Source organism: Rattus norvegicus, chromosome 3, assembly GCF_036323735.1.
Source record: "Rattus norvegicus strain BN/NHsdMcwi chromosome 3, GRCr8, whole genome shotgun sequence".
In the NCBI taxonomy this organism is placed as follows: domain Eukaryota; kingdom Metazoa; phylum Chordata; class Mammalia; order Rodentia; family Muridae; genus Rattus; species Rattus norvegicus.
Window position 1 is genome coordinate 22,395,065 of NC_086021.1, and position 72,089 is coordinate 22,467,153.

A 72,089-nucleotide genomic window follows, 5' to 3' on the forward strand; every position below is an offset into this window, starting at 1 on the left:
TGTCGACTCTTGATCTTAGAACAGTCTTAAGAATTGATCTTGAAATTAGTCTGTCATTTCCTCAGAAAATTAGATACAGTTCTATCTGAGGACCCAGCTATACAACTCCTTGGCATATACCCAAAAGATGCTCCAACATATAACAAGGAAACATGCTCCACTATGCTCATATCAGCCTTATTCATAATATCCAGAAGCTGGGAAAAAACCTACATGTCACCGAGCAAAGGAATGGATACAGAAACTGTGGTATATTTGGACAATGAATAATTACTCAGCTATTGAAAACAATGCCTTCATGAAAGTTTTAGGAAAATGAATGGAAGTAAAAAATATCATCCTGAATGAGGTAACCCAATCAGAAAAGAACACACACGATATGTACTCACTGAGAAGTGGATATTAATTTTAAAACTTAGCATACCCAAGATACAATTTACAGACCACATGAAGCTCAAGAAGAAAGACAAAAGTGTGGATGTTTCAGATCTTCTTAGAAGAGGGAACAAAATAATCACAGAAGAAAATACGGACACAAAGTGTGGAGCAGAGACTGAAGGGAAGGCCATCCAGAGACTGCCACACATGGTGATCCATCCTACATGCAGTCATCAAAACCTAATCACTATTGGGAATGCCAAGAGTTGCATGCTGACAGAAGCTGTCTCCAGATAGGCTCTGTCAGAGCCTGAGAAATTCAGAGGCAAGTCCTTGCAGCCAAACACTGGAGTGAGAATGGGGTACCCATTGGAGGAGTTAGAGAAAGGACTGAGGTATGTGAGGGGATTTGCAACCTCATAGGAAGAATAGGATCAACCTACTAGATACCCCAAAGCTCCCAGGGACTAAACCACCAACCAAAGAATACACATGGAGTGACCCAAGTCTCCAGTAGCATATGTAACAGAGGACAGCCTTGTTGGGCAGTAATAGGAGGAGAGGTCCTTGCTCCTATGAAGGCTTGATGCTTCATTATAGTAGAATGCCGGTTTGGGGAGGTAGGAGGGAGTGGGTAGGTAGGTTACGGGAGCACCCTCACGGAGGCAGGGGTGTGGGGATGGAATAGGGTTTTTTTTGGGGAGGAGAAACCAGGAAAGGGTATAATATTTGAAATGTAGATAAAGAGAATGTCCAAGAAAAAAAAAGAAATGGTCATTCTACCAAAAGTATTCATTAGATTCAGTGTGAGCCCCATCAAAATTCCAGTAGATCCACAGATCTTGAATGGACTAATCTCAACTTCAAATGAAAGTAAACACACACACACACACACACACACACACACACACACAGAGAGAGAGAGAGAGACAGAGACAGAGACAGAGACAGAGAAAGAGAGAGAGGTAGATATCTAAAACACTGTGTATAATAAAAGTATGGTATTGGCACAAAACAGACACAGTGATAAAATGAATTGACCTGATAAGCCAGACACACATTTACATACCTATGGTAGAGTTCATCAAATGTCTGCATGCAGGAGAATTAAAATAGGTTTATACTTATCACCCTGTACAAAACTCAACTACAAATGCAAGAAAACTACAACAATAAGCCAGAAATACTCAATATGATAGGAGAGTATGTAATGAATAACCTTGAACTCACTGACAGAAGACAATACTTTCTGAACAAGACTCTATTAGTGAAAGTTCTAACACCAAAATTTAATAAAAATGGGACCACCTTAAACCAAGAAGCTATACATGCCAAAAGACAATGTCATTAGGCAAATCAAGAGCCTACAGAATGGGAAAAGATATTTAACCAACAATACATTCTATAGAGGACAAATATAATAAGTACATAAAAATAAAAATAATTGGTTTTCAATAAAAATATGCAAACTTTTTCATTTTCTATGAAAATCAGTATGGAGGTTCCTCAGAAAGTTAGAAATCAATTTATCTCAAGATCTAGCTATACCACACTTCAGCATAAACGCAAAGCATATTTCATCATATCAGAGAGAGACTTTCCCTACTATATTTAATGCTGCTCTATTCCCAATTACCAGAAAGTGCAAATGAGCTAGACGCCTCTCTAAAGAAGAATGGATGAATAAAATTTGATAGTTTACATATTCCAATATTACACAGTTGTTAAAGAAAATGGCATCATGTAACTTGCAGGCAAATGATGGAACTGGAAAATTAACATCGCAAGTGAGGTATCCTCGACCCAGAAAGACAAGTATGTCCTACATCACCTACACATGGATATTAGCTGTTAAGCAAATGAGAACCAAGCTTCATTGAATGTATAGAATAGAAACAATTAGACTTTTAAAACATGGAGATAATTTCTATATGGGAAAATATGATTTATCTTTTGCAGGGCAGAGATTTTCCTACTTACTGAAAAATTAGGTTAAATCTGGACTTTAATTAATGTTGTTTTGAAAGGGATTGATCTGTAAGAAGTAATCCAAAGCTTGATAGAAAAGAAAATATAGAATTAAACATAGGTTCTTACATTTAACCAGAAGCAGCATATCATGGAAGACATATTCCATTGAACTTCTCATACAAAATCAGATTAATATAAACTGACTATATCATCACTTAACTGTTTTTTCTCTTGATATAATCATTATCAACTCCATTCTCCAGAATGTCCTTCTATATGCCTGATGTGCCGGTTATGGCAGGATTACTGAATTTATGAAACTTTATAGTATTTTATAAAGTGAAGCTTCAGTTAATTACAAAAGTACAAAATTATAATTCATTTAAATTACTTTTAAGATGTGTTACCATATTCTATGACTAAGGGAGTGCTAATATTTTTATAAATTATTTTAATTTTTATATAAAAGAATGGCACACATGGAGCTCTCTCTCTATGAAGACCAAAAGAGGATGCAGGGTGAGTTGAAGATAGGGGTATAAGATGTGTGAGCCACCAAAAGTCAACAATAGGAACCAAATCTAAGTCCTTTGGACAGGCAGAAAATGCCTAGACAAGATAACCTGTGGATGTTAATCTTTGGACACAAACTAGGAAAATCAAGTTTCCTGAGAATTTCAAAAGAGTATGCTGGTCTTGTATGTCTTCTGCGTTTTTTTTTTTTTACTGTGTTTTGTTTTAAAAAAAAACTTGACTGATTAAGACCAAACAAATTGGGTATAAGTTCAAATACTTTGAGTTATTTAGTAATAATAATTTAACTAATTTAATAGGTTATAATTTTAATTTACAAATTTATTAGATTAATCTAGGCTTTACTGTATAAAACTTACTATATATTGATAGCTGTGTGTCCTCCTTTGTATCCTTCAAAGATGTCTGGCTTCACAGAAGTGTGTGAAGGTTTCTGATTCTATGTTGGGAAAGCACATTACAATTTAAAGTTCCTAGTGATTTTGTGTCTATTCAGTTCTAAGGTTCTCAGTGTTAAAGAAGTCTCCATGCTACCTTTTTCATAAGGAACCTTATGTTGAAAAAATAAAAATTGACAATTTTTGAAGATTCATATGCATTTCACAATATTTTCAACCAATATCTTCTTATACACATGTCTGTCTATCCATCTATCTGCCTGTCCATCTGTCCATCCATCCGTCCATCCATCCCTCTCTATCTATCTATCTATCCATCCATCCATGTATCTGTCTTCTATCTCATCTATATCATAGGGTATATCTACATCTATATGTATATTTATAGTTGTGAAAATGTTATTCAATACAAACACTTGTGGTTCCACCTGTGTACAAAAATTATGTTTTAAAGCCACAAGGAGAGTAAATGAAATGCACGTGTCACTTTGCCAGATGACATGTGCCTTAGAATATTCACATCACAATAGTCCTTCAGCCTGACAACTACAGAATCCTCAGACTTCAGTAGTTTTCTAGCCACTGTAGTCACCAGTTTGGTGTCTAGAGGCAGGAAGGCAAACGAAAATTTCACATTGTTTGATAAGTTCTTCATCGCAGGCTCTACTAAAAAGGTATATATTTATATAATTTGATTCTCATGATAGACTTATGGTATCATGAAGTGTTTTGTCTTGATTATTCAAGATCATATGAGATAACTCAACTCATCAGTGGTTTCTTGATAGGGTAATCATTGTAGCAATATTCAGTACCAATCTTCTACAGAAACAAAGTTATCACATGGAGAGGGGTATATTTTGTGCTACACAGGAGAATAATTTCTGTAAAGTTTTAAAAACTGTACAAGTTAGAAGTGAGGATTATTTTATGCTCAATCCAATTACTTTCCCCCCCTGGCTGTAGATTTTTATTTTAAGAAACTGGTAAATCTAACGCACAATCTAAGAATTCTCTGGTTTTTAAGAAATTGTTATTGTTTCCAACACACATTGTGCCCTTTGGAATCTAATGCTCAGAATTTAACACTGACTCAGATGAGACATGCACAACTTTCATGACATGGTCATTAACTTAAAATTTTGTTCATGAAGCTGAGGTATTACTATTTTTTAAACATATCTTTACAATACTGCTTGATGTGTGTGATGGCAACTATTGTCTGTTCTCCTTTTGATTCATGAGAGTCTTAAGTCCTTTCTAAGTGAAAGCTATGACATTTCTGTACATATTCTTTGAAAGATGTAACATATATTGTGGGATGAATTATAGTCACTTGAGTAACTATATATTTTAAATATCCAAACAGAAAGAGCAGGGCACAATAAAGAAACCACCAAAACAGAAGCCACTCCCTTATTATAGGGAACAATTTTATTATGAATAAGAGAGAAAAATGTTCAGAGGCACACGAAAAACCAGAATATAGAAAACAGAAACAGGCTTGACCAAGTCTGGGAAAAGACAAGGAAGACTATCAGAAGAGAGAATGGAGATAGCTTGGTCACGGAAAAGGACTCACAAAGAGAGGAAGGGGATTATAGCACATGTTAGGAGTTAGTATAGTGAAGAAGGGGATGAGGTGTTGGAAAATGTCTGTAACCTAGATGTGGGATTTTAAATTTATACCAAGTATGATTACCCCCTTCAAGAATAAAGAAGGTCAGAATGGAAATTGATATCCTAATATGAACAAGTCAATGGAGAGCCATATGTCCCTTTTGCCAAAGTCAGGGGAAATGTCCACCTTTGCTAGACAAGACCAATTTCACAAATTTTTTGATGAATGCTTGTATTTTTCATTTTTCCTTTTATTGTTCTTGCTGGTTTTTTTGTTTGTAACTATCAGGAATCTTTCTTTCTTGTATCTTGAACTGGATTGAGATGGCAATTGAGATAACCTGATTATTTTCAACACATCTACTGTTGGGAGCGGCTAAAGATGGCACTGACATCTAGTGGTCGTTTGTGGTATACAACCATTATAGCCGTGTCCCTGGCCTTCCTCTGGCATTTACAAGGCCAGGGTGATATGCATGCTAATAAGGTATCTCATACTGCACCAATCCCCAGAGGACAAGTTTACAGCCACTGTCTGTCTTGTATTTAAGGCAAGTGCCTTTGTTCCTCGGGGCCCCCATATCAGCAATTAGGTGTTCCTACAATAAAGGCTGTTGAGAAAAATCCGGCGGTGTTGCGTCTTCCTTGCTGGTCAGGGTGGGCGAAACAATCTACAATGTTAGCTCACAAAGGTTTAGTTATAGCATTTTCTCAGAGTATCATATCTGATATGTGACATAATATATATCTACATTAGGATTTATCAAAGTTTCAAAAAATCAATTATAAAGTAGCAATGCAATAATTTTATTGGAGGGTATCACTGCAAGTTTAGGAACTGCATTAAAGTGTTGTAGCATTTAGAGTTTGAGAACCATTGTTCTATATCCTACCAACTACACTTCTTCAAACTATTCCCATGACACTTCTGAAAAGGGTCCCACTTCTGAAAAGATCCTACTTCTTCAATACATTCCCAATAGTTCCCTTCATCCATGACATAGTTTCTGTTACATTTTAAAGCTGTCTATAGCTCAACAGAATCATGCTTGGAAAACTGAGTCTGCATTTTAACTCTGTTCGCCCTTTGAACTACAGTATGAACATTGGTTTTTAACTTATCCACTGAACACTTGTTCTCTAGGTGGAGCTCTGCATCAGGAGAATTTTTTTTTCTCCATATGGACACGACTAAGGAGGAAGATGTAGGAGAAGAAAATCGAACCATGGTTTGTCAAGGTGCTGCGGTTATCCGAAGAGGCTAGAAAAGAAAGAAACGATATCTGACCTTGTTCAATGACATTTTGGTGGTATCCAGTAAACTGTAAGTATATGCATCATGCTTTCCTTACTATAAGAGGCTACTCAGTGGAAAGACCTTAAGGTACAAAACTGTGTATAACTTCCTTTATTTTTGAGATTATAATTACTTTACATTCTCCTTCTTTTTCCTCTTCCATGTCCTTCCACATCCTTCCATATACCCCTCCTTGTTCTCTTTTGAAATCATGGCTTTCTGGGGTTTTTTTATTACTCATTCTTACTCATTATTTTGTATGTAAGCTAACATAAGATACACATATATAATAGATATTCATGGTACAGTTTCTAAGTACTTAAATATAACCTACTCAGTCAGTATAATATTGCTTGTATTTGTGTTTTCAGGAATGTGTATTTGGTATTAGATAGGCAATCTAATTGACAATCCTAGGGGAGATTTCTCTTACTCTCAAGTTTCCTTAGTGGCATATACTTCTTTGAGTAGGGTTGATGCTTACTGGACTACTCCTATATATTTCTCAATTTGTTTTGACACATTCTTTAGGCACATTTAAAAAATTAATTAATTAAGTTACCACTCTGCTGTTTGAATCTGGTGAAAGATTAGCGACAAGCTACCAAGGAGACAGTTATGCAGGCATGTGCCCACATTTCTAGCATTTTTTAAAAACTAACTTAGGAGTATTACAACTGGTAATGAGAGCCCTGTGAACACATTTAGTGACACATTTCTCTAAATAAAATATTAAACTCCTGATAAGCAGGAGCCTTCTTGCTTGGTGTTTACAAATAGATTACAGAAGCAAGATTGTTGGTCATAAGGAGCTACACATGTAAACCTCCTGACCTCATAGCTTCCAGATTAGCATGAAGAGATAGGAAGCAGCTTCTATCTCTCCACTATCAAGGGAAACTGCTGGCACTAAGTCTTGCTTGGTGATTCTGCAGACACTAGAGAAAACTGTTGTGATTGAATGAAACTGTGTACTTGGTTATATTAGAATGTATGGCCATAGAGATGTTTTCTGGGACCACATCATGTATAATCTCCACTACTTATGATCACAGCCTTCTAGAATATGTGATGCTGGTATTGATACTATCAAGTAAATATCTTAAGTGGTGTTCTCATAAGTACATAAATTTATCAGACAGACATCAATAAAATAGTCTATTCCATTTTTTGGGGGGGCAGGGGTTAAATTTTCTGATCATCAGTGAATCATTTTCCAGAAGATCCATTTCACAGATTGTGAGAAAAATAAAATATTCAGGTGAGAGTTCTTCTATACATTATAAATACACCAACTGGGTATGTTTTTCTTGCAACCCTGATCAGTCATGTAAGCTCCTTCACAGAAAATGGTAATTAGTGTCTGAGGCAGGCTGAAAATAAAAGAATGGACTGGGTGTCTGTCAATCTGTCCATCTTTCTTGTTTTTTTTTTTTTTTTTTTTTTTTTTTTTTTTTTTTTTTTTTTTTTGGTACAGAGCTCCTTTTCTTTCCACAGTGGGAAATCTTCACATTTTATATTAAAAGATAGTAATCAACTCATCAGAAATGTAAAAAGAAATAAACTGATCATTTGCCATATAAGTGTAGTTGATGGAAGGAAGTAAACCTAAGTTTGTGCTGAGAATAAAGGAAACGGAAATGGTTGGTTTCTTAAAGGCAGTACATATGATCGCTTCTGTCATGTTGCAATTGTAATTAAAACTATTTTTAGATTCTCATTCACATTATGGAAAGAAGTTTATCAAGTTTATAAGGAGTGATTATTGTTATTTCCATTTTCAAGGAAGATTATCTCTTATCAGACATTGGAATTAGAAGTTTCAGGTTCAAACATTTCTTGGAAATTTTATACATATGTTTAAATGGTGAATATAAAATGTAAATATAAATATCTCATTATTGAGACATGTGTGTATGTATATCTTGAAGTACATGTTGCACGATGGCTTGTATTTTAACTATAGTATGTTACATTAGATTATATGAGGAATCTTTCTTTGTAGTGCAATTAGTCTTCCCATGTTTTAAATATTAAAGGTTTATATACAGGATTTTTGAACCATGATTTATTCTTGTGATATTCTGTCCCCTGAATTTGAGAGGGAGTCATTATCTTCAGTTATCTAGCCACATATTAGCACACGAGTATCAGAAGGAAAGTTCAATACCTAGGTTTACACAGCAAATGCACCATCCATCATTTAAAAATGCAAAAAAAATCATGAGTGTGGGGAGGAGATCTGTCAGGAGATAGAATGGAAGGAGAAAGTGACAAAAACAATCATCAAATGCATTGTATTTTAATGTAGAATTCTCAAAGAGCAAATTACTCAGAAAAAGAATGACAAAAGGATAAAATTTATGCTTCAAAGATTATTGTTTCTTAAAAACACTTCTAATAATACCAGAATGCTTGATAGGAAGACATTATTCTAATTATTTGGCTAAATTATTGGAAAAAATGATTGCCTTTTTGGTTACTTGTGTGATATATAATTTGCGGGTTTTCTACAGGAGCTACTAGAATGAGGTTATTGAATATTTTAGTACAGGGAGATAGACAACAGAAAATTTTACTAAGTCAAACAATATTTTTGTTTATATTCTGGAAAGATTTTTCCATGTAATTAATTAAAATAAAAAATCTTGAAATAATTTCCTTTGTGTATTATGGGAAAAAAAACAAAGCAAAATAGTTACTCGTTAACTAAATCCAGGTAAGAATTATTGATACAGGTGGCTTTCTGTAAGTGCCGCTGTGCTTAGATTTAGCAATGGATGTGTCCTTTTTTGCTCTGGGGCAGGAAGAACTTGGTTTTACCACAACACCAACTACAATGCAAATTAAACTAACAGATATTTGATTCTCTTTATAGAAATAAGAAATTTAAGATAAAACATGTCATTCCATTGGCTACCCTGTGGATTGGTGATGAAGTGGACGCATTCAGATCAGACAACACTGCTGCTTCCAAGTCCATTTACCTATACTGGCCGATGGGACATGTTGTTGCCACCTTTCGGTAAGACCTAGAGTTCGGACCTGTGATCACAAGATGATAACTTCAGAAATTGTGGGTCAAATTAATGGAGTGTAATTCACTTCCCAGTGAATGAGTATATTCATTCTAATATTCTCCAATTAGAAAACAAAAATCAGGCTATGGTTATTGGTGACCATTGAAGAGTGTGTATCTATCTAGTAACTCCTTTCACCAAATGCTTTCATCATCCCAAAATGTTTGCAAAAATAGAGTCAATTTTAGTCTAATTGTATACAGGATGCCAACTCAACTTTCCGCCTTCTATCATGATCCTAGATTTTTCTATACTCTTCATTATATCCATTTCCACATGTACGTAGGTGCTTTACGGTTTTTTGTTTTGTTTTTGTTTTTTTGTTTTGTTGTTTGTTTGGGTTTTTTCTTCTCCTTATATTTTTATTTGTTCAGGTTAGAGATTGCAGTTTAATTTCTGCTTGTCATTTCCTTAAGATCTACAAATTCTGCTCCCATATTAGTCCAGAACCTATCATCGTCTCCCACGAAGAAAGAGAGCATTCTTCTTCAAAAGGAGGGAGGGCAAGGCCAGGCAGTTCCCCAGAAAGCAAGAGCGGATAACTTCCCACAAGGGAGAGGGCATGAGGACTAGCTTGATGGTTCTACTCCAAGGGAAACCCAGATAAACACTGGCAAATGCAGGACGCTGGGGTATTCTCAAGTTGTCCCCACTTCCTGTTTAGCATTCTAGGGTATGGAAACCTGCAGGATATACAGAACCAGTACAGCACTGAACAGAATCTGATGGCAGCATGAAGAAGCCAAGAAAGGCGCTGCCTGGCAGTCCTCAGGCCTCCTTGACTCCCGCACAACAGGTTCTGTGTCCAGGTGTGCCTCCATGATCACACAGGTTATGCAGAAGGTTGCTAAGCATCAAAAGGAGAGCCATTTGCGTCACAGGACTGCAGAACAAGGTTCCCAAGAACAATATGACTAAAATACGAGGACCTGTTGTGCTCAAGCAGGTCCTAAGAGGCGGACCCCAAGGTCTGCAGGCTGTCTTGGACATCAGTGCTATCTTTGCCATTACTGCCACTGTCACCTCTAGCCAGGTTGTCCCGCTGATAGGCCTCTTCGGAACCAGGAAGTGTGCTACCCTGATTCTCCTTGGAACCAAAAACGACATATCTGCCTTTCTTCAGCTCCAGTTGCCTTCTCAGCTCATCTGCCATCTGTGAGAGATCTCGCTTCAGAGCATATGCATCTTCGCCATCTGCATAGTACTTGGGCTCCACCTCACTAACCTGGAAGTTCAGGGTGCTGGAACAGAGGTGCAAGGCTGCTCAGTTGCTCTTCCTGGCATTCAGGGAGACATACTTTGCACTGAAGTCCTCTATCATGGCCTGGGAGGCCTGGTCCATTAGCTTCTTGGCCAGGCCAAAGCTTAGGTGGCAGCGCTTCACAGCCAGTGGGGTGATGTGTCCATGAGGGATGCTATCAGGATCCTCTTCCATTTTGGCCAGAACATAACCCACAATCTTCCCAACCTCATCCTCAGCAATGTAGGAGAGCTGGGCCACGAGAGGCCATGATAGTAGTACTTCATCTGGTAGTTCTCGGGCAGGCAGAGCAGGTTGCAGTGCTGTATGTTTGTCAGGTCATATGGCCGAGCCCAGCAGATGCTCATATTGGCGGCAGAAAAGCCTATCAGACTCGGGAGAATCAGAGAGGAGGCCACAGAGCACAAGCGACACCAGAATCATTTGCTTTAAGACACCTGGGTTATCCAAACGGAACTCATACGAGATGAGGAAGATCTCTCACTATTTTCCATTTCGTTTCGGCGATGCTGTACAGAACTTTGTATATCTTCATGCAAGTGGGGTCCTAGTCGTGTCCAAAGTAAATGATGACCACACAGTCCTCCTCTGAAAGGATTGGCCGGTCTACCTACCAGCCATTGTGTAGATGCGGAAGCATGTACAACACTTTGGACGCGCTTGCACAGCATGACCTCGCGAGCTACCTCTAACCTCGTGTGAGCCCACAGGGCCGGACCAATGGGCAAAGCACCAGTGTGCTTTATGTTTTGATCTTCGATGTTCAAGACTCCACAAGATCCATGGGGCAGGACAGAGGTGCATTGTCCTAGAAGAATGTGAACAAGACAAGGTCTTATTTATCCTAGACATTCTTCTTCCCAAAATGATCTGATTTTATCTGTGTCTTAAAAGTACACAGATCTATCTCTTCCCAATAATATTGTGTAGTATAATTAAATTTGAAAAATACTTTATATACTCCCACATTTTCTTAAAAATTAGTATTTAATTGAATGATGAAAAGTTACTCATGCAATACTCAAGTATTTGAATGTCTCTGCAGAAGAATATCACTGGTTTTTATAGTCAATTAAAAAGGACTGGTGTCATTAGACCATCAGAGTCAGGTATAATTTTCAGAGTTCAGGAAAATTTCAAATTTGCATTCTAATCTTTCATGAGAAGATGTGCTCATGGCATATTGATATTATATTGAGTGTAGTTGATGGAATCACAGGGATTGTGTAGCGTGTGCCTTCTGCTCTAATCAAACATACACCAAAATTCAAATTTTTTTCCACATGAAAAGTTCATGCATACTCCATATTTGGGCTCTTTTCATTCTTCTATCCAAATTCTTAGTGTCATCACACAGTTGACTCAAATAACACAAAAACAAGTTTTATGAGCATTCTAGGCTCTGTGACTTTGCTCTTTACATGGAAAAGCATTTGTCATAGACTCTGACAAAGAGAAGATCACCTTTTGTTCTCTGAATGTTTTCTATTCCTCTGGTAAAATCTCAAAAGTTTGTTATTTAATACTTAGGGTTTCTCTCTTATCAAATATGAGAAATATTATATTTAGGGATGGTAAAGTGTCACATGACAGCACGGCAGTACAAAAATTAGGTCAGTTAGAGGTGGAATCGTGTAGAGACTGCCAAATATACCTATACCATAATTGATGACCACAGACATAAGATATTTTTATGCATAATAACCTTAAAAATCTTACCATTTATCATGACTCTAATATTTTTCAATTTCACAGTTCCATGGAACAGACCATTTGGTGGTATTTCTTTCTACAAAGATATTTTACTTTTGTTAATATTTTAATTCCTTGGTGATATAGGAATGGTAGTATGTGCTTTGATATATATGTATATATATATATACACATTTGATAATCTGTCTCGAAATCAGTTGTTAATTAGATGGTCAATGGAAAATGCTTTGCATTCTCTTGTCCATTCCTTATTTTATTTAATTTGGTGGAAGTTCTGCATTTATTATTTCCTCTTCGTATTAGAGTAAACAGTACTCTCAAGTCTTATTTTAAGTTCCACTAAGTAGATGTCACTCTATCATACACATTCCAACCATCTGCTGCTTCCTCCTTTGAGGTCAAGCAAATTTCTATTCTTCTGTCTGTTTCAGGCACATCATTTTGAGGACTGGCTATACTACTTAGGTCAATGTGTTATTACCTGACTATATCTGTTTCTGAAACATTTTTTGAGTATTCACCAGTCAAATAATGAATATTGCTGAACTTATTTTCTTATATTGAAAGCTAAGATGATTCTGAAAAAATATTGACAGGGATTAGCTTGAAATATGCTCCTAATTAATCTTGCTGTATTATATATTTTTGTTGCATTTCACAGATCCATTCGTGAAGCCAAGAAACACAACAAAATGCAACTTCCCATGCAGATATTCACTGAGAACATTGCAGGCTGTGACACTGTATGTGAATACAAAACCAAAACTAATATTCCATGTTCATGACTAGGAGAGAGACAGTTTGTAAAGTAATGGAAGATGGAGACATAAGAAGAGCATGGATGGGGAGAGCAGGACAGAGGGAGAGAGGGACAGAGGGACAGAGAGACTGAGGGAGAGAATTTAGACAGTATTGTGTGGAACTAATTAAATTATTTTACATTAAATTATATTAAATTATATCTGTAGTCAATGCAGACATAGGACTCTCATATGTGATGTGTAGAGAGCAACATGAAACAAGACTGATTCATGTACTAGAGATCCAAAAAGAGGAAATACTTTTTGTTATATCACTGAAAATTGAACCAAATATTTCCAACAGCATATATTTCCAAGTGGAGTATTATTAGTACAATTAAACTGCCCCCTCCTGAGTCCTTATTGCTTATATCTTAACTGTGTGTTGTTTCCTCTATTCCTTATTCATTTTAAAATATTTATGTCTAGTAAGCAATTTTTATTTTATATTATCATAAAGCATTATTGATATACCTAAGTGTTATAACCATAACACTCCATACCTAAGTGTTCAATGATATATTAGCTCTTTATCTCCATTCCTAAGTGTTCAATGATATATTAGCTCTTCATCTCCATTCTGTGCTCTTTCTCTAAGTCTCTTACTATGCATCCTTATACCTTCCTCTGAATTCCAGCTACAAAGTCATGGCTTTCATCCTCATGTTTATTAGCATAATCTAGTCATGAGGGTATCTTTGCATGTGTCTTCTGTTCAGAAATTACCTTTACAAATTTAACAGTGGTGTGTGTGTGTGTGTGTGTGTGTGTGTGTGTGTGTGTGTGTGTGTGTGTTCATCTTTGTGTATGGTGTTTAGGATAAAACTCACAACCTCACAATACTATACAGTAGTTCTATCATTGAGATAAACATAAATATCTATTGAATAATTGTCTATTTTTCTCAGGCTTATATTATTGTTCACTTTCCAGTATTGGGTTTAGTGCAGATCAAAAATTTAACTACTATGTAACATGTAGAGCATTGAAGACATTTCCTACTGTAAAGCAGAATAGACTGTGACTCAGGGATCACCACCTCTCTGCCTTTCATAAATGCTAATGGGTACACCTAGAGTCAGTGTTCTAACATGTCACTGTGGACACTGCACTAGACTTACAAAGGGCACTATAATGAAGATATTTTAGATCACCAAGCAATTTGTTACTCATACCAGGTCCACGTTACACAAAACAGTAACTAAAAATAGTATAAAATAGATTTTGAGTCAGTGACATAAATCAGGGAACACTCATTAGCTTGGCTGAACCATATGTGTCCTCAGGACAGAGAAGAGCAGAAGAGCAGAACGTCCCATAGGGAAATGTTCTCATGCCTCTGTTGTTTGACTTTAGCTGGGGCAAATGCTAAGCGTTGTACACTTTTGTGACTTAGATCCATTTGCTTTAACATGAACATTTTTACTAATTCTCTCCCATGACTCTAGTGCTTTAATATTTTATCCTACCATAATTATTAAAAACCTTTCATGTAGTTCAGAAGATTGGTAATAGACAATTGTAACTTTTATTCATGTTATATGTTTATATCCTTTTTGTCTTTGAAGAGATATTATCAGATCATCAAAACATTCTTCTACCTTTCTTAGATATCTTCCCTTATTTTCTTTCTTCATATTCTCTAGTCAGTATTCAGAAATAATTCTTCATATATATATTTTATATATATATATATCAATTTTTAGTAGTTTTTATTGATTTTTTTGTTTATACTTTAGCCTTTTCTTTTATCGTTTGAAAATTCTTTGAATCATCAATGTATTTCATTACACTTAAGATAAACCTGTAAAGTTTTTCTATGGATAAATTAGGAAAATGTTTTAATCCTATTTTTATATTAGGATTTTTCCACCTAATTTTTGTTTTTTCTTTATTCTTAAGATTGAATGTAGATCTCTCAGACACTGCTTATATTTTAAAATAGATAGATGCAGATGATTTTAGAATTATCTTTATTTGATAATTTCATGTAAGTATAGAAATGCCAAATCACCTGCACAATCACAAGATATCCCGAAACCTTTCCCTATATTCATGTTCTTTTCTTTTCTTGACTTTACTAATTACCAATGTATAAAATATTGACTTTTGGTCTTACCACTGTATAGAAAACAACTGCACTGTCCTCATGAGTCAATGCTTATGCCATGGCTGGGGGACAGCATTTGACTACATGCCTCCATGATTTTAGTAATCTGTTTTAAAATTTATACCTTGTTAGTGATAGTATCACCTCACTGTTGCACATTTAGTCTATTAATATGTAATTTCAATATTTACAGTTATTATTTCTATCTGAAGATATAGGCAAATATATTTACATTAAACATTTTTTTATTTGTCTTTGAAAAATTAAAACATTTTATTCCTCATAGAAGGAGCATGTGAACTATCCTAAGGTTGATATTCTCTCTTAAGAATTGTTTACCTTTCTGTGGTTCATCATGAGTCAAGAAATATTTTAGCATATATAATAAAACTACCAGTTCCATTTTAGTTTTCATGCTTTGAAAATGTTATTTGTAGAAATATTTTATTTAAAAAGTCTCTTTGTCTTGAAATCTGCTTTACAAACAAAATCACCATCAGAAAGAGATGTACACATCTTTGCAACTATTAATTAGACATTAATATGTTTCTAATGCTCTGAAAACAAAATGTTTACAGTAATGTGAATTAAAGTCCCATGTGAATTATTACTCTATCTCATGTGCAGAATTCTTTATAATAAAACTTTGTTGTCTTAATATTATACGAATGTTTTCAGACATTCATCAAAATATCAGAAGCTTTATTTTTCATTAAATGTTCTATGCTTACCGTGTGTGTGTCTGTCTCTGTGTGTGTGTGTGTCTGTCTCTCTGTGTGTGTGTGTGTGTGTGTGTGTGTGTGTGTATGTGTGTTCCTATGAGTATGTGGTTTATGAATATATGTACATATTTCAATGTGCCATATTGGTGTAATAAGGAAACTTGCAGGTGATTATTTCCTTCTGGCATGTATGATTTCTGAGCCCTGATCTATATTTTCACCCATAGGTAATTAATTTTGCATTCTGAACAAAACCTTAAATTTGTTCCTTTCTTGTTACATTCCAACCACAAGATCAGAGCTGTTTTTTTTTTCATATTCTAAGATGCTTTTGCATAATTGTTAGCCTCTGCATAAGAAGATACAAAGTCAGTTAGTGTAAGTTGTCCTTTTCATAAAATTCTACTAAGCTGACATGTAACATTGGGGTCTTGGATTGTGAGGAGCTGTCCGAGGAGCTGTCCTCACATATGTGAGGAGCTGTCCTCACAAACTCCATTACAAGATGGCACCGGCATCCGGCAGAACGTACCTAGTAAAAAGGGCAATACGCAGGCGCCTGGTAACTTCCCTACTCAAAGGGACACGTACGTTTTGGTACGTCATCTGGCATAATTGGCAGCGACCAGTCAGAGAGTGACACGTCCTAGGCGAGGATAGTTTCCTATATAAGGGACGGTTATTCCTCACTCGGCGTCTCCACATTGTAAGCTTATGCTCTCCCTCTCAAGACGCATTAAAGCTTTTCTGTAGTAGGATCCTGTGTGTGCCGCGTCGTTCCTGCTGGCGAAACGTAGCGCGGGACATTGGATGAATCATCAAAAGCACTCAAACATACACACAAACACACACACACGCACACATACACACACACACTCACACACACATGCAAACACACCACAGACACAGACACACTCACTCATATTATTTTCAAAGTAATAGATTATGCATAGCAGTTGATTAATAAAAAGTAAAAATTAAAAAATAATGAATGAAACCTTTGTAAAAGAGATGGCTTGTGAAGTGGTTTTCTTAGGTTTGGGTTCATGGTTGTTATGGATAGGGAGAGAGCACATGTGCTGTGTTTCTCATTTAAGGGACTGTTTCTTAGATACTTACAATCCTCATCAAAGATAACTGATAATATAGATACTAACTTCATAAAAATATACTTATGTACTCACTGTCTGGTTATTTATTAGATTTCCAGTACATCAGTGGTTTCTTGTCCGATTACTGTGCTTTGATTTCATGCTATATTCTTGCTGCTGTCTTCCTTGGTCTCTGGAGCAGATTCTAAATGTGAGAGGCAGTAGAGAGCTAATAGTACAAGTACCTTGTTTTTTCCTGGGAGTGTTAAGAAATGGGGTCTTGTTTCTAATATATTCATTTTGGATACCTAGATCTATCACCATAAAAGAATTCAACACTCTATATCTGTATGCCATCTAAGTATTTACAAACCCTGATATGATATGCTCACTAATTTTAATTTTTATAAAAATAATTGTGCTGCTTCCCAACCTCATTTTCCTAGAACTGTGCATATGAAGCACATGGAAGTAAGGCTGTAATGATGGAAGTCCAGTTGGAGAGGAAGCAAACGTCTCTGCTCTCTTTTTAAGTGACCTCCCTGACTACGTTCTGCCATAATGAAAGAGAAATCAGGATGCTGAGCTCTAGCACCCATGGCTTCTCAATCACCCTTTATCATACACAACCTGTTACAGTTATGTTTGATTTTTCAATACCCAAGAACTAAATTCTAATATAAATATGTTAGACTGAGTGTCTTCCAGACTTAGCCTATGGGAAGAAAATGAGTTCTACATTAGAGGAGTTCTTACAGATTATAAATTGTAAATAATGATTAGATCATATTAATTTTGTATTCATGAGCTTTCAGGTTATTTTATAGCATTTTTCTCTCTGTGCATTCTGTAGCCTCTGTATGTAACAGCAACAAACTTTGATATGGTGAATGACATAATCAGCAAGTTACTACCAGTGATAAGAAAGCATGTAAGTTACTTTCAATCTATTTTGAGTTAAAATTGAATTTTGCTTTTGAGATTCACATATGTGGAAATGTGTAAATACAGATGAAATTTGATCATGATACATTTACAAATCATATTTTACAAATGGCTCCTTTTTTATTTTATTTGTTAGGTATAAATTTCTTCCTATCTTTTTTTTTTATTAACTTGAGTATTTCTTATATACATTTCGAGTGTTATTCCCTTTCCCGGTTTCCAGACAAACATCCCCCTCCCCCTCCCCTTCCAATTGGGTGGTCCCCTCCCCACCCTCCCCCCATTGCTGCCCTCCCCCCAAAAGTCTAGTTCACTGGGGGTTCAGTCTTAGCAGGACCCAAGGCTTCCCCTTCCACTGGTGATCTTACTAGGATATTCAATGCTACCTATGAGGTCAGAGTCCAGGGTTAGTCCATGTATAGTCTTTAGGTAGTGGCTTAGTCCCTAGAAGCTCTGGTTGCTTGGCATTGTTGTTCATATGGGGTCTCGAGCCCCTTCAAGCTTTCCAGGTCTTTCTCTGATTCCTTCAACGGGGGCCCTGTTCTCAGTTCAGTGGTTTGCTGCTGGCATTCGCCTCTGTATTTGCTGTATTCTGGCAGTGTCTCTCATGAGAGATCTACATCCGGATCCTGTCTGCCTGCATTTCTTTGCTTCATCCATCTTGTCTAATTGGGTGACTGAATATGTATAGGCCACATGTGGGGCAGGCTCTGAATGGGTGTTCCTTCTGCCTCTATTCTAAACTTTGCCTCCCTATACCCTCCCAAGGTTATTCTTGTTCCTCTTTTAAAGAAGAAGTGAAGCATTCACATTTTGATCATCCGTCTTGAGTTTCATGTGTTCTAGGCATCTAGGGTATTTCAAGCATTTGGGCTAATATCCACTTATCAGTGAGTGCATACGCTGTGTGTTTTACTGTGATTGGGTTATCTCACTCAGGATGATATTTTCCAGTTCCAACCATTTGCCTATGAATTTCATAAAGTCATTGTTTTGATAGCTGAGTAATATTCCATTGCGTAGATGTACCACATTTTCTCTATCCATTCCTCTGTTGAAGGGCATCTGGGTTCTTTCCAGCTTCTGGCTATTATAAACAAGGCTGCTATGAACATAGTGGAGCATGTGTCTTTGTTATATGTAGGGACATTTTTGGGTATATGCCCAAGAGAGGTATAGCTGGGTCCTCAGGTAGTTCAATGTCCAATTATCTGAGGAATCTCCAGACTGATTTCCAGAATGGTTGTACCAGTCTGCAATCCCAACAACAATGGCAGAGTGTTCCTCTTTCTCCACATCCTCACCAGCATTTGCTGTCACATGAGTTTTTGATCTTAGCCATTCTCACTGGTTTGAGGTAAAATCTCAGGGTTGTTTTGATTTGCATTTCCCTTATGACTAAAGATGTTGAACATTTCTTTGGGTGTTTCTCAGCCATTCAACATTCCTCAGCTGTGAATTCTTTGTTTACCTCTGAACCCCATTTTTAATAGGGTTATTTGTCTCCCTGTGGTCTAACTTCTTGAGTTCTTCATCTATTTTGGATATAAGGCCTCTATCTGTTGTAGGATTGGTAAAGATCTTTTCCCAATCTGTTGGTTGCCGTTTTGTCCTAACCACAGTGTCCTTTGCCTTACAGAAACTTTGCAGTTTTATGAGATACCTTTTTTCAATTCTTGATCTTAGAGCATAAGCCATTGGTGTTTTGTTCAGGACATTTTTTCCAGTGCCCATTTGTTCGAGATGCTGCCCTAGTTTTTCTTCTATTAGTTTGAGTGTATCTGGTTTGATGTGGAGGTCCTTGATCCACTTGGACTTAAACTTTGTACAGGATGATAAGCATGGATCGATGTGCATTCTTCTACATGTTGACCTCCAGTTGAACCAGCACCATTTGCTGAAAATGCTATCTTTTTTCCATTGGATGGTTTTGGCTCCTTTGTCAAAAATCAAGTGACCATAGGTGTGTGGGTTCATTTCTGGGTCTTCAATTCTGTTCCATTGGTCTTTCTGTCTGTCTCTGTACCAAAACCATGCAGTTTTTATCACTATTGCTCTGTAATACTGCTTGAGTTCAGGGATAGTGATTCCCCCTGAAGTCCTTTTATGGTTGAGGATATTTTTAGCTTTCGTGGGTTTTTTGTTATTCCAGATGAATGTGCAAATTGTTCTGTCTAACCCTTTGAAGAAATGGATTGGTATTTTGATGGGGATTGCATTGAATCTGTAGAGTGCTTTTGGTAAAATGGCCATTTTTACTATATTAATCCTGCCAATCCATGAGCATGGGAGATCTTTCCATCTTCTGAGGTCTTCTTCAATTTCTTTCTTCAGAGTCTTGAAGTTCTTATTGTACAGATCTTTTACTTGCTTGGTTAAAGTCACACCGAGGTACTTTATATTATTTGGGTCTATTATGAAGAGTGTCGTTTCCCTAATTTCTTTCTTGGCTTGTTTCTTGTTTGTGTAGAGGAATGCTACTGATCCATTTGAGTTAATTTATACCCAGCCACTTTGCTGAAGTTGTTCATCAGCTTTTGTAGTTCTCTGGTGGAACTTTCGGATCACTTAAATATACTATCATCTGCAAATAGTGATATTTTGACTTCTTCTTTTCCGATCTGTATTCCCTTGACCTCCTTTTGTTGTCTGATTGCTCTGGCTAGAACTTCAAGAACTATATTGAATAAGTAGGGAGAGAGTGGGCAGCCTAGTCTAGTCCCTGATTTTAGTGGGATTGCTTCAAGTTTCTCTCCATTTAGTTTAATGTTAGCAACTGGTTTGCTGTATATGGCCTTTACTATGTTTAGGTATGGGCCTTGAATTCCTATTCTTTCCAGGACTTTTATCATGAAGGGGTGTTGAATTTTGTCAAATGCTTTCTCAGCATCAAAGAAATGATCATGTGGTTTTGTTCTTTCAGTTTGTTTATATAATGGATCATGTTGATGGTTTTCCATATATTAACCCATCCCTGCATGCCTGGGATGAAGCCTACTTGATCATGGTGGATGATTGTTTTGATGTGCTCTTGGATTCAGTTTGCCAGAATTTTATTGAGTATTTTTGCATCGATATTTATATGGGAAATTGGTCTGAAGTTCTCTTTCTTTGTTGGGTCTTTGTGTGGTTTAGGTATAAGAGTAATTGTGAATTCATAGAAGGAATTCGGTAGTGCTCCATCTGTTTCAATTTTGTGGAATAGTTTGGATAGTATTGGTATGAGGTCTTCTATGAAGGTCTGATAGAATTCTGCACTGAACCCGTCTGGACCTTGACTCTTTTTGGTTGGAAGACCTTTAATGACTGCTTCTATTTCCTTAGGAGTTATGGAGTTCTTTAACTGGTTTATCTATTCCTGATTTAACTTCGGTACCTGGTATCTGTCTAGGAAATTGTCCATTTCCTGCAGATTTTCAAGTTTTGTTGATTATAGGTTTTTATACTAAGATCTGATGATTTTTTGAATTTCCTCTGAATCTGTAGTTATGTCTCCCTTTACATTTCTGATTTTGTTAATTTGGACATACTCTCTGTGTCCTCTCGTTAGTCTAGCTAAGGGTTTATCTATCTTGTTGATTTTCTCAAAGAACCATCTTTTGGTTCTGTTGAATCTTTATATGGTCCTTTTTGTTTCTACTTGGTTGATTTCAGCTCTGAGTTTGATTATTTCTTGCCTTCTACTCCTCCTGGGTGTATTTGCTTCTTTTTGTTCTAGAGCTTTAAGGTGTGCTGTCAAGCTGGTGACATATGTTCTTTCCTGTTTCTTTCTGCAGGTCCTCAGAGCTATGAGTTTTCCTCTTAGCACAGCTTTCATTGTGTCCCATAAGTTTGGGTATGTTGTACCTTCATTTTCATTAAATTCTAAGAAGTCTTTAATTTCTTTCTTTCTTTCTTCCTTGATCAGGTTATCATTGAGTAGAACATTGTTCAATTTCCACCTATATGTGGGCATTCTTCCCTTATTGTTATTGAAGACCAGCTTTAGGCTGTGGTGGTCTGATAGCATGCATGGGATTATTTCCATCTTTCTGTACCTGTTGAGGCCCGTTTTTTGACCAATTATATGGTCAGTTTTGGAGAAAGTACCATGAGGAGCTGAGAAGAAGGTATATCCTTTTGCTTTAGGATAGAATATACTATAAATATGTGTTAAGTCCATTTGGTTCATGACTTCTCTTAGTCTGTCTACGTCTCTGTTTAATTACTGTTTCCATGATCTGTCCATTGATGAGAGTGGGGTGTTGAAATCTCCTATTATTATTGTGTGAGGTGCAATGTGTGTTTTGAGCTTTAATAAGGTTTCTTTCACGTATGTAGGTGCCCTTGATTTTGGGGCATAAATATTTCAGATTGAGAGTTCATCTTGTTGGATTTTTCTTTTGATGAATATGAAGTGTCCTTCCTTATCTTTTTTGATGACTTTTAGTTGAAAATTGATTTTATTTGATATTAGAATGGCTGCTCCAGCTTGCTTCATCTGACCATTTGCTTGGAAAGTTGTTTTCCAGTCTTTCACTCTGAGGTAGTGTCTGTCTTTGACTCTGAGGTGTGTTTCCTGTAGGCAGCAGAATGCAGGGTCCTTGTTGCGTATCCAGTTTGTTAATCTATGTCTTTTTATTGGGGAGTTGAGGCCATTAAGGAATAGTGATTATTGCTTCCTGTTATATTCATATTTGGATGTGAGGTTATGTTTGTGTCCTTTTCTTCTCTTTGTTTTGTTGCCAAGACGATTAATTTCTTGCTTCTTCTAGGGTGTAGCTTGACTCCTTATGTTGGGCTTTGCCATTTATTATCCTTTGTAGTGCTGGATTTGTAGAAAGATATTGTGTAAATTTGGTTTTGTCATGGAATATCTTGGTTTCTCCATCTATGTTAATTGAGAGTTTTGCAGGATATAGTAACCTGGGCTGGCTTTTGTGTTCTCTTAGCGTCTGTATGACACCTGTCCAGGATCTTCTGGCTTTCATAGTCTCTGGCAAAAAGTCTGGTTTGATTCTGATAGGTCTGCCTTTAATATGTTACTTGACCTTTTTCCCTTACTGCTTTTAATATTCTTTCTTTATTTTGTGCATTTGGTGTTTTGACTATTATGTGACAGGAGGAGTTTCTTTTCTGGTCCAATCTATTTGGAGTTCTGTATGCTTCTTGTATGCTTATGGGTATCTCTTTCTTTAGGTTAGGGAAGTTTTCTTCTATGATTTTGTTGAAGATATTTACTGGTCCTTTGAGCTGGGAGTCTTCACTCTCTTCTATACCTATTATCCTTAAGTTTGATCTTCTCATTGAGTCCTGGATTTCCTTTATGTTTTGGACCCGTAGCTTTTTCCCCTTTACATTATCTTTGACAGTTGAGTCGATGATTTCTATGGAATCTTCTGCTCTTGAGATTCTCTCTTCTATCTCTTGCATTCTGTTGGTGAAGCTTGTATCTACGGCTCCTTGTCTCTTCTTTTGGTTTTCTGTATCCAGGGTTGTTTCCATGTGTTCTTTCTTGATTGCTTCTATTTGCATTTTTAATTCCTTCAACTGTTTGATTGTGTTTTCCTGGAATTCTTTCAGGGATTTTTGTGATTCCTCTCTGTAGGCTTCTACTTGTTTATTTAAGTTTTCCTGTGTTTCTCTAAGGGAGTTCTTCACTTCTTTCTTGAAGTCCTCCAGCATCATGATCAAGTATGATTTTGAAACTAGATCTTGCTTTTCTGATGTGTTTGGATATTCCGTGTTTGCTTTGGTGGGAGAATTGGGCTCCGATGATGCCATGTAGTCTTGGTTTCTGTTGCTTGGATTCCTGCATTTGCCTCTCACCGTCAGATTATCTCTAGTGTTACTTTGTTCTTCTATTTCTGACAGTGGCTAGACTGTCCTATAAGCCTATGTGTCAGGGGTGCTGTAGACCTGTTTTCCTGTTTTCTTTCAGCCAGTTATGGGAACAGAGTGTTCTGCTTTCGAGCGTGTAGTTTTTCCTATCTACAGGTCTTCAGCTGTTCCTGTGGGCCTGTGTCCTGAGTTCACTAGTCAGGTCGCTTGGAGTAGGAAGGTTTGTCTTACCTGTGGTCCCGAGGCTCAAGTTTGCTTGTGGGGTGTTGCTTATGAGGTCTCCGTGGGGGCAGCAACCAGGAAGATCTGCGCTGCCCTTTCCGGGACCTTCAGTGCAACAGGGTTCCAGATGGCGTTTGTTGTTTTCCTCTGGAATCAGTAATGTGGGCAGCGTGTAGTCTCTTCTGGTTTCCCAGGCGTGTCTGCCTCTCTGAAGGTTTAGCTCTCCCTCCCACGGGATTTGGGTGCAGAGAACTGTTTATCTGGTCGGTCCCTTCAGGTTCTGGCGGTGTCTGAGACACAGGGGACCTGCTCCTGGTGTGCCCTTATCCAAGGGAACCCAGAGGACATCTACAGTTTCCTCTTGGGCCAGGGATGTGGCAGGGGTGAGCAGCGTTGGTGGTATCTTCCACTCTGCAGTCTCAGGAGTGCCCACCTGTCCAGGCGGTGAGGTCTCTCTTCCATGGTGTTTGGGAGCAGCGAGCTGCTGTGGGCAGGAATCCGCGAGTTTGGGAATCTTGCTAAAACCAAATGGCTCCTTTTTAATCAGAAGTTATTGAAGACATAATAATAGTCCTTTGAGTGACATTTTTTCTTGAATTCGTGTCTAGTTTTATGTGAAATGAAAGTCATAGCCCAATGGTTTGAGCTGTATGTGTGGTTTCACTAGATAATACATATGCACTGTAATAAATTGTGATTAATTTGTCATATGCTCACACCTAATTTAAAGGATGCCAATGTTAGAGGGAATATTTTTCTTTCTTTCTTTTTTTTTTTTTAAATTAGACTATACTGCCTATTTGGTATGTAATTCTGTAGTCTTTCCCATTTCTTCTTGTTTTTATTTCTCTTGTGTGGATGTGTAAGTGTACATGTTCTAGTGTATTTATTTTTAACTTTTATTAAATCTTTAATGAATGAGTCTACATTTCTATGTCTTTTCTGCATAAATATCTGTGTATATATTTTCTTTCTATTTTTAAATGTGCATGTGTATCTCTTTGTAACTGTGTGTGTGTGTGTGTGTGTGTTTCTCTGTGTTTATGCATCCCTGTCTATCGCTTTCTGTGAGTTTGTACAATGAGAATCCACATGTCAGTCTGCCTCTCTAACTTTATGCCCCTACCTCTGTCTGCCTCTCTCTCTCACTCTCTTTCTCTTTCTGTTCATTATCACCTCTCCATGTATGTTTGGGTGTAAATGGGTATTTGGTGGTGTGTCTGCTTGAGTGCCTTTTGTCTGCTAGTTTAACACTTAAAAACTCTATGGGCCAATGACATTGGTTTTAAATAGGAGTCTACAAGAAAATAAAATTAATAATAATTCCAGTTAGAGCCACTCCTGGAGGGTGCTCAATATTTCAACAGAATGTTCTATTTAGATGATCATTTCAAATGGATCCATAACACTGTGTGCAGTAATTATGTTCTAGAACTTCTTTTCAGCATCAGGCCTATTTTCCAGGATAGACACAGTCCTTCATCTCCACAGACTGGACATCTCTGAATGAAAGCCAAAGGCTGTTTTCACTTCTAGGCACCCTCAAAGACTCTCTGTTTTTGATTCTTGTGTTCACTTTGTCGAAGTTATCATATCTTTTGAATGTTAACTTTGCTAAACTCATCATAGCCACCATGAGTATATGCCTCTGTGGACACTAGGTTCTGTGCTCATGTTAAGTCGCAATTCAATATACCACACACAGTCTGCACAGATGTAAGAAATTTCATAATACTATTTGTCTTGGTTAGTGGTAATGGCTGAATGCAACTTCTTATTTTATTGTGGATCAGTAGATCAAGGTTCCCTCCAAGAGGAAAGGCAAGTACCCATAGATTTTCTCCTGAAATCAGTCCTGTTTACTCAAACCTGTGGTCAGAAGAAATATCATTAATACTGATTTAAATAATTTCCCTGCTAAAGAGCTAGAAATGGTAAGTAAAGGAAATTGCTAGACTGTTCAAGACTCTGATGTCAGTTTATTTGTGATGGTTGGTTCTTTTTGCCTCCCAGAACAGTGAAGATTACCAACTGTGGTTCTGTACTGGCCCTGGGAAAGCTCCAAGAGTACTCCAAAGTAATAACAGGGAAATCTAAGGAGGGACGAGCTGAGTTTGATGAATTCTCACTATTTTCATTATTTAGTCTTTTTTTTTTTTTGGTTCTTTTTTTTCGGAGCTGGGGACTGAACCCAGGGCCTTGCGCATCCTAGGCAAGCACTCTACCACTGAGCTAAATCCGCAACCCACTCATTATTTAGTCTTAAACTTGAATAAAACTAAAGCAAAATGACTTAAGTATAATTTCATTCATTTAAATCATAATTAATTACTAATATAGCATTCAGAAACAATTTATTACCTCATAAGCAACAGCCTTAGAATGACAGGAATTTTTCTGTGCTTTCTGTTTCAGAAACAGAATTTTCCTGATAAGGCAAACAAAATAAAACTCTAGACATATTGTTTATGGAGAAAACAATTTAAAAAAGTCATTTGGTGATCATTACAGAAACTCTTCCTAGCTATATATCTCAAGGGATTCCATCACTCACATGGTAGCTCACAACCATCTATAACTCCAGTTTCAGGGGATCTAATTCCCACATCTGACCTGCACAGACACCAAGTCTAACATGGTGATCAGGTATATATGTGAGTGGATGACTTACACAGATTTATACAAGTTTAAATCTAAAATTTAAAATCTTCAGTTTTTTATTTATTCCAAATTATGTAGATTGTTTTGTAATGAATATTAGAAATATAGCCCTTTTCCGAATCCATGCAAAATATTCAGTTCACATCTCCTATGACCAATAATTCTGCAACTGAATATGAAATCATATTCTGATTTCTGGAGACAATCTGACTTAATTACAGCTATACTGTTTGTTGCCTTCTTTTATTTCTCACTGGATTATTAACAAATAAATAATTGTAATAAAATTATCAGAAAAGTTTGAATAAGAAATAAAATTTGAGATCACCAAGGATTCTTGCAAAGCTGATCTTTTAAAAGCTACTGAAAATTTGAAGCTCTAACCCATAAAGTTGACCTTCATACTAGTGACATAAGTCTCTGCAGATTTAAGGGCACTAATGCCAGATAAGAAAACATTCTTGTGCATAGGTGCCTGTGGCCTCTGAACAGCCCATGTAATGCTCTTCAGTTGGTGACTCAGTCTCTGATAGCTCCCAGGGGTCCAGGTTGATATTGCTGGTCTTTCTATGATGTTTCCAATTCTTCCAGTTCTTTCAATTCTCCCAACTTTTTCATAGGGCTTGTTGACCTCAGTCCAATGGTTAGATGTAATATCTATATCTGTTTTAGTCAGCTGCTTGCAGGGCCTCTCAGAGGACAGCCATGCTAGGCTACTGGCTGCAAGTACAACATTGCATCAGTAATAATATTTGGGATTGGTGCCTAATAATGGGATGGATCCCAAGTTGAGCCTGTCACTTACTGGTCACTGCTTCAGACTCTATTCCATTTTTGTCCTGAATTTCTTTTAGACAAGAGCAATTTGAGGTTGAAAGTTTTGTAGGTGTGTTAGTGTCCCTATCTATCCACAGGTGTCCTGTCTGATTTAAAAAGGTGGTCTCTTCAAATTTTACATCTGTGTGATTTTGTGTTTGGGCAAAATTTTCTACCTTGACTCTTTTTTTGGGGGGGGTGTTTTTTTTTATTTTTTTTATTAACTTGAGTATTTCTTATTTACATTTCGAATGTTATTCCCTTTCCTGGTTTCCGGGCAAATATCCCCCTCCCCTTCTTTATGGGTGTTCCCCTCCCCACCCTCCCCCCATTGCCGCCCTCCCCCCAACAATCATGTTCACTCCTACCTTGACTCTTGGGAACCCCCCTATCCCATGACTCTGGGATATTATAGAGGTTCCCACCAACCCCGAGAGCTGTATATTTCCAATCATTCTCTTGGGTCCCTTGTCCTCTCTCATGTCTCTCCCATACCTGATCCTGACCGGTTCTCTTCCCATTCCAATCTCACACATGTCTCTCCTTCCCTCTGCCTCCCATGGTTATTTATTTCCCTTTGCTAAGCATCCTTACTTAGGCTTTCCTTATGGTTTAACTTTTAGTGTCATGGATATTCTGTATATTTTGTGTAGTGTCACTGATTAATGAATATATACTATTCATGTCCTTTGGAGTCTGGGTTAGCTCACTCAGAATATTTTCTAGATCCATGCAATTGCCTGCAAATTTCACAATGTCCTTTGTTTTTAGTAGCTGAATAGTATTCCGTTGTGTAAATAAACCATATTTTCTGTATCCATTCTTTGGTTGAAGAACATCAGGGTTGCTTATTACAAATAAGGCTGCTATTAACATAGTGGAGCTTGCGTCTTTGTGGTACTGTGGAGCATCTTTTGGCTATATGCCCAGGACCAGTATATCAACATCTTCAGGTACAACTATCTCCTGTTTGCTAAGGAACAGCCAGAATGATTTCCAGAGTGGTGGTAGTTTGCCATCCCACCAGCAATGGAGGAGCATTCCCGTTTCTCTACAATCTCACCAGCAAGTTCTGTAGTTCTGTTTCTCTTTTGAGAATAGTTTAAGGAGTTTTGGTATTAGCTCTTATTTGAAAGTCTGGTAGAATTATGCACTGGATTATGCATTGTGCCCTAGTCTTTTTGTTACTGTTATTGTTGTTGGTTGTTTTTAGTGAATTCTTCTAGTTCCTTAGGGGTTATGGGACTGATTAGTTTATCTGATCTTGATTTAAATTTGGTATGTGGTATCTGTCTAGAAAATCATTCATTTCATATAGATTTTCAAGCTTTGTCAAGTTAGTCTTTTGTAGTAAAACCTGATGATTTTTTTAATTTCTTCAATTTCCATTATGTCTCTCTTTTCATTTCTGATTTTGTTAATTTGCATACTATTTCTGAGACTTTTAGTTAGTTTAGGTTTATGTGTCTTGTTGATTTTCTCAAAGAACAGGATCTTGGTTTTATGGATTCTGTTTCTAATTGATTTCAGACTTAATATTATTTCCTGTTGTCTGCTTCTCTTTAGTGTATTTTCTTATTTTTATCTGGGTTTTTCATTGTGCTTTTAAGTTGCTAGTATAGGATATCACAATTATCTTTGTGAAGACAATTAGTGCTCATATTTTATTTTATGTATGCAGTGTGAAATATTTAAATTGCTTAATATGAAGCTAGAGGAGTGAAGTAGGATTCTTTTTTTTTTTTTTTTTTTTTTTTTTTTTTGGAGCTGGGGACCAAACCCAGGGCCTTGTGCTTGCTAGGCAAGCATTCTACCACTGAGCTAAATTCCCAACCCTGGTGAAGTAGGATTCTTATGATGTAAAAATATTATTGGTATTAATACTCCAGCAGGTCTGTCTTAAAAGGGTTAGAGAAGAATACAGCAAAAGTCCCCCTACACAGTGCATTCTTAGGTCTATATTCTCTAAACAAAGTGATACACTGAAAAATTTCTCCTCATTATTTTTAGAGTTCTCAGCTTAATTTATTATAGTATCCCTGTAAGGGTTCTAATGTTCTAGTATGTACAGTCTACATTATCCTGAAAAAGGAGAAGGAGGAGGAGGAGGAGGGAAGGGGGAGGGGAAGGTGGAGAAAGAGGTGGAGTGGGAGGGGGAGGACAAGGAGAAGAAATGCAGCAAAGCATTCTAAATTGTATCAGAAGGGTTGCCTATATTCAGTTACAGTAGTTACAATTCATGTTTTTTTTCTCATAAGGCATGAGTATCCGCATGACTTTAGAATGATAAATATTCAAAAGAACTTCAGTTCACGGTACTTAAGAAATTCTACAGCTTTTCCTTCCCTATCTGGGGTAATCATGAAATATCTAAATGCTGATGTACATGGGAAATTCATCTTGAAGCCCAGAAACTCAGCAAGAAGCCAGCAGCAAAAGAGTGAGTCTGCCATCTTCCTTCAGGCGGCTTTTTTTTAGTTCCCATTTTAATTTGTCATAAAATATCGTAGCATACTATCATTTTCTTGCTTAGGAATGGGGCACTGTAAAAAAAAAACCCAACCAACCAACCAACCAAACAACAACAAAAAAACAAACCACACTAAAGCAGTATGTTTCACGTCCATATTAAGAGAACTCTAAGTTCCGATGTAAAGACTAATCTTGGTTATAGGGAGAACATTTCATTTTTGCCAGGCAGATATTTGCCATAAACTGGTATGTCAAAACGCTGTGTACACACATTTTTGTCCCATTAGAATAAGCAGATCCAAGACATGGATCATGATATGTTCCCATTAAGTGGTTTCGTGATTAGAGCACAAAATTACTCATGAACTATATTTTGACAATCTATTGCAATGAAATCTACATAGAAAAACAAGATTTATGGTATTGCAGATAATCTGTTGCAGGCTTGACTAGAAATCACCTTAGGCTTGTAGCCCAGTCTCTAATCTCATTTCAAATCATACAACAAATATCTTTTAGACCTATATTATAGATTCGAAATGGCCCTAACAGTGATAGACTGGGGCTTTTTAATTATTTTTTCAAATGATAGAATACTATTATTATTTCTCCTTATTCTCCTTTTTGAAAACCTCCCACTTATACCCCTGATTTCTTTTAAACTTTGTTTTTTATTTTTATTACTTTTATTTACATTTGAAATGTCCCATTCCTGGTCCCCCTACCAAGAATACCCCACCACATCCCTCTTCCCCTTTGCCTGTAAGAGGGTGCTCCCCCACCAACCTACCTACTCCCACCTTACCCCTCTAGCATCCCGCTTCTTTGTGGCATCAAGCCTCCACAGGAACAAGAATATCCGCTCCCACTGAGGCTAGACAAGACAGCCATTTCTTTACATATGTAGCAGGGACTGTAGACTGGCAATGTATGCTCTTGGGGTGTTGGCTAAGACCCTGAGAGCTCTGAGGGGTCAAGTTAATTAATATTATTGTTCTTCCTATGGGGTTGCTATCCCTCTCTCCTCCTTCATTTCTTCCCCTAACTTTTTCATTGGGTCCCAGGATTCAGTCATGTGGTTGGTTGAGAGTATCTGCGTCTGTCTCAGTCAGAAGCTGGTAGACCCTCTCAGAGGACAACCCTGTCAGGTTCCTGTCTGCAAGCATATCATTTCATCATCAACACTGTCATCGTTTGGTGTCTATGGATGGGATAGATCAGATGTTGAGGCAATCTCTGGATGGCCTTTCCTTCAGTCTCTGCTCCAGTTTTTGTCTCTGCATTTTCTTTAGACAGAAACAATTCCAAATCAAAAATTTTGATAGGTGTTTTGGTATACCTATATATAAACACGCACACACACACACAGACACACAGACACACACACACACACACACACGCACACACACACGCATGCACACACACCCACGCGCGCGCGCACACACGCACACACACACACACACACACACACACACACACTCAAACATCTTTGTCCATCTATCTAATATTACTTGTGATTTCAGCCCTCATAATTTTGCATTAGATAGCCAGGCAGACAATATGTTTTTCAGTGAAGAAGACTATTTTATATTGTGTTATATGACTCATTTGTTTACTTTTAATTTATTTGTTTTAAGTAACATGTTTAAAATTGTATTATAGTCCAATATTCTAAAAGAAAACTCAGAAGCGAAAAAGAAACTTAATTTCAGCTCTGACCTGAAACTATAGTGTATAGTCATGTATATTTTCTCATGAGGGGGACATGCTGCTGCTGAAATAAACTTAACAATGGTTCTTCAAAATGCTGAACAAGAAAAGCAAGGATGAAAAGAGCTTCCCTATGACATTTGAAAAAATAGAAAATTTTTAAATGAGAATAAAAGTAAGGGTGGCTATGAAAATGCGTGTAATTATGGAAGCAACAGCCTATACATAGTTCAGGGAGCTCGTTCAACCAATGTATCTAGTATTTCATGATACAGTATGGAGTTAGACATCATCATGTTGTGAGAATTCCCACTACAGAACACAAGACCATGTCTTAGAGACATCACTAAGATTAATAACAGTGTAAGGCATATGAGAAGAAGGCTACATAAGCACAACAGGATGATTAATCCATTATAATAGGGACATTTTGCAATTGAAATTTGGTTTTGTAAAAGATCTTTATAAATTATACTATCCCATGTAATGATCTCAACTCCTGCTCAGATATGAAGGAAAAAACTTTTAAGAAACAAAGAACTTCTATAACATCGCAGTTGGACAGGGGCTCTGTGCCCCACCAGGACCAAGTATGCACCACCCCACCATTTAAAAAGGGAAGAAAATTGTTTGGAAGAGAACTCAGTTCCATTTGTCAGGATGGCATCCTGCCTGCAGCAATTCTGGTATGTCTCATATGGTGTTTCTCTGGCTATCCTAAGACAAAATCCTGCTTCTTAAATACCTGACCCCTTCACTTCTATCACCATGTGGAGCAAGAATTGTTTCTCAATCATTGGCTTTCCAGTAGGAAGATGAGAGAGGGCTATTCAGAAACCATCTATAGGAAAAGTTGGATTTAATTCCTTAACTATTTTGGAAAATCTGATATAAAGAAATGTTGCCTGATCCTTAATGGATAATATTAGGGTTGGAAGTGTACAACAAATATTGAGGCACAAAACCAGCGTGAGGTCATCTGTGTCCATGCCAGCACGTGCACTGCACCTGTGCACACCATTGGTCTGGTTCTCAAGGAACAAATAAAGTCTGTGGTGTGTGAAGCCTGACAGGTATTTTTCTATCTTCTTCTCAGGACTTGCTGTACATACTAAAACAGAAAGGGCTCACAACCACGGTGTCTTTTTAGAACCTCTGAGTACAACTTTGTGCCAAACAGTAAAGGACAAATTGGATTCGGAAGAGGAGGTGGATATAAACAAGCAATCAGTTAATGTAATGGCGTGGATATTTAAGGTAGGTAATGTCCTTCCATCATCCACCTCAGGACTCCTCAGAGTCTATGAGAGTAGTTGTCTTCTTTTTCCATTCCCCTGAGTGACAGTAGATATGTATGAGAGAAATCTTATATGCTCAAAGTCTCATATGTTAGTGTTAATAACATGGATGATGTTTTGTTCAGAAATTGTTTAAGCAATGTGATTGTGGAACTATCAAAAGTGAACCCTCCCCTCATTTCTAGGAGAACAAATCTCAAAGCAAATGTCCCTATCCTCTGGTGTACAATTTTTCTGACTGTCTCAACCTATGCTCAGAGCCAACAGTTCAGGAGTTATTATGTATATATATATAAACTGGCACTCAGAGTCACAGGATAGTTTGTTCTTTGTACCTTGACTAGCTGTGGTTTTCAGTAATGGTCTCCATCCACTTCAAAGAGAACCTTTTTTGATGGGTAAGGGTATATTATCTGTGAACATTAAATTAAATATTTATAATAGAGTTCGGAGTTACACTTGTTTAGTGAAATAGGGGCAGGGCATTCTCTAAGAACTATGACCACATGTGCCTCCATGCTTCCAGTACCAGACGTGGCTTTCTGCTCCTGAGAAATCTGACAATAACTTCCTATGGTTGTCTTTATTGTGGGTACCATAATTGTATGTTTCTATCATTTAAAAATAGTATTCGAACTGTAGTATTAATCGCTTATATGTGCTAGTTTGCTCAGCTGTCCCCTAGAGGCATGCTGAGCTAAGGAAAGATTTTTCTATAGTCCAAGTAAATCTGAAAATTTACTCTTTGGTCTCTAGCTTAAATAGATGAAACTTACTGGGCCCACATATCATGGAACGTTCTAACTAGGGGAAATTTGGGGAACTGTGAAGAAAGTTGGAACTAAACTGAAATTTACAGGTGAATGTACTTTGAATAATTTCCATGTTTAATTTTTTCCAAAAAATATTTTTCCTCTCTTTATAAGGACTTCCTCCAAAACCACAAGGGAAGTCTAATGACATCAATGCTATATGATGAGTGGATTGCTACCTGAAACGGTCAATGATGAAGAGAAATTAGCTGCAGTGCAGAGGTAGTTGTTGGAAACTGTGAACAACCTCAACAAAATAGAAGTAACATTTGCTTCCACACATTATAGATTATATATCACAGAAACATTTACTAAGAACACTGACAGACAGCAAAAGCTTTCAATTGTTCACAAACATGGAGGACACTTTTAAAAGAGTATGAGTTACAGTGGGAAATACAGTAGCCCAGGCTTATAATCTTACTTTCATATTCCAATTAGATTTGTCTTTTTTCTGAATTGGGTAAATATTTCAAGCAATAATTTGAGTACAAACTCTTTCATTTTATTTACAGTGCATCCTGCATACGATATGATTACTCCGTTCCCTTCCTTCATATTTACAAATTGAGTATACTTGTTTTAAAATAACTGTCTCTGTGTTCAGTCTTTTAGATAAAATGCCACCTGAAAATGCAGCTCTTCTGAGGCAACTTTTTTGTACATTATATGAAATTAAAAGTAACTGTTCTGTTAATGAAATGTCTTCTTACAACCTATCTGTTGGGTTAGCCCCATGTCTCTTATTTGTGCCCAGCTCCTGCAATAATGGAGTGACAAATGATATTGGCAGAAGGGTAATTAGATAAGAACTTTATGCCTAGCATTGATAAGCCTTTTCAACGAGACAGGAAAACAGGATTACCCTGAGAATCTTGGTTATTTTGTTGTTGTTGTTATTGTTGTTGATTGTTTTGGTTTTTGTTTTGTTTCATTTTGTAAAGTAAGTACAGCTTTGAAAGGTGTTCTTCTGGAGGGAAGGAATCATTGGTGAATTTTAAGTAAAATATAAATGGGTATTTGAGCTCAGAGACTCAGTCTTTTGTCTTTGTCATTGAGAATATCCTAACACTAACCCAGTGAGAACAAATGCTGTGAAATGATACAAAATCCTAGGTACTGGATTCAGCAGACAAGACTTAATTCTGACATATTCCGTGTAAAATGTGTGAAATTCTACTTGTTTTCAAGGTGGTTTCCCCAACCAAAAAAGGCAATGCAATTTGGATTTTTTATATCAGATATGATCCTTAAGAATTCCTGATTAATGTGAGTAAATTACCATTGGCCTCAGGATGCTGGTTTTGATTGGTTTAGAGAAATTATTGTGTATAATTTTCTATGTTAGCCGTCTTTCAAGTAGTATAATAAACTACCTAACTTTATGCAGTATAGTGATCAAATGGTTATTTTGACTCTAAGTATTTGAGTTTCTGATCCATTATTAATTGACCAACTGTCCTTGGACCTGTAGGGAACATACTGTAAAACAACTCAACTGAGAAACAATTATATTCCTCATATTGTGTAGAAGAATCAAAGATCAGGAGAAGACAGGGTTCCAAATTACCTGCCATTGAAGATACATAATTATCCCATTTCCTCCCAGTAGATCTTATTTCAAAGACTTCCCAATATAATGAATCATAAAATCAAGATGTTACCATTGCATCTGCACTGAGTCATCACTGTATTAAGATTAAGTAATTAACTAAATATGTGAAGAAATGGCACCTACAGTGATATATTGATGCAGCTGTTACCATTGCACTGCACTGAGACACATGAATTACACCTCTCAGATGGGTTTGCCTGTCTCTTACTTTTTAGACAGCCCATGTGAATTTTCAATAGGATGATAACCACATTCAGAGGCCATCTTCCCTCCTTAGCTCTGCCTTTCTATAAGCATCCTTAAAATCATGCTCACACATATATTATAAAATGTAACCAAAGCTATTTCAGTGTACAGTATGTATCACATACTGGCCATCACAATGTAAAAACTGGAAATCATTCTCTTATGTAACATTGCACTGTGATGATCACACTTGAACATCTGATCTCACAATCTTTTAAATTTCTGACAAAAGCCTGCCCCTATTTAGAACAGCTAAATTTTTCTCAGAATTTTGAATGGCATATTTTTAGCCTCCAAGACTCAGAAGTAAAATGTGATTTTGCAACCATGCAAAATGACAGAGACCCTCTGTGTTTGCCCTGTTTTTTCATAGATTTCTCTAGTAGAATTTATGATCGAAAATTCTCCAAGAGATTTTGGAGAGGCCTTGGCTGCAGTGCGGCATGGAAAATCACTATACCATCCTCCTGGAGGAAAGTCCTCATGTTCCCAGAATAATGCAACAAATATTGGAAACATTAAGGAAACCGAACATGGACTCAGCAGCTGCCCCACTGGGAGGACATGCACTCCTGGCTATAATACACTGCCGAACAGTCCAGCTGCTCCTCTTCCCTATGAGGGCCTTCTAGGTTGTTCTACTCCCAGAACTTAAAGTTAAATCATTGAGCACTCAAAATATGATTTATAACAAACAGTAATGAAGGATTTACCATGTGAGGGAAAATTTCACCTGTGCATTATAGATATTATCCTATTGTTAGAATTTGCTTCCAAATTTTAGTACCTCTTTCCACTGGTCCTGAGTTTATGCTAGAGGTTAAACACAGAAATGAGATTAAGAAATTAAGAATATGTAAAGAAATGATACTTACAATGATATATTGATTCTTAACATTTTGTCCATCTTTATTAACTTGAGTACTTCTTTTTACATTTCTTTTTTATTTTATTAAATTGAGTGTTTCTTATTTACAATTCGGATGTTATTCCCTTTCCCGGCTTCCAGGCCAACATCCCCCTAACCCTTCCCACTCCCCTTCTATATGGGTGTCCCTCTCCCCATCCTCACCCCATTGCCGCCCTCCCCCCAACAATCATGTTCACTGGGGGTTCAGTCTTAGCAGGACCCAGGGCTTCCCCTTCCACTGGTGCTCTTACTAGGATATTCATTGCTACCTATGAGGTCAGAGTCCAGGGTCAGTCCATGTATAGTCTTTAGGTAGTGGCTTAGGCCCTGGAAGCTCTGGTTGCTTGGCATTGTTGTTCATATGGGGTCTCGAGCCCCTTCAAGCTCTTCCAGTCCTTTTTCTGATTCCTTCAACGGGGGTCCCGTTCTCAGATCAGTGGTTTGCTGCTGGCATTCGCCTCTGTATTTGCTGTATTCTGGCTGTGTCTCTCAGGAGAGATCTACATCTGGTTCCTGTTGGCCTGCACTTCTTTGCTTCGTCCATTTTGTCTAATTGGGTGGCTGTATATGTATGGGCCACATGTGGGGCCGGCTCTGTGTATATGAGTCCACTGTAGCTGTCCTCAGACGCACCAGAATTGGGCATTGGATCCCATTACAGATGGTTGTGAGCCACCATGTGGATGCTGGGAATTGAACTCAGGACCTGTGGAAGAGCAGTCAGTGCTCTGAACCACTGAGCCATCTCTCCAGCCCCGTGGAGCAGGCTCTGAATGGGTGTTCCTTCTGCCTCTGTTGTAATCGTTGCCTCCCTATTCCTTCCCAAGGGTATTCTTGTTCCCCTTTAAAGAAGAAGTGAACCATTCGCAATTTGGTCATCCATCTTGAGTTTCATGTGCTGTGTATCTAGGGTAATTCAAGCATTTGGGCTAATAGCCACTTATCAATGAGTTCATACCATGTGTGCTTTTCTGTGATTGGGTTACCTCACTCAGGATGATATTTTCCAGTTCCCTTCATTTGCCTATGTATTTCATAAAGTCATTGTTTTTGATAGCTGAGTAATATTCCATTGTGTAGATGTACCACATTTTCTGTATCCATTCCTCTGTTTAAGGGCATCTGGGTTTTTTTCCAGCTTCTGGCTACTATAAATAAGGCTGGTATGAACATAGTGGAGCATGTGTCTTTGTTGTATGTTGGAGCATCTTTTTGATATATGCCTAAGAGATGTATAGCTGGGTCCTTAGGGAGTTCAATGTCCAATTTTCTGAGGAACCTCGAGACTGATTTCCAGACTGGTTGTACCAGTCTGTAATCCCACCAACAATGGAGGAGTGTTCCTCTTTCTCCACATCCTCGCCAGCATTTGCTGTCACCATAGTTTTTGTTCTTAGCCATTCTGACTAGTGTGAGGTGGAATCTCATAAATTTATATAAGAAAATAGCAACTCAATAGCAAATTGGATTTTCTCTATGTAACAGCTCTGGCTGTCATGATCAGTGAACCAAACTGAAATCAAATTTACAGAGATCCTCTTGGCTCTGCTTTCTGAGATCTAGAAATAAAGGCATGTGCCACCATCCTAGTCTCTTACGAAAATCTGAAAATATATCATAATAAACCCATATGGTTGACATAGACACTACGATCTCAGATTTGAGCTCACAGATCAGTGGAGAAAGCCAAAGAATATAACAGAAGTGCAGTTAGACAAATTGTGTTGTGAAGTACAGATACTGCTGGTAATTTACTGTTGTCCACGGCAGTCAGAAAGTCACACAAGGGAATGAAAAGATTGGTACTATATGACTGTTTGATTCTAATTCCTATAAAGCATAGCTTTCAAGGCAAACACAATAACTTACTCTTTATACATGAAGAATGGACCATATAGAACTATATATCAAGTGCCTTATGAAGCAAGATCATTATAAATGTTATAATATTAATTAGTTATTTTCTGCGTGTTTGTGAAATAGCATAAGGCATGCAGGTGATAAAAGGAAAAGGGTACACTAGGGCTAAATGAAGACTAAATGAGTTCAGTTACAGCAATGATTTCCCTTCTTTCTTAGATTCACAAAAAAACAAAGGCAATGTATATACTAACCCAAGAGTAACATCTATTAATCCACCACAAACAAAACAGAAATGTTTGTTTAGCAAATCTCTTTTGGGTCTTTTAGAAGACAAAAAGTTGCCTACTCCAAAACTTGTATCATTTTGGGTTTCTACAGCACCTTCGTTTAACTAAACAGATTAATGTTTAGATAACCTATACATGAAGGTAAGATCCTTGTAAAATAGGAATAATTTGCACTGAAGTATGAGTCATGTAATTGAAAGAAATCAAAAATACAAAATAAAAAGAAATAGTATTCCCACGTTTTACACTGATTGCATCAAAGATCCTAACCCACCATCTTCTTGGAGGAAATGGGTCTAGGGAAGTACACCGCTGATAACCCGACTGTAAAGTCCTCCAGCTTCTTTATGACTCCATATTATTCTGGAGTCGATCCCTTTATAGCATGGCCTCTGAGATTACTCAATCTTTTATAATTAATATCTGTAGACTTTTACTTTACTTTATCAATGAATTAGATGTATACATTATTTTTTTTGCTATATACTAACATCTTTTATTATAGTGGACTAGATTTGAATGCTGCCTAATATGGCTTAATCTATTTTAAACTACTTACTAAACTTCTTTGGAAATATATATTTACTGTCCACCTCTATTTTAGCACTATAGCTGAGCTAGGAATTTATTCTTTGTGTGAACCAATTTATCTTGTCAGACACATGAGCATTACTGCCCATTTCTTAGGTATTTTAGAGCAGAATTTTCTGGTAACCACGTTTTTAATCATGTAATCAATTGAAAATAGAGAAAATATGGAATAAATCTGTGTATGGTAGTTATTTTTACAGAATAAAATTATGGAAGAATAATTGACAAATACTTGGGTTCTTAAATGTGACTGCATCTTTAGACATAGGTAAAAATAAGAAGTCACAGAAAGGGTTGGGGATTTAGCTCAGTGGTAGAGCATTTGCCTAGCAAGTGCAAGGCCCTGGGTTCGGTTCCCAGCTCCAGAAAAAAGAAAAAAAAAAGAAGTCAGAGAAAACGAAATTAAAGTCTTAGAAGTAGGGAAATAATATTTATAAAAATAAAAAACTTAGGGTACATAATAGAGGCCAGGACAGACAGGAAGTAAAATACTGATTTGATCTCTAGAAGGGAAATATCCCAATATTTACTTAGAATGCCATGCTTGAGAAAGATATTCATAGAAGGAAACAGAAAGTAATAAAGGACCATTCACCAAAATGCTTTGGGGAACAGGAGTCCAAACAAAACTGTGATGTTACAAATTGGGGAAAAATGGATTAGGGGAGAAAATGTATTTGGAAGCTAAAACAGAAAAAAGTTCAATGACTTCTTTATTCCTCTCAGTTATTGCTGTGCACCCAAAAGTGTCCTTGCTCAGGATCACAATAAAAGACATATTTGTGCTTCAGATGTGGATCTCTATTAATACAAGCTTATCCTTATCCCACACAGGGTATGTTATCCATAATTGCAGAGAAAAGACAAGAATCAGATCACATATTAGAAATTCTACCTAAAGAATCACACTGGTCCCTGAGGTGTAGGCTTGACAGTGAACAACACAGTGGCTGGAATGAAGAATACATGCTTATAACAGCATCTGTCTTAAAGGTAAGGAAGGTTTTTACATCACCAACATTAACATCCCTGTAGAGATGCATATGTCATTTCTGTCCTTGAGATTACATGACAATGTCTGCTTCCTGGAGCTATGGACACAGGACGTCTTGATAAGAGGCATAACATTTAAAAGTCTGACAACCTCAAAGATTTATCACAAAGACACAGGTGAAGAGCTTCTGTTGGAAGTTAACATCCTCATATGTCAGATGGGCTTTAGTTTGGCGTTACAAAAGTTCCTACTGATTTCACCTCTGACAATACCATGTGAAGTAATAGTGGAACAAGTTACAATAGTGGTAAAAGTGTGTTTCACAAAACACATGTTTCAATAACACTTACCGAAAAATGTTCTTCAGAAATAACAGCTCAAAATGGCTAGTCCACCACTGATCAAGAAATAGTAAACAGGCAAAGGCTGGGCAGGGTGGGAATGGGATTCCTGCGGTCAGCCAGGGAGACAGCACAGGAGGCAGTGGCTTCAGCAGAGTAGATTGTCGCTGGGCTGCAGGCACTGATGGAATGGATAGGTACCAGAAGACCACTTCCCTTCCTCCTCAGGGCTTCAGCTCCTTCCTGCCCCCCACCAGCAGCCCTAGTGAACACCGCCGGGCTGAGCAAGGCAGCGGGTTGACCCGGACTCCCAGCTCCGAGGAGATCAGCCCTTCAAAATTTCCTGGATTGTACTGGACCGGTGAGCCTTCGCCTCCCCATGACATCGTCCACGAGCATCCTGATGATGAGAAAGACCATGGAAAGAAAAAAGGAAAATTTAAGGAAAAGGAGAAAAGGACTGAATGCTAAGCTGCCTTCTAGGAAGACAGCTCTGGAGATGAAGCTGAAAGTCCTTCCAAGATGAAGAGGTCCAAGGGAATCCATGTGTTCAAAAAGCCCAGCTTCTCTAAAAAGAAGGAAAAGGATTTTAAAATCAAAGAAAAGCCCAAAGAAGAAAAGCATAAAGAAAAGAAATGTAAAGACTTGACAGAAGCCAATGTTGTTAAAGAGTGGAAGGAGAAGAAGAAAAAGAAGAAGCCAACTCAGGAGTCAGAGGTGCCTCAGACGGACGTCTCAGACCCATTTCGGCGTTGCCTTGGCTGACGCAGTAGAGAGGACCATGATGTATGACGGCATCCGGCTGCCAGCTGTCTTCCGAGAGTGTGTGGACTACATGGAGAAGCATGGCATGAAGTGTGAAGGCATCTACCGAGGGTCAGGAGTCAAATCAAAGGTAGAGGAGCAGCCTGTGACCCAGAGGAGTCTCCAAACTTGGAAGAATATGAACCTAACACTGTAGCCAGCTTGCTGAAGCAATATTTGCGAGACCTTCCCGAGAATTTGCTTACCAGAGAGCTTATGCCCCGATTTGAAGAGGCTTCTCAGAGGATCACAGAGATGGAGAAAGTGCAGGAGTTCCCTAACTGCCGGAGTATAACCATCTTCTGCTTTCCTGGCTCATTGTGCACATGGACCACATCATTGCGAAGGAGATAGAAACCAAGATGAACGTCCAGAACATCTCTCTAGTGCTGAGCCCAACTTTCCAGACCAGCAATCGGGTCCTGTATGTGCTTTTCACACACGTGCAAGAGCTCTTTAGCACCGTGGTCCTGAAGCAAGTAACAAGACCTCTGCGTTGGTCCAACATGGCCACAATGCGTACACTGCCAGAGACCCAAGCAGGCATCAAGGAAGAGATCAGGAGACAGGAGTTCCTTTTGAACTGTTTACATCGAGATCTGCAGCACGGGATATAGGACTCATCTAAAGAATCCTCTGTACTATGGGAAGTACAGAGGATTCTGACTGCCCTCAAGAGAAAGCCGAAGGAAGCTAAAAGACAAGAGTGTGAGACCAAGATTTCCCAGGACATAACCAGCCTTTCAAAAGAGGATGTTTCCAAAGAAGAAATGGTTTTTTTGTTTTTTTATAAATAAGTTTGAGTTAGTCAATGTTGGAAAATGAGGAGGTCATAAATATCCTCCTTGCCCAGGAGAATGAGATCCTGACTGAGCAGGAGGAGCTCCTGGCCATGGAGCAGTTTCTGCGTAGTCAGATCACCTAGGAGAAAGAAAAGGTCCACCGCCTCCGAGCTGAGATTGCGGAGATCCAGTCACCAGCATGGCCGCAGCGAGACAGAGGAGCACTCTTCTGACAGCGAGTGTGAGAGCAAGGATGAGGAGGAGCTGCAGATCATTCTGGAAGACTTACAGAGTCAGAATGAAGAGTTAGAAATAAAGAACAATAAATCACTTGAACCAAGCAGTCGGTGAAGAACGGGAGGCCATCGTTGAGCTCTGAGTGCAGCTCCAGTTGCTCCAGATGCAGCGAGCCAAGTCTGAGCAACAGCTCCAGGAGGAGGAGGAGGAGCCTGAGAGGTGAGGGGCACAGGCCCACTGCCCTGTGAAGGTGTCCTTGAGGTGATAGCAGCCAAGGAGCAGGTGAAGCCCTCGCCCAGCAAAGACCGAAGGAGACGCATCTGAACTGCCCCGGCCCTGTGCATCATAGTGTAAGCGAGAGTCCACTGCCTGTCCTGCCCGGCAGCGTTCTGTAAAGGCTCTCAGAGACGCTCACTCTTGCACACGTCTGACTCCGTGTCAGGCTCAGGTCCTGGGAGGGTGAAGCAGTGGACACTCGGGGGTGGAGGGCTTGCAGGGAACACAGGCATTTCCAGATAGTGTCAGCTTATTTGAAAATTAATTGTCTTTGATAAAAATAACTATTTTCACCCTTGAGTGGCTTCTTTTTAAACCAAAAACCTTTTTGCTTTTTTTTGTTTTGTTTTGTCTTGTTTTTGTTGTTGTTGTTTAAATCACAGTAGAATCAGGATCTCTTTCTTATCAAAGGGTGGGAACCAAACCAGGTCACTTCTGCGCCTGCCTTGTGGACGCTCGTGGTGTCACCAGCCATGCAGGGTCCCTGGCCACTCTTGCTCGTGCCTTCCACACCTTTTGGTGCAGATTGTTCAATGGGGAGCTGCCTCATATTCTCTGACTGGCCAAAAAGGCTCTCGCTGGCATTCCCTGTACCTGCTCTGTGTGTACCACTTTGCTTTTCCAGCTCGGGGTCTGTCAGTGTGAGTCAGGATAACCCAGTTTGGTTGCAGACGGAGGTTATCATGCAGCCTGCCACCAGCCTGGGCAGCGCAGGCCACCCACTCACTGCCAGGGAGCAGCAAGGGCCTCTTCTCAGAGGTGGCCCTGAGGTTGCACAGGACGCTTCTCACACCAGAGTCCTTTTCCACACTGACCTTCCAGGAAAGTCACCTTCAACAGTGACTTCAGTTGCTAGCTTGGGCTGGGATACACACACCTCTGCCAGGAAAAGCAATGTAGATGCTCTCATGCACAACTTTCACCTGTCCATGTCATCTCAAGGGGCTGCTTAAGGACTCTGACAGAACTGAGCAGAAGGAAGGAAAGCATAACTGTAATTGACCCGACCTGGTGTTTGCCTCTAACCCAGACAACTGCTCCCAGCGGTCTGGGAGGCCTGACTCTTAGGCAACCGGATTTCACTGTCAGATGAGTGGCCCCCAGGGAGGTCCCCTGTGGCTCTGAAGACAGATCCCACACTCTAAAGTGAGCAAGAAGCCCACAGGAGGGCTCCAGTCTACTCCTAGTTAGTATTTATTTCAGCACCTGTTTTGTGCGATTTTTCATTAGCCCCTACCTATTGCACTGTTGTGACTTGTTGGCCATTATTTGATTTTTGTATAAAAAAAAGCTTTGTTATAGAAATCAGCATACTATTTTTTTAAGTCTGGAGAGAAGATGTTATGGAGACTGGAAACGTGGTCAGGTGTCAAATGAAAATGTATAAATGCATTGCTGCACCTGTCAGATGTGCGACACTCATTCTATATTTGCTGGCAATATCGAAGAATTCTTTTTGTTTGTGTAAACTAATTTCTATCAAGGTATCATGGGTTTTTAAAATTTCATTACAAATGTCTCAGTGTTGGTTAACTAATTTTTGCCAGGACCATTATTGATTAAGGAAATAAATTCAGCAGCCATTTGAGAAAAAAAAAAAAAAGAATTGGTGTTCTATATTGGATATTGCCCTCCCTACATGGAATTGTTTTCATTCCCAATCAAAAAACTAACCAGCAATTTCACTTTATCTGAATATTCACACTGGTCCCTGAGTGATAAGATAGACACCGAATGATACATTACTTGGAATGAAGAATGGGTGCTTGTTGTACGATCTCTGTTTCCTGGAACCATGGACTCATGATCTCTTGATAAGACACATGGCAGGTAAAAGTCTGACAAAGATTAGAATGTCACAAGATTCATCCCAAAGACACAGGTGAACAGCTTCTGTTGGAAGGTAAAATAATCATATAGCAGATCGGCTTTAGTTTGGCATTACATATATTCCTACTGATTCACCTCAGGCTATATATTGTAAAGTAATAGCGGGACAAGTAGTAACAGTGATAAAAGTTTGTTTTACAAAATTCATGTCTTAAATAATACTTACCAAAAATTATCCCTCATAAATAACAATTCAAAATGGCTAGTTCACCACTGGCCCACAATAGGCTGTCAATGTTTGATATTGCCCTCTGCCCAGTAGATAAACAAAATTGTTTTCCTTGTCAATCAAAAAACAATCCAGCACTTTCACTTTTGCCGGATATTGACATTCTAATTCCATGTCAAGTAGTCAAGAATTAACCTAAGCTACATTTCACCTGTCTAGCACTCTTAATTTGTCAGGGAGCTGCAGTGACTCTAGAGCATATATCCTTGTTTTATTTCTGTTTGGGCCTTGATCTGAATTCACCTCTCAGAAGACTATGGACCTATGGCCCAGACATCAAGAGAAAACATAATGTTCTGCGATTAACTATGTTTAGTAACATTGGGCAAAGGTACCCAAAGATTCTTCCTTGGCTCTTGAGCTTGCCAAGTGTGTCTGATTCAAATTGCCAGAAACTTAGGACCACATCATAGGTTAAGATCAGTGACTGAATGTAGCCATGTGCATTCAAAGAAATTTACAGGTATGAGAGCACCCGGGATTCTTCCAATTTTATGACTTGCTACTGAGAGATAGAGTTTTAAATTAGCCCGAAACCCAGCAACAGGACCTGTCTCTGGAAGACAGATTGTTAAAAATGCCAGAGAACTACTTTGCTTATCACGTGGTGTGAGTTAACTGTTCTTTGTTCTGCCCCTGTGATGTTTATTTAAGCCCCTACTTGTGCTTTCTAGCCTTTGTGTCCTACAGAGAGCACCCCAGGAAACCAGCGGCCCAAGCCTAACCAGAGGTGTTTCAAATACAGATGCTTCATCAATTCTGACAAACTTTTAAAAATAATGAGGACCTGAAGACCCGACCCTTCTCCTGATTTAGTAGCTCTGTTCCAGGAACCAGGGGGCCATAAAACCTTTTGGCGTCCCCTTATCTCCTGGAGGCATAAAACAAGCCTATAACTTGCCTGCATTCCCCTTTGACATCCCCCCATCCCCTGGGGCTCACAGCCTCTGCCTTTAAATACTCTTTCTCCCAGCCTCTGGGTCGACACCTCTGTCCCCTGCGTGGGATACGTGTTGGCCCGGAGATCTCTGTAATAGGTCTCCGTAATAAACCTCGCCTTTGCTTATTACATCCAAAATTGTGTCTCTGTGTCTGGGGTCCGCGATTTCCCAAGACTTGAGTAAGGGTCTCTCTGCGTGGGATCTTTCACTACCCTTAGTACAACACGAAAGTTATTTGCGGTATTTTACGAACAAAGACAGTTTCTGTTCTTTAAACAAACTGATGCTTACAACTTAATTTATATTGTTGAATATTTACTAATTTTAAGAAAAAGATATGAAACTGAGATTTTCTCACTTGGAAAACATATAAGAAACTTCATCACTATTCCAGGTGGTCTGTAAGTAGAGGTCTACATGTTACAGCCTTACTCTGTGTGTATTCTACACATTCACCAAATTATACAATTAGGATCAGGTAATTTCTGGTGCTGCCATTTTTTGACAGTTGCCTGTTTCCAAGAAGAAGACTATGGTCTTTGTTTCTTTGTTTTGTTCATTTATTTTATTAGTTACTATCATCATTATTATAATCATTATTATTATTATTTTACATTTATTTATTTGTTAATTTTATGTCTCCTATGCTGACAACCCACCCCCATTCTCTCCTCACAAAGTCTTTTTCCTTCTCTGAGCCAGTTACGGTCCCCTGGTTTATCCTACTACCTTGGCACCTCAACTCTGTTCAGGGTTAGACCATCTTCTCCCCTAAGGCCAGTTGAGGAGGAGTTTCAAGTCAAGAGCTTGCAGATAGCCCTACTCCACATTATGGGGGACACACATGGAGACTAAACTTTACGTTTGCTATAAATGTGCAGTAGGTCTTGGTACAGCTTCTGTAGGCTTTTTAGATGGTAATTCAGCCTTTGATAGCCCCTAGTGGTCCTGAATAGTTGATTCTGTAGCTCTTCCTATGGAGTTCCTATCTCCTTTAGGGTGTGGAATCCTTCCCCCATTTCTTCCTTACAAGTCCCTGATTGTTCCATAAAATCCAATGATTGGCTATGGCTCTTCATATCCTATTCCAGTCAGCTGCTGGATGGAGCCTCTCAGAGGGCACTTATGATAGGCTCCTGTCCGGATATTCCATGTAGGAGCTGGTTTCCTTTAGGCAGAGAGAGCTTTGAGCTGGGAAGTGGAGTGGAGATCTATGATTGCAAGGAATGGTGTAGTCTAGAAGCCAGGAGAGGCAATTTGAACAGACAGTAGGTTTACTTCATTGCTATAGCAACTAGGACTCTGCTTCATTGATTCTAGTCTTAGGAAAGAAAAAAATAAGATGCTGCATATATAGGTTCCACTTTTGAGCCAAGATTCTGGAGCCAGGGCAGTTGGGGAATCTTTTGGGGAAGTACACTCTCAACCAATGATTCTCAGCCTCCCTAATCCTGTAACACTAATATATTGTCTCATGGCTTTGTGACTCTTAACCATTACTTCATTTTGCTTCTCTTCATAATTCAAATTTTGCTCCTGATGTGATTATAAAGAAAAATGGATGGAATATCTGATATAGAAAATATATGTGACCCCGTAATGATTATGACCCACAAGTTGAGAATCACTGGTCTAAACTGCTAATTTTAAACAAAAATGTTTTTCAAGTACTTTCTACAATGTACATTGACCATTACTATTTTTGTTTTATTTTCAATTAAAAAAAAGCATTTTATTATTACCATCGATGGAAGCTTACTAACCTTGGATTTTTATGAAAATTGGCCTAGCATCCCAGATGAAGGAACTCTGGCTGGAAAAATTAATGCCATTCAAAGGTAATGATACAGTAAACACTTGGAGAACTGCACCAATATAGAAGCAAAGCTTTTGTAATGTATATAGGCTTGTGTTTACAGGATTATAAGCTAGAATGATGTTCTATGCAAGAGGTTTCCTTAGGTCAGACATGTATTGTCACTTTTTAAACATTTCCATTTCTCAAGCTAGCGTGTTGAACCAGGTCTGTAATCTTACCTGGGAGCCTTCTCCTTTATAAATGTCATGAGTTAGAAGACAGTCTATGTAACACCACGTGTTCAGGTCAGTTTAGAGTATTGGTTTAGTTCCTGTGTGAGACAAATTAAAAGAAGTAAGTGTGTATAATACCTGTGGGTTACTTGCATCCTAGAATTGTTACCATGGCATTGTGAATATTTCACATGGTCAATATATGTCATTGATTAGAACAGGAACCTCTTACTGAATTCTTCTTTCTCAACTATAACTACCTAGAGAAGTCTAGATCAGGTATAGCTTTGACTTTTTTGTATCATTTTTCTGTGTGATACATAGAATGATTTCATACTTAACCAGAGCTTTGAGCTCCCATTGCAACCCAGGAGCCCTGCATCTCTGTCTTGCTGTAGCGAAGCTTTTATAATTGCATTTTGTAGGGTCATTAGTCTGCTTTCTGCTCCTTATGTTCTAGAGTGTCACAAGAGTGTTACATGGATTCATACTACATTAGATATTAAATGTGTCTCCACTCTATGATAGATGGAAAGATGGTTTGCTGCTTAATAACACTGGATGATTTCATACACAGAACACACATGGTCTTCAAAAATCTTCATTCATTCTAAAACCAGGGCATTGAGTAGAGTCATGAGTGTGATTTTGCTCCTTATGTTCTAGATTGTTATAAGGGTGTGTCATCGATTCATAATACATTAGATATTAAATGTGTCCCCATGGTGGCAAGAAAGATGGTTTGCTGTTTGATAACACTGGATGTTTTCACACACAGAGCACACATGGTTGGCAACAATATTCATTCATTCTGTTACCAGGGATCCTGACATGTTCCTCTGGCTTCTGTAGGTAGCACTCACACATCTAGTACACTGAAATTCCTAAATAATTTGAAAAATGTTTTTTCCATGATTCTGTACAGAAAAGTGATTTGCAGAAAATATTTTATGTAATACTCTAGCTATATATTCTTACTTCTTTTGAATTCTGATTATACTATGAGTTGGTCTACAAAACATTTACGCTATTTGTTCTTTGTAGTTAGATTTCTAACTTACATTATTTTCAAGATGGTCTAAACTAAAATTATCCTTTTTCTTTGTTTAGCCTTTTGCAACAGATCCCAGAACCAAACTTTATACTATTAAAACATCTCATATGTGTATTAGTAATAATAAAAGATTCTTCCATGAATAATTTAAACAGTTACAGGTTATCTGTGGGCATAGCTCCACATGTAATGTGGGGTCAGATTTCGAGAAATTCATTATTTGGGAGTGATGTCTTAAGAAAGTAAGGGAATCTGAAGTTTGCCTTTGGGAACAAAGGTCTAATTATTATTCAGTAATTGGGAATACTTTACAAAGATGATTTCTCTAACAAGAAACCTTAGGATTGCATTCCTATGGAGTGGAGTAGAATATGTATTGATCTATTTCAGGAAGATTTGGGAAGGGAGATTTTTAATGTAGTTTAAAGTAAGTTAATCATTTCTTTCTACTGTTCTTTCCTTCTTTCTAATTAGATATTGATGTTTTAGCCAACAATAATCTGTACATATAATGGTAATCCAAGAGGACTAGAGTGAAATTTTAGAAGATCCGGATTACCTAGGTTTTGTTTGTTTTTTCCATTGTAGCCCTATTTTTGGAGTATAGTATAGTTGTGTTTCACAGTGGTGAGACCATGATATTAATAAAAATATTCACATCATGTGAATTGCTGGTCATATTAAAGCACATTGCATATATAGATATAGATAGATATAGATATATGTATGTGTGTATACATATATATGTGTGTGTGAGTGTGTGTATGAGTGTGAGTTTGTGTGTGTACATATACGTGTAAGTGTACTTGTATATGTTCATGTATTTGTATATGTATATGTATATACATATGTAATGATGAATAATTGGTGTATATTATTTTGTATGCTTTCCATTATTTTAGCACTAACCTATTTCAGGTACAGTTTTTTGATCCTCAGGTATACTGTAGCTGTTAATTTTATTATAAACACATATACATCAATATTCTTCACTAATTTATTTACTTTATATCCTTATTGCAGTCCCTTCCTCCAAGTCCTATCTTTGCAACCTGTTTTTCCCTCCATTCTTCTTTACCTCAGTAGTGTAGACCTTCCATTGACACTACCCCAGTCTCATACATCAATTCACAACAGGAATAAGTGAATCACCTTCCACTGAAGCCATGCAAAGCAGCCCAGATAAAAGAAAGCAATCCAGTTGTAGACTACAGAGTCAAAGCCAGTCTGCATACGAACTGGTAGGGGACCTACCTGAAGATCAAGCTGCATATCTGCTACATATATATAGGGGCCCTAGATCCTGCTGCTGGAGCATATGATGGGGGAGATCCTACAGATTCAAAGCTGAAGTATCACAATGACTAAAGGCTACAGCAAGCTACTAGGATATAGAAGGAGAGGCATCTCCAGGAGGTTCCAGTATTGAGAGAATAGTAAAATACAGAGAGCTTAAACCAGACTTATTTCATTATACATTTGCAAGAAAATCTGTTTGGACAAGAGGGTATAATGTGTGACCACTTATGGCACAACACATCTCACACACTGTATTTTTAATTTTTTTTAATTTTAGTTTGATTTTTTAATTAAATTTAAATTTTTATTTAATTTTAATATTTGAAATTTAGTGAGGGGGGATTGTTTCCAAGGGATATATGGAAGGACTGAAAAATGAAATGAGAGTTACTTGGTAGCATGATTAGAAATTTCAGAGAATTCATAAAGGACACATATTTTGAAAACGATAGAAGATAAAGAAAATGTAAATATGACAAAAAGCAAGGTAAATGTTAAATAGTAGCTCCCAGGTACTAGGTTAACAGGAAAGAAGATATCATGGTGTTACTCACAATGGAGGATGTAGCCCAAGGGAAAGCTTGAATAAGATTCTTGCTGTACTTGGCTTGAACTAGAAACGTAGCTTTTTTAGTTAATTTCTAATTACCAAGGTACAGGAAACCTAAAATCCAAGACTATATCAAACTGCATGTTTAGTCCAAATGAAACAATAAAATGTATTTTTCACTCTCAATAAATATTAAAGATTCTTCCTTTATGGACAGTTCTTTTCAAATATATTCTTTTGTATGGTCAGGTATGAAAACAAAGAAGCAAAACTATCCTGTACAATCTGCATATAAAATAAGACTATCCTGTGCAGGACTGCTCAAAAATAAACTTAGGTGCATGCTGAGAAGAAACATATGTGATGAATAGAGTTTGCTTAACCTAAGTCATCATCTCAGAAGAAAAGTAACTTACCAGTGTTGTTCAATTTAGGAAGTGTCATAATTTTCTACAATTGCTGTGACAAAACACTGATGAAAAGCAACTAATGGAAAACAGGTTACACTCCACAATATACTTGCAGTTACCAGTTAAATACTGAGAAATGTCAGAGCCAAAAATAAAACAGGCAGGCAAGAAGTGAGGAAGAAGCCTAGTAGGAGCACTGCCTCCTGCCTTGTATCTCATATCTTTCTTTTTCTGACTAATAACTCAAGCGTGGCACCATCCTGGAGATCTGGGCCCTACAAATTCCAAGGTTAATCAGGACAATATCCCTTAGGCTTCACTATACAATAGGTCCATCTGATGGAGGCATTTTCTCAATTAAGACACCCTCTTCTCACCAACTTCTCTCAGTCACATTTCTATTGCCTTAATAAAACATCAGGATTTAAAAGACCAAGCAAAGAGTGCACATGGGGGAACCATGGCTCCAGCTGAATATGTAGCAGAGGGTTGTCTTATTTGGCATCACTAGGAGGGGAGCCGCTTAGTCCTGAGGGGCTTGATGGCCTAGGGTAGGGGAATGCCAAGTTGTTGAGGCAGGAGTGTGTGGTCAAGTGAGAGAAAACTGCAATAGAGGCAGGGGAGGAGATATAGGATTTGTGGAAGGGAACTGTGAACGGAGATAACGTTTGAAATGTAAATGAATGAAATAAACAGTAAAAAAAAAAAAAACAACATGACCAGGGAAACGTTGAAAAATTGAAGTAGGTGGTTATTTGGGACCTACAAATGCTGAGCGAGTATAGCACTTTGGTGTCATGACAGAGGAGCACGACTGCAGAAAAGAAGAAAAAACAAACAGGAAGCTGAGACCTGATGGTTCTTATCTTGGGAAGCAAAAATGTAGCAGAGAAAGTACATTGAAAATGGGCACCTACCTTTTGTAATTACAAATTCTAAGCAGTGGCACTCTTCACCAGGCAGATCAAGGCACCAGAAAATTGTCAGCGAGAGGGTATTGCGATGCCTGAATCTAGAGAGTCATCCCATTCAAAACATCACAATAAACAGCTACCCCCACCCACACACTAAAAATTAACACACAACAGTCATTAATTTGGTACACTCACAGTTTTTTGCAACATATCAGTTCTGAAATGTTTCTTTGGTTAAGTAGTTCTTCTGTTCTTTGCAGTATGCATGAAATTTTAACAAGTTGTGTAAAGATGCAAAAGACTTAGAGTCTCCATTTCAGAGACTTCATTTCATGGGACCTTATCTGTAATTTTCCTCCTAGTATTTCTTTTCATATTTTTTTTATTAACTTGAGTATTTCTTATATACATTTCAAGTGTTATTCCCTTTCCCGGTTTCCGGGCAAACATCCCCCTCCCCCCTCCCCTTCCTTATGGGTGTTCCCCTCCCAACCCTCCCCCCATTGCTGCCCTCCCCCCATAGTCTAGTTCACTGGAGGTTCACTCTTAGCAGGACCCAGGGCTTCCCCTTCCACTGGTGCTCTTACTAGGATATTCATTGCTACCTATGAGGTCAGAGTCCAGGGTCAGTCCATGTATAGTCTTTAGGTAGTGGCTTAGTCCCTGGAAGCTCTGGTTGCTTGACATTGTTGTACTTTTGGGGTCTCGAGCCCCTTCAAGCTCTTCCAGTTCTTTCTCTGATTCCTTCAACGGGGGACCTATTCTCAGTTCAGTGGTTTGCTGCTGGCATTCACCTCTGTATTTTCTGTATTCTGGCTGTGTCTCTCAGGAGAGATCTACATCCGGCTCCTGTCGGTCTGCACTTCTTTGCTTCATCCATCTTGTCTAATTAGGTGGCTGTATATGTATGGGCCACATGTGGGGCAGGCTCTGAATGGGTGTTCCTTCAGTCTCTGTTTTAATCTTTGCCTCTCCCTTCCCTGCCAAGGGTATTCTTTTTCCTCATTCAAAGAAGGAGTGAAGCATTCACATTTTGATCATCCGTCTTGAGTTTCGTTTGTTCTAGGGATCTAGGGTAATTCAAGCATTTGGGCTAATAGCCACTTATCAATGAGTGCATACCATGAATGTCTTTCTGTGATTGGGTTAGCTCACTCAGGATGATATTTTCCAGTTCCAACCATTTGCCTACGAATTTCATGAACTCGTTGTTTTTGATAGCTGAGTAATATTCCATTGTGTAGATGTACCACATTTTCTGTATCCATTCCTCTGTTGAAGGGCATCTGGGTTCTTTTCAGTTTCTGGCTATTTTAAATAAGGCTGCGATGAACATAGTGGAGCACGTGTCTCTTTTATATGTTGAGGCATCTTTTGGGTATATGCCCAAGAGAGGTATAGCTGGATCCTCAGGCAGTTCAATGTCCAATTTTCTGAGGAACCTCCAGACTGATTTACAGAATGGTTTTACCAGTCTGCAATCCCACCAACAATGGAGGAGTGTTCCTCTTTCTCCGCATCCTCGCAAGCATCTGCTGTCACCTGAGTTTTTGATCTTAGCCATTCTCACTGTTGTGAGGTGAAATCTCAGAGTTGTTTTGATTTGCATTTCCCTTATGACTAAAGATGTTGAACATTTCTTTGGGTGTTTCTCAGCCATTCTGCATTCCTCAGCTGTGAATTCTTTGTTTAGCTCTGAACCCCATTTTTTAATAGGGTTATTTGTTTCCCTGTGGTCTAACTTCTTGAGTTCTTTGTATATTTTGGATATAAGGCCTCTATCTGTTGTAGGATTGGTAAAGATCTTTTCCCAATCTGTTGGTTGCCGTTTTGTCCTAACCACAGTGTCCTTTGCCTTACAGAAGCTTTGCAGTTTTATGAGGTCCCATTTGTCGATTCTTGATCTTAGAGCGTAAGCCATTGGTGTTTTGTTCAGGAAATTTTTTCCAGTGCCCATGTGTTCCAGATGCTTCCCTAGTTTTTCTTCTATTAGTTTGAGTGTGTCTGGTTTGATGTGGAGGTCCTTGATCCACTTGGACTTAAGCTTTGTACAGGGTGATAAGCATGGATCAATCTGCATTCTTCTACATGTTGACCTCCAGTTGAACCAGCACCATTTGCTGAAAATGCTATCTTTTTTCCATTAGATGGTTTTGGCTCCTTTGTCAAAAATCAAGTGACCATAGGTGTGTGGGTTCATTTCTGGTTCTTCAATTCTATTCCCTTGGTCTATCTGTCTGTCTCTGTACCAATACCATGCAGTTTTTATCACTATTGCTCTGTAATACTGCTTGAGTTCAGGGATAGTGATTCCCCCTGAAGTCCTTTTATTGTTGAGGATAGCTTTAGCTATCCTGGGTTTTTTGTTATTCCAGATGAATTTGCAAATTGTTCTGTCTAACTCTTTGAAGAATTGAATTGGTATTTTGATGGGGATTGCATTGAATCTGTAGATTGCTTTTGGTAAAATGGCCATTTTTACTATATTAATCCTGCCAATCCATGAGCATGGGAGATCTTTCCATCTTCTGAGGTCTTCTTCAATTTCTTTCCTCAGTGTCTTGAAGTTCTTATTGTACAGATCTTTTACTTGCTTGGTTAAAGTCACACCGAGGTACTTTATATTATTTGGGTCTATTATGAAGGGTGTCGTTTCCCTAATTTCTTTCTCGGCTTGTTTCTCTTTTGTATAGAGGAAGGCAACTGATTTATTTGAGTTAATTTTATACCCAGCCACTTTGCTGAAGTTGTTTATCAGCTTTAGTAGTTCTCTGGTGGAACTTTTGGGATCACTTATATATACTATCATATCATCTGCAAATAGTGATATTTTGACTTCTTCTTTTCCGATCTGTATCCCCTTGATCTCCTTTTGTTGTCTGATTGCTCTGGCTAGAACTTCAAGAACTATATTGAATAAGTAGGGAGAGAGTGGGCAGCCTTGCCTAGTCCCTGATTTTAGTGGGATTGCGTCAAGTTTCTCTCCATTCAGTTTAATGTTAGCAACTGGTTTGCTGTATATGGCTTTTACTATGTTTAGGTATGGGCCTTGAATTCCTATTCTTTCCAGGACTTTTATCATGAAGGGGTGTTGAATTTTGTCAAATGCTTTCTCAGCATCTAATGAAATGATCATGTAGTTCTGTTCTTTCAGTTTGTTTATATAATGGATCACGTTGATGGTTTTCTGTATATTAAACCATCCCTGCATGCCTGGGATGAAGCCTACTTGATCATGGTGGATGATTGTTTTGATGTGCTCTTGAATTCGGTTTGCCAGAATTTTATTGAGTATTTTTGCATCGATATTCATAAGGGAAATTGGTCTGAAGTTCTCTTTCTTTGTTGTGTCTTTGTGTGGTTTAGGTATAAGAGTCATTGTGGCTTCTTAGAAGGAATTCGGTAGTGCTCCATCTGTTTCAATTTTGTGGAATAGTTTGGATAATATTGGTATGAGGTCTTCTATGAAGGTATGATAGAATTCTGCACTAAACCCGTCTGGACCTGGGCTCTTTTTGGTTGGGAGACCTTTAATGACTGCTTATATTTCCTTAGGAGTTATGGGGTTGTTTAACTGGTTTATCTGTTCCTCATTTAACTTCGATACCTAGTATCTGTCTAGGAAATTGTCCATTTCCTGAAGATTTTCATGTTTTGTTGAATATAGGTTTTTATAGTAAGATCTGATGATTTTTTGAATTTCCTCTGAATCTGTAGTTATGTCTCCCTTTTCATTTCTGATTTTCTTAATTTGGACGCACTCTCTGTGTCCTTTCGTTAGTCTGGCTAAGGGTTTATCTATCTTGTTGATTTTCTCAAAGAACCAACTTTTGGTTCTGTTGATTCTTTCTATGGTCCTTTTTGTTTCTACTTGGTTGATTTCAGATCTGAGTTTGATTATTTCCTGCCTTCTACTCCTCCTGGGTGTATTTGCTTCTTTTTGTTCTAGAGCTTTTAGGTGTGCTGTCAAGCTGCTGACATATGCTCTTTCCTGTTTCTTTCTGCAGGCACTCAGCGCTATGAGTTTTACTCTTAGCAAAGCTTTCATTGTGTCCCATAAGTTTGGGTATGTTGTACCTTCATTTTCATTAAATTCTAAAAAGTTTTTAATTTCTTTCTTTCTTTCTTCCTTGACCAGGTTATCATTAAGTAGAGCATTGTTCAATTTCCACGTATATGTGGGCATTCTTCCCTTATTGTTATTGAAGACCAGTTTTAGGCCGTGGTGGTCCGATAGCACGCATGGGATTATTTCTATCTTTCTGTACCTGTTGAGGCCCGTTTTTTGACCAATTATATGGTCAATTTTGGAGAAAGTACCATGAGGAGCTGAGAAGAAGGTATATCCTTTTGCTTTAGGATAGAATGTTCTATAAATATCCGTTAAGTCCATTTGGCTCATGACTTCTCTTAGTCTGTCGACATCACTGTTTAATTTCTGTTTCCATGATCTGTCCATTGATGAGAGTGGGGTGTTGAAATCTCCCACTATTATTGTGTGAGGTGCAATGTGTGTTTTGAGCTTTAGTAAGGTTTCTTTTACGTATGTAGGTGCCCTTGTATTTGGGGCATAGATATTTAGGATTGAGAGTTCATCTTGGTGGATTTTTCCTTTGATGAATATGAAGTGTCCTTCCTTATCTTTTTTGATGACTTTTAGTTGGAAATTGATTTTATTTGATATTAGAATGGCTACTCCAGCTTGCTTCTTCTGACCATTTGCTTGGAAAGTTGTTTTCCAGCCTTTCACTCTGAGGTAGTGTCTGTCTTTGTCTCTGAGGTGTGTTTCCTGTAGGTAGCAGAATGCAGGGTCCTCGTTGCATATCCAGTTTGTTAATCTATGTCTTTTTATTGGGGAGTTGAGGCCATTGATATTGAGAGATATTAACGAATAGTGATTATTGCTTCCCTTTATATTCATATTTGGATGTGAGGTTATGTTTGTGTGCTTTCATTCTCTTTGTTTTGTTGCCAAGACGATTAGTTTCTTGCTTCTTCTAGGGTATAGCTTGCCTCCTTATGTTGGGCTTTACCATTTATTATCCTTTGTAGTGCTGGGTTTGTAGAAAGATACTGTGTAAATTTGGTTTTGTCACGGAATATCTTGGTTTCTCCATCAATGTTAATTGAGAGTTTTGCTGGATACATTAACCTGGGCTGGCATTTGTGTTCTCTTAGGGTCTGTATGACATCAGTCCAGGATCTTCTGGCCTTCATAGTTTCTGGCGAGAAGTCTGGTGTGATTCTGATAGGTCTGACTTTATATATTACTTGACCTTTATCCCTTACTGCTTTTAATATTCTTTCTTTATTTTGTGCGTTTGGTGTTTTGACAATTATGTGACAGGAGGTGTTTCTTTTCTGGTCCAATCTATTTGGAGTTCTGTAGGCTTCTTGTATGTCTATGGGTATGTCTTTTTTTAGGTTAGGGAAGTTTTCTTCTATGATTTTGTTGAAGATATTTACTGGTCCTTTGAGCTGGGAGTCTTCACTCTCTTCTATACCTATTATCCTTAGGTTTGATCTTCTCATTGAGTCCTGGATTTCCTGTATGTTTTGGACCAGTAGCTTTTTCCGCTTTACATTATCTTTGACAGTTGAGTCAATGATTTCTATGGAATCTTCTGCTCCTGAGATTCTCTCTTCCATCTCTTGTATTCTGTTGGTGAAGCTTGTATCTACAGCTCCTTGTCTCTTCTTTTGGTTTTCTATATCCAGGGTTGTTTCCATGTGTTCTTTCTTGATTGCTTCTATTTCCATTTTTAATTCCTTCAACTATTTGATTGTGTTTTCCTGGAATTCTTTCAGGGATTTTTGTGTCTCCTCTCTATGGGCTTCTACTTGTTTATTTATGTTTTCCTGGAATTCTTTCAGGCATTTTTGCGATTCCTCTCTGTAGGCTTCTACTTGTTCTCTAAGGGAGTTCTTCACGTCTTTCTTGAAGTCCTCCAGCATCATGATCAAAAATGATTTTGAAACTAGATCTTGCTTTTCTGGTGTGTTTGGATATTCCATGTTTGTTTTGATGGGAGAATTGGGCTCCGATGGTGCCATGTAGTCTTGGTTTCTGTTGCTTGGGTTCCTGCGCTTGCCTCTCGCCATCAGATTATCTCTAGTGTTACTTTGTTCTGCTATTTCTGACAGTGGCTAGACTGTCCTATAAGCCTGTGTGTCAGGAGTACTGTAGACCTGTTTTCCTCTCTTTCAGTCAGTTATGGGGACAGAGTGTTCTGCTTTCAGGCGTGTAGTTTTTCCTCTCTACAGGTCTTCAGCTGTTCCTGTGGGCCTGTGTCTTGAGTTCACCAGGCAGCTTTCTTGCAGCAGAAAATTTGTTCTTACCTGTGGTCCCGAGGCTCAAGTTCGCTTGTGGGGTGCTGCCCACGGGCTCTCTGCAGCGGCAGCAACCAGGAAGACCTGTGCCGCCCCTTCCGGGAGCTTCAGTGCACCAGGGTTCCAGACGGTCTTTGGCTTTTTCCTCTGGCGTCCGAGATGTGTGTGCAGAGAGCAGTCTCTTCTTGTTTCCCAGGCTTGTCTGCCTCTCTGAAGGTTTAGCTCTCCCTCCCACGGGATTTGGGTGCAGAGAACTGTTTATCCGGTCCGTTTCCTTCAGGTTCCGGCGGTGTCTCTCCTTCAGGTTCCGACGGTGTCTCTTTTCATTTTTAAGTTAATTTTGTAAACTATGTGAAATGACAATCTTGTTTTTGCCTTGTGGTGTTACAGAAGTCTCTTATACAAATCATGATTGACAACTGTGATCAAATATTTGGAAATGATGATACATTTAGTAAACACATTGACAAAAGGTCTGAAGACTTAAACACATAAAAAGAATCAGTAAATTATTCTGGAAAATCTCCTATTATGACAAAAGCCATAGCTGGACACAACTGGAAAACCAATGATATTGATGAAAAATTTAATATTTCATATGCTGCACTGCAGGAAGAAGGTCCTACAGGTAAGACAAGATTTATTTATTCATCAAATGAATGGAATCATTTGATCAAATCATTTCATGATGTCATAAATTTGTGTATATCAGAGAAGCTTTGGGACACAAAATGATTATTAGAGTATGGGAAAGGTTTTTAAACATCATATATACATATATACACATATATACATGTATATATGTATGAATGTATATATATATATATATATATATATATATATATATATATATATATATATATACTCATATACTGAAATACATCTGGATACATTCAGGTATATGACACATTCTTTATTTAGAGAATCCACCAATATTGTCTGCTATATTTTCCCCCTTTCTTCCCATGGTCCTTAAGTTAGAGAATTTCTTGCATATGAAATTATTATTTTTGATAAGATCATTTAGAAACAATGATTTGATTTAAAAATTGATTAAACATTCTGCAAGATTAAGCCCTGCACCACTGTCAACATGCTTTGGTTTCGTAGCACAAAAATACTAATGTTTGTTTAATTTACTATGAGAAACAATATTTGTCAAAATCTTATCATTGATAAAAAAATTTGCACACGATCCACTACAAAACCAATGAGAGGTATGATAAAAAGGTTAAACTCACCTGATTATCAGTTGGTAGCACACAAATTCAAATACATTTTTAACTGAAGTAATTCTTTCTATAGAGTTAAGAAAATATACCCAAATATTACCCTTATTTTAACTGATGTGAATCTATCATCTGAGAATATTTGTCTGATAATGACATTTTATGTTTCATTTAGCAGGACAAAACAGAGTAACTACCACATATAAGTGGTAGTGGATGATTTAAGAAGGTCTAAGGTCATTGTATTTTAATGTTCCCTTCTACCTCCGGTTTAGTCATATTAGAAGAATTATTCCAAGATCCTATTTTAGTTTTATATTTCACCGTATTAGTTACAAATAATTTTCACTCATTGTACTTATTTTATGCTGCATATTTCATATTGTTTGCTATTATAACAAATGTTATTAAATTGGGTTATTGATTACACTCCAATGTGCCTTGTTCATGGTCCTACACAGTCTTTGGAAAATTTTTCAGTCTCTGCCTCTACAGCCCAGATATAGTAGTAGTTTTCCCATCTCCGTTACCAATGTGTGGCCAGAAGCTAATGACACTGAATAATCCCTCAGAATTCTGCATAGAATCACGTGCCATAGAAAGTTATAAATAAAATTCCATTAACAATCAAAATTAATCATCACACATGATGAACTTACAGGTGGATCATGGTTTTAAAATATACAAAATGACCTGAAAAGATAATCCAGTGTCTAAAGCAATTGAGATTTAGACTTTGTAACATGAATTTGGGTCATCAAAACATACATTAAAAAACAAACAAAACTAGGTATTGTAGCACAATCATCTCTAAACGAGAAGTTTCTACCTGAATAGAGATGGCAGTCACAGACAGTAACAGAAGCTTATTGGACAGATATTTCTGACATATTGTTCAGTAATGATCAAAAGAGACCCCCCCCCGAAAAAAAGAGACAGAGAGAAAGACCAATACTGGAGGCTTCTCATATGTTAATAAGCTCAAACCTCTAATTAAGCTCAAAATATTTATCACCAGTGATGTGATCTGCACGTGTTTTACACACACACACACACACACACACACACACACGCATGCATTACATACACTGAGAAATGCACAGAAGCATAAAGCATATTTATTATATCACTCTTCATCACCTGAGGCTTCAACATGAAATATTCTTTATTCATGGTTTGTTTATCTCAAAAGTGTCTGTAATACAAATTTGAGAAATGGAAATTTTAGAGAAAACCTCCAGTAAAGAAATTGATAATTTCCATATTTACTGTTCTTGGTCTTTCCTGAACTCCCATTACTATAAGTTTACAATGTTTTCATTTATTACTAGTATTATTTTAAACTTTTATCAAAAATTGAATTATAGCATTGTAGCCTGACTTTTCTCCCTTAAGTCCATCACAGTCACTGCACTTTCATACTCATTTCAATATTGTTTTTTACATGTTTTTATATATATTTATCTTTACAAATATGAATATTACTTGAGTTCATTTTGTTCTGTTTGTGAATATGGTTTCCATGATATACAGTGTTATTAGACAATCCATATGCAGGTCATTTCTGGAAAAATTAATATTCTGTTAGTCATAATTAGCTGCCTATAACTTTTGACAAGTGAAATTTTGACCATTGCCTTAGCACTGCATTGACATTGCTATTATTGTGATTTTGCACCTAATTTTATGAGAGGCAATTTCAGAACAGACTTTCAAGTATGCTGGGTCTTACAGTATTTGTAAGCCCTCTTCTACAATGGTCCCTGAGCTACAGAGCATTTAGCTCTAATGTACATGCATTCACTGGTGCTGGATTTTTCATAATGCAATTATCTCTTCATTGTGTCCAAGTTTTTGTTTTCTGTAATGGTCTCCATTTTCTACACAAAGAGGCTTCTTTGATGTAGGATGATGGCCCCACTTGTTGGTACATAAAAGACTAATATTTAAAAGCTGGAAGGAACGTCACTAATTTATTAAATTAATGTCATCAATTTTAAAGTTTATGACCAAACTAGCTACATAAATCGGACTAGATATCTAGCTCCAGCCATGATTGCAATCCTGGTGAGAGAAATTCTACCAATTGTTAAAGTATTTCCTGTGGCTTTCCCCCAAAATATGGATTTGTCAGGTAGCACTTGGATTTCTCTCAAGGTTGGTGGCTTGAGTGCCAGCTGCCCAATAAATCTTACAAGGAATCTCAGCAATCTACCTGGATATGTCTTAGAAGCCTCTAGGTTTAAGTCAAAGTTCTAAGGTAGATCAAACAGTAGGCAAGTTGACACATTAGGGAAGCAATTGATCGTTGTACCCACCTGTAATACCTATAAAGTACGATGATAACCAGTATGGCAAGATAGCAGAATAGGTTCAATAAGTGACACTAATAGCTCATTTCAAAACAACTGTTCTTTGATTAGACTTAAATGTATTTTCTTTACCATAGAATTGAACATGGTTCTGGGTCTTTCATTTGGTTTCTCAGAAAAAAATGTTATTCTTAAGTATGCTTTTAAAGTTCAACATTTGGTATCTTGTTATTTCTCTTTAGGATCATCCGTGCAGGTCCTTTGACTTGCCCAAGTCACACATTTTCACTCCTCTCTGACAAGATAAATTCATTTTCCTAGAGTAATATGGTATAAATGTTATATAAATATACAACTCCTTCTTTTTGGTTACTTTAGTTTTCTTCTTTCCACATCTACAATTAGCCTTAATTGACAATAGTCTAAAACATCAAAAGTTGAAATTTCTAGCAATAAGAATGCTTACCATATTGAGTTAATTGAAGAATATTTAACAGTGAGTGCCTTACGTCTGCACGGATGATAATGATTCTATCACCTAGAATTTCCTTATAGTGTGTGCTGCCCCTCATCAAGTTATTTATGAAATATTATGGCACCAATGACTTCCTTTGCTGATCTTTGGTCATACTCAATTTACTCTTGTTTCATACAGCATGTGTAAACAATTAAGATAATATTAAAACTGCATGTGACAAAGGGGACATTTATTAGAAATGAAGAATTCAAAGTATGTCTTTTTGAAAATCATATGATAGTAAACGTAAGTGAGCCTAAATATAACATAAGAATAATCAGATATCTTGTAAATTCTTTCAAAAGTAGCAACATACAAAATTAACACACAAAGTGAGTACTCCTTCTTTGTAAAATCACAAACTTACTGAAAAGTAAATCAATGAAAACCTGTCTTTAACAGTAACTTTTAAAAGTATTAAGTTTCTTGGGAAAATTCTAACCAAGAAATAAAAGGCTTTTATGATTAAAAAAAACAAAAAAAAAAGAAAAAAATTAACCCAAAACAAAACAAAATGTCTTATAAATTGAACAGGTATCAGATAATGGAAAGATTCCCACATGTTCATGAATCGGTGAGATTTAAACAATAAAAATTCTAGACCATCCTGTAGTAACATTTTGATTCTATCCTTTGAAAGCTTGATAAAATTTATAACACTCTTGATGTTATAAGGAGAAACAATATTGTAGAAGTGAATGTTTAAACTTCTTTCCTCCCAGTCTTCTGCCATGTTCCCTTGACCTCACCCATAAAGCCTCACCAACATCACTGCCTAAACATTAACTTAACAAGGCAACACCAAGGAACATGGAAAACCAAATGGGATCTGGTACAAAATGGTAGAACACATAACACTAAATGGTGAAAGCATTGGGCAGGTCTGTGTGCATGACTGTGGGGCAATCCTGACGTCAAACGCACACTGGGGTTCGGCCTCTGCTGCTGGTGATGTTATACGCACCCCCCCCCACACACACACACTTCTTGATTATGTGCGGTCCTAGCCCTGCCTGAGTGATGGCTACAGGTGTCACCATTCCCCTCCACACACCCAGAGACTCCGCCCATGGGAACTGTCCATCAAGTGTATCACAGCCCCCACTGTCAGTCATTGAAGTTCAGTGCCAGCCATGGTTCCCCTATCAATCACTCGCTGCCCAGGCCAGCCGCAGTCATCATAGTTACTGTCGATACCCTGTGCCTAGTGAATTCATTACTCCCACCTCAAGCCTTGCCCTCATCACAGCCCTGTTTCTCCCCTCATTAGTTTGTCATGAATACTCATGATGCTCATTTGCATGGTCCCATTCATGTGAGCTATTGTCAACTGTTGCTCTGTCTCACCATTGTCAGTCATTAAAGGATCCCTGTCAGATCAACCAACCAACCAAACAAACAAACAAACACAGTGATTGGTTGTCGAGAAGAGGTTGTTTTCCTATATAGTTTATTAGTTGTCAATTGGGGTTAAGGGAATGGAGATATATGTTTAAATACATTATCTTTGAAAATTAGTATTTTTCTACCTGAGACAACATAGCAATTAAGTCAAAGTGAATCCCAACTTTTAAAAGATGAACAGCTACTCATCATAAAAAGAAGTAAAGATTCACATAGTGAAACACAAAGTTGTACATAGTGACACAAACAAGAAAACAGAGTAATTCAGGAAAAATGGCCAATAACTAGGCCAATTAGTAAGCTGAGTGCACTCAGGTAAACTGAATTTCTGGATGGAGAGCTTCAGGTAAGTTTCCAAGTGTCTGAACTGCAGCACTGGAAGGGCACAAAGGGTATTGTAGCAGGATTTCCCAGGGCAAAGCTCAGTCGGTGTGAGAAAGCAGACTCATAGAATGGTAATTCTAGGTTACAACTCACCCAAGAAAAACAGCGAAGTACTAGACCTGCATCAACTGTACAGTTTTGTAAACAATTAAGGAACTTCCTACAGGATGGTCGGCTTTCCAAACCAGACACACAGAAGAATGTGCTTCCAGACAGCTACAACTTCTGCTCTCAGTCTGCCCAGACTGACTGCTATTTTAACAGTACACACAAGTGTGAATGGAGCATCTGTAGCATCACAGGGGACAGGTGACCTGCATAGGAAACAGGACAGATAGTAAGAAGGAAAAGGGAGTTTGTTAAACATTGTCTCCAGAAACTGACTCCAGGATGCTTAAGAGCAAGATGGAGGGAGAAGCGGGTACATGGGAGATGAGCAGAGCGAGGAAGCTGGAGAACCTTGGTGTGGGCCATGGGTGCCCCTGCCATGATCTGCAAAAGGTGGAAGAGTGGATGCACCAATCAGCTCAGCTTAGCACCATTCCCCACCCTTCAGCCTACCTGTGACCTGGCAAACTGAATGAATATTACAAACTATTACAATAGTCCTTATTGTCAAAATACTCAAACATGAAGCCAAACAACTCCTCTCCTGAAGTTCAACACTTTCGTTCCCCCACCTTACACATTTGAAAAGAGTTTGCAAACACAAGAATCAATCAGTACTCTTTTTAAAACTGACTTCGCAAACCTGTGCTTTCCCCCCAGAAAGAGAGATATTCAAATAAAAATCGTCCTCTCTCTCCCTCTTTCTCGCTCTCCTTTATGAATTCAACTTCAGCATTTCATTCCTACCCCTAGAAAGTTGCATGTTTCTCTGGACACACATCTGAAAAGATGAAAAGATAGATACAGCTTTATTTCAGGAGCTACAGACAGAGCTCCTCGCTAGCCGCATCCCCAGCAGGCCCTGTCCTGAAATGTCACTGTGGGGGGAAAAAAGGAACAGAAGTTTGGGGGAATGTTTTATTTTTTTTTAAATCTATTTGCACAGCAGTTATTTTCACTAAGACAAATGACAAAACATTATTTGTGAGGCGGAAAAATACACACGTTACAACGCAGTTCCCAAAATCATTGTAACCCAATAGTCATAGAAGGCATTCTGTTCACCACTCACTATACAACATCTTTTGTATAGTGACAAATACATTGATTTCCTGTCCTCAAACATTTAAACTTTTAAGTGGAGTATATAAATATTGAAGCAGATTTCAGTTTGTTCTCCCCACCCCCCGCTGGTTTTGGTTTTTGCTTGGAATCATTTCTGTATTCAATTTTTTAATTCTTTCATAACCCTATTCCATGTTTCTTTAAAAAAACTAAATTCATATGGCTTGAATGAAACACCTTGCTCCTGTAGAAGTCACATACAAGAACATGAGATTTCTTATTATGCACAATACAACCAATATGACCTTAAACAACTGTATAGAGGAAGTTAACAGTTATGGCGTTACCCTAATAGGAAGAGTATGTGAAGCAACCTATAACACTGCTCTTGTGGAGAAAGAAGGCGTTCTGGAGAAGTTCGGTCCTAAAGATGTGGCTCCCCTTTAAGGATTCCAACAGTCATAGAAACAATGCTTGTAATCAATAAATCTGGGGTGCCTGGTGCCATTGCCAAGGAAGTGGAACTTCAGATGGGAGCTGATTTGTCATATGTATTTACCCAATGTGTCAGCTTACTGAGTAAGTCTACTGAAGCTTCACGAGAGTATTGAAAAAGAGTTTTACCAGGCCGTAAGCTCAACAGAATTCCAACCTCTATATTTAGGCTATGATCAACATGTTTGGATAATCAGCAAAAGATTTTTGCTGGACAGTATTTAAAATGTGCTCATTAATTTTACCAAATGAGTAATCTCATTAAATGTACTCCTGTGCCAGAATATTATTAGTCTGTAAGGAATTTAGAAGGATTAGGTGCCAAAATACCCAGCACAATACTTGTATATTTTTTAGTATCATACAGAACGAATACTCCAAGAACTAAGAACTCTGTAGACCTACCATGGTGTATTCCTTCAGACATCTCAAACACCATGGGCTTCTCTTGCTCTCTGACTGCTCACTCTATGTTTACATCTCCCACATTACAACAGAATCCATCAAGTTTGCTTTGCCATCATTCTATTTTTTAAACTAAGTATTGCAGTGATTATTTAATGTCTCTGTCTTATTTTGTGCTGTTTGGGAAACCCCCGTTTGAAAATCAACTTTTTACAGAGGCACAAATCTTCAATAATGTCTCCAGACGATATGCCTTATAGCTAATTTAATGTTTGCACTCAGAGGTGCAAACTAACAAGAAGGGCCTGAAAAAGAGAGGAGAAGAGGCCATTAAATATTTTTTAGTAATATGTTGCCTTTGTCTTGTGCAGAACATGTAGAGTTGAAGCAACACCAGTATAAAATCCATCTGAGTATTCAGAGGGCCTTGAGACTTGATGCTCACACATGTCCTGCCTAAGTGGTTTCCACCAGGATTGTGTCACTGGCAAGTATGACATGTTTTAGAAGCATCCTCAACAAACCCTGCTAAAATCCCCCTGCCTGTTAATCTCATACTATTGCCAATTGATTTCTGCTATTATACATAATATTAACAAAAGCATTTTCACTAAATTCCATATCCAACATTTAGGCATCACCTATTAATTATTCGTAAATGTGCCAAATATTTGTCTCCAATAAACATTTCCATCTGCTTCTTATTTTATTCCAGATCAAGAGTTAAGAATGAGTTAAGAATGCCTTCTTTGAATTATTTTTTCTGTATTGTTATAGGGACACTTACTTGTCTTGGTTAATATGACTCTTTTTGACCTGTGTCACCTCTTCGGAAGTCTGTCCAAAGTGAGCAGTGGGGTGAACAATGGCTGGTAAGCAATGGGAAAGCACATGGCCTCACACCAATACCTGAACCCCTCACACTGTGGCCCCTCCCTCCTTTTTCCCTCCCAGGCTGCTGCAGAGCTGCCAGCACTCAAGTGTATTTTCCCTATGTTCAATTTTGTCCTTTAACCACAAACTCTGGTAAAATTAAGGAAACTTTCATTATGAAGTTTTGGATCCACTTCACATTTAAACCTATCAGTTTTTCTAGGGTGTTTTTACAGTAGCTAAGCAGGTCCTGAGTAACTTCCAAAAGAATGTAACATTGTATTCTTTTAGAAAGGCCTTGCTCTTTCCCAGACCACAGGAGCAGCCTTCCTGCCAAGAATGAACAAGTTCTAACTCTGCAGACTCCTACAGCTTTAGGAATCTATTACATAGGTAGGAATCTATTACTGAACTGCACTTTCAGCTTCACTAAAAAATTTGAAAGAATAGGAAATAGTGTAGAGTGAATGGAGGGGAAAGACGTGTGCCCTCAGAAGCCAGGATCCCTAGGAAGCTTCCTGAGGCAAGGGTGGGGAAGATGGAGCAGGCTGCAGTCTATGGGCACTAGCTATCCATTCATGTGCATAGCCAGTCAGCAGTTCCTTACACATAAGCACAGACCCCTCCACACACAAAAAGAAAGAAATTCATCTTCACAAGGAATAAGCACTAGTTTCCAATATGTGCAGAAGAGCAGCTACAATTGAAGTGGGACATCCCAGCGATGAGACAGACTGAGGGTACATCTGAGGAGAGAGAGAGAGAGACCTTAAGAGTTTAGTCCAAAAGCTTGGAGTACCCAAAATTGAATCCACAGAACACATGAAGCTCGAGAAGAAGAACGACTAAAGTGTGGATGCTTCAGTCCTTCTTAGAAGGAGAAACAAAAATAATCACAGGAGGAAATACAGAGGCAAAGTTGAGAGCAAAGACTGAAGGAAAGACCATCCAGAGACTGCCCCACCTGGGGATTCAGCCCATATACAGCTACCAAGGCCAGACAATACTGCTGTGCCAAGAAGGGCAAGCTGATAGGAGCCTGATATAGCTGTCTCCTGAAAGGCTCTTCCACAGCATGACAAATAACAGAGGCTGGCAACTTGAACAGAGAATAGGGTCCCCATTGGAGGATTTAGAGAAAGGATTCAAGGAGCTCAAGGGGTTTGCAACCCCATAAGAAAGACAATACCAACCAACCAGATCTCCCAGGGACTAAACCACCATCCCAAAAGTATACATCGACAGACCCATGGCTTTAGCTGCATATGTAGGAGAGGATCTCCTTTTTGAGCACCAATGGGAGGAGAAGCCCTTGGTCCTGCCAAGGATGGGCCCCTGCAGTGCAGGGGAATATCAGGGCAGGGAGGGAGAAAGTGGTGAGTGGATGGTTGGGAGACACCCTCAAAGAAGCAGGGGGAGGGGAGATGGGATAGGGTGTGTATGTGAAGAGTTAAATTTCAAAAAGAGCCACCCCTCCCCTTCCTTCACTCCCTGAGGATGGGTCATTACCCTGCTGAATGAGATGAGTCACCCTACCCACATTGCTGAGCAGCTAGATAGCACGTACTCTTTGCCGATGTAATACCACGCCAAAAGTAACTGTGAGTTCTTTGAATTAGCCAATCCTGTGTAACCGCTCGAAATTCCCTGGCTTCCCCTATATAAACCCCTGCCTGAAGAGGCTCATGGTCGGCTCCTCTATCTCCTGCGTGAGATGCCTGTCGGCCCGAGACCTCAGTGTCGGCCGGAGATCTCGTTAATAAAGCTGCCTCTTGTTATTACATCAAGATCAGCTTCTCAAGTTTCCTGGGGCATGCCGCCATGCCGAGACTGGAGCGAGAGTCTCCCCAAATTTTGGGGTTCTTTCACATGGAGGGGAAACCAGGAAAGAAGATCACATTTGAAATGTAAAGTAAAAAAAAAAAAAAGAAATTTAAGAAAAAAAAGAGCTACCTGTCTAGGTCACTTGGACATTGGCAACCCCACTGACAAGCTGAAAAGGGGAAGGGCACAAAGACTGGGTAGGACAGGTCCTTGCAGGCCTCTGCATGTGCACCAGGCTTCCCTTCCTACTCTTACTGTATGAGGTAGGAAAGTTCCCTGGTTGTTCTCTTTTAGTTTCCCGTTACTTTTGGATTGAGGCCAAAGACCCTGGACCCTGTTATCAGCACCCAAGGAAAGATGCCACAGGGTGATCTTTCAGGACTTGAGATAGCTGTTCTCAAGCACCTGTCCACTTGGTTTCACAGTCATTATCATGTGAGTCAGGGGACGAGCTAAGGCTCTAGGGTGGTGGTAACCTCCAAGAGCCACTCTAAACCTAGAATAGAGAACTATCTAAATTAGCTCCAAACGCCATCCTTGGTTTCCCTGGATTCAGAGAGCATTCAGACCAAAAGCCCAAGAAAAAGGAAGACCAAAATGTGGATGTGTCATTTCTTCTTAGAAGGGAGAACAAAATACTTATGGGAGGAAGTACAGGGAAAAAGAATGGAGCATAGAGTGAAGAAACAGTCATCCAGAGACTGGCCCACCTCGGGATCTTTCTCATAAACAGCAACCAAACCAGTCACTATTGCTGATGGCAAGAAGTGCTTGCTGACAGGAGCCAGATAAAGGGTGTCTCCTGAGAAGCTCTGCCAGAGCCCTACTATACAGATTAGGATGGTTGCAGGTAACCATTGGACTGAACAAGGGGACCCCAATGGAGAGGATAGAGAAAAGACTGGAAGAGCAGAAAAGATTTGCAACACCATAGGTAGAACAACAATATAAACCAATTGAACCCCACTAGACCTCCCAGCCACTAAACCCCCAACCAATGAGTACACAAGGAGGGACCCATGACTCTAGTCACATATGTGGCAGAGGATGGCACTGTCCAGCATCAATAGGAGGAAAAGCCTTTGGACCTATGAAGAACTTAGATTATTAGCAATGACCTCCGCCCTATCAAAATATTGGGAATAAAAGTTGTTAGTGAAGCTAGGCTGAGATGTTTTCTACTATTGGCTATGATGTAGAAAATCTTAGGAAATAATTTGAAGTTCAGAAAGGCACACTCGTATGGGTTAAGCTAGGATCTTTATGATCAGAAAATAAGTACAATGGCACTAATGGCTGACATGACTCTCACTCAGGCTGGACTGGTGATAACTAATTTCTTACACCCATTTTCCCCTCAGCTTCCTGATAAGACTTACTATGAATTTCTGATAAGTCAATATGCATTCTGAGGACATAAGGAATATATGACTGATTTTTATATAAAAGTTTAGTGTGATCCTTTTAAGATTCTTACAAGATTACTTTTAAGAAAAATAAGAAAATAATTACTCATTTCTTTCTAATTGCTAATTGCTGCCTGCCAGTAAGAGAAACTGACTGAGAAAACTATCTTGCTTGCTTATGCTTTGTTAATCTATGATAAGTTGCTTTGTTATGAATGTTCATGGGTTTGTGGTACTAATTTTTGTTCTTTACCTGTACTTGTAATGTTATTTCTTATAAGGCATTGAAAAACACACCATTCACTAACCATTCATTACAATAAAACTAAAACACAAACACATTGTAATTTAATACTGCATGAAAGATTTTTCTGGGATATATATTGAATGAAATGAAGAATACATTGTGGGGATTGGAGCATCCACCAACTATGTGTCTCTGTTGAGGCTTATGTGTGGTGGGCTGCAGCATTATTTCTTCTAACATAAACTATGGGGTATGTGTGAATATGTGTAAAGGTTGTGTGTGTGATGGTTAGAGCATTGTTCTTTTATCTATCAATTGTGTGTGCTTGTATGCATACATGTATGCATGTATGTATGTATATATGCATGTATGTATGTATGTATATATGTATATGTGCATAGTTTGCATGAATGAGGGTTGGAGCTTCCACCCTCATTCACCACATATGTGTATGTGTAATGTTTGTGTCCACGGTAGTCTGGAACATTGTTCCTTTCACCCATCAACAATGTGTATGTATGTAGGTATATGTGTAAAGCTTGTTGCCTTTCTGGATATGTGTTGCTTTTTCAGGCCACCTATTGTGTGTACTTATGCATCCAGGTATGAAATATTTGAAGCCTGCTTGCTGGAGGTCTGTGTTAACTAATCTATGTGTGAATGTCCATATGTCTGTCTATAGGTCTCTATGCATATACGTCTGTGTGTTTGTATGCATATATTTGTGTATATGAAATTACTGGACATTGTCTTTTGTTTCATCCATGCAGTGCGTGTGTTCGTGCCTCTGTGTGTTCGTGTGTGTATTTGTGTTTGTATGTGTGTGTGTGTTTGTGTGTGGAAAGAGAGAGAGAGAGAGACAGAGAAACAGAGAGAGAGAGAGAAAATGTCTCTCATTCCTTCTCTTTCTTGCTGGCCCCAAGGAGTTAGAAAAAGTTCATAGATTTTCCAGTATGCTCAGGGAGTTCCAGCCCCAGTAATTTAAGCGTTGTTCCCTCATAAAAAGGTCTGCCGAGTAACCTCTCTGATTTCTGGTTTCCTTTGGCAGCAGCATCTTTAGGTATCTGGATCCAACCATCAGGAGCTCTGAGCACTGACCCTCAATGGCTGCCTGCCTCAGTTTGCACACCAGATGGATGCCAATGCTGGTCTCTGTCAGGAAAGTACACAGATTTCCTAATGGTGCTTTCAACATTAGTTCCTATTAGAGTAGGTAACTGAAGAGGTATCAGAGATAACTCTTATGTTTCTTTAACATGTTTTATGTCCCTCATATTTTTCTAAATTTAGAAATATCTTGACCATTGTGCCATGTAAAGTATTGATTATTGTTCATGTGCATGTTTTAACTTTTGCGATTTATTTGTTGACTTTTAAAGCTTCTAATTTCAACACTAATTTCCAAATGGCAACAGAAGAAAAGTAAAACAACATTACGGGCAGAAGAATAATTTGGATAATGTGCGTTGGAATAGAGGTACTGAACAGAACCACT

General features: G+C 38.2%; 1 long non-coding RNA gene and 3 pseudogenes across 1 annotated transcript in view; 2 read left to right on the forward strand and 2 right to left on the reverse strand.

The window, feature by feature from the left end:
* Nucleotides 1-3,802: 3,802 nt before the first annotated feature.
* Ralbp1-ps4 (ralA binding protein 1, pseudogene 4) lies at nt 3,803-44,283 on the forward strand (annotated as a pseudogene).
* On the reverse strand, nt 9,128-10,886 carry LOC134486038 (N-alpha-acetyltransferase 11-like; annotated as a pseudogene).
* Nucleotides 10,997-12,268, reverse strand: LOC134486031 (thioredoxin-like protein 4A; annotated as a pseudogene).
* Nucleotides 44,284-56,669: 12,386 nt separating the features above from the next.
* The window catches only part of LOC134486047 (uncharacterized), a 16,207-nt gene continuing 787 nt past the window's right edge, over nt 56,670-72,089 (forward strand). The window contains exons 1-3 of the long non-coding RNA XR_010064719.1: nt 56,670-58,953; nt 67,022-67,116; nt 71,643-72,071. This is a non-coding gene — a long non-coding RNA (uncharacterized LOC134486047). The remainder of the gene's footprint in view (nt 58,954-67,021; nt 67,117-71,642; nt 72,072-72,089) is intronic.